The following is a 69,030-nucleotide window of genomic DNA, read 5'->3' as shown; positions in this document are numbered from 1 at the left end:
CAAGTCTATTTACGTGTTACAGTACTATAAGCACAGCACAGTACTTGTATATTGGCTGCAGGCCTGATGAAGCCTATAGTGGCACTATGATTTGTCCAGTTTATTGTTCATAGGTCAACCAATTAGGCAGACCGTGCCCAACCATGGCCAACTTGCATCCCTATTCTACTCGTCGTGATTCTGAAGTCCCTGATGTACTCCTACATGCTTAGGTACGTTGGCAATGATGTCATGTTGAGGAGGTGCTTCATACAAACAAAGATTGGTAACACCATGAAATCCATGATGCCAGTAGATCAAAACTCACTAGCGCCCACGATACCAAATAAAATCACAAGAAGAGTAGGTACTACTGTTACAGACTTACAGTGTAAATCTTTCTTCATGGAGAAAATGCGAAAGGGCGGTTCGTTTTGGGGCTGATGAAAGGGGGCTGTACCTGTAATATCCCCGTCCTGAAACTAATGGGTTGGGCCAGGAAGCCTAGTCAGTCATTCTTCGATTGGGCCATATTGGGGAATATTGGCCAGAATGGGCCGTGAGCCACAGAGCCCAAGTATATCTATTATTTCTTCTTCCATTTCTGTTATGCTGCAACAAAAAAGAAGCTCCGATTGCATCGTTTTGCGATTTTTTTTCTTTTAAACCTTTTAAAACTAAAATTTTAAAAATAATCACTCTCAAACTAGATTTCCAAAAATAGCACTTTTGGTCACGCCAAACGATTTGGCGTGACTCCCTATGCAATCACGCCACGTGTTTAGCGTGACCAAAGTTCCAGGCTAGCTGGCAAGCTCACCTGGCCAAACGCAGTCACGCCAAACGTGCTGACGTGACTGAGCAAGGCCAACCTCACGTGCACCGATCCCTTTTCTCTCTCTTCCTCTTCGTTTTCCTCGTTCCTCGAATCAGATCCAGCTTGAGGGGAGGGCTTAGGGCACCTCTTCGTTTTCCTCGTTCCTCAAATCCAAATCCATTTTGAGGGGAGGACTTAGGACGCCTCAGGTGCACGGGGGGAGAAAAGGGATCGGTGCACGTGAGGTTGGCCTCGCTCGGTCACGCCAGCTCGCTTGGTGCGACTACAGTCACGCCAATACATGTGCGCGTGACTAAGTCCGGCCAGGTCAGCTCGCTGGCAAACGTGGAACTTTGGTCACGCCAAAACATGCGCCGTGCCTGTGTAGGGAATCACGCCAAATTGTTTGGTGTGATCAAAAGGGCTAATTTTTGAAATCTAGTTGGAGAGGGTTTATTTTTAAAATTTTAGTTTTAAAAGGGTTAAAATAAAAAAATCTCGTTTTGCACCAACATTTCATGCCGATGGCAGCCCCCTTTTTTTTTTATCACAGCAGCTGCTGACGGCTGACCTGCAGCTGGACACTCTACTCTTTTTTTTTGTTTAAGCTAAACGGCTACACGATCGAGAAAACATGGCTCACGTATGCAAGTCACTACTGATACGCTTTGTTCGAAGCCTCAGCCCAGCCGCGACTCCCCCGGCGACAGGAACACGAAGACAACGCCGCCCGACCCGGCTGCGCAACGTCCGGCGCCGTAAGCCTGTAGCAACTCCGCCCTACTAGCCGTACTACCCATGTGCGGCGGGTTCGCCCAGGCATAAATCCACCCGTTGGTGTCCCTCCCCATCGGCCATCGCCGACGCCCACGCCCGGCGGACGGGCCAGAGCTAGCTTACCTTGCGTTACCTGCACTGTAGCCAGCCCTGTCCGGCCGCGGCCGTGCGGCTGGTCCTGGCCCGTCAGCATGGCCACGGCACGGCCCGTTGGGCATCGCTGCAGTGCCCAGCAGCCGGCCAGGGCATGTGCAATAAACCCATCCACGCGCTCCCATGCCCCCACCACCACGCACAGCGGCTGCGGCACGGGGGGGGGGGGCGCCGTTAAACTATCGCCGTCTTTTTAGCTGTCCGCGCCGGCTTTTCACCTGCGCGCGTTTGTGCCGCGGGGACACGCCGAACGCTGTCTCGTCAATCGCCACGCCGGGCCTGCTCGACCTGCCGGTACCGGCCGGTCTTTTATGACCGAGAGGGGCCAGGGGCCGAAAGGTGAGAAAGGGTGCGGTCTTTCGTGTACGCCGGCCTGTATTTTTGCCTTTTCATGAATGATTCAATCAATGAACGCCGTGGAATTACGAACGCGGGGGCGTACGGCCAGGATAGTGTCAGCGCCGAGGCACGGTTCCAGCTTCGGTGCTTGAATGCCCATTGATCATGTCCTTCGATTCCCCTCCTTCTGGCGATCGAATGGACGCCGCGTTTACTACGGGGAATAAATGTTGGCGTTCAGGGGGACTCTACTGGTACTCCATGTTACGATCAACGGTGCACGCGGTTGAAAACCAATGGTGATGAGTGAATACGATCTTAGGAGTGCCTGGCTGCGCCTACCCTACCTCCCTCCTCTCCTCCAGTGTGCAATGAGTGGGGCAGTGGGCTGGGCGATCGGCAAATCCAGAGCAAAGGTCCTGATTCCTGAAGCCTCTCGCAGTCTCAAATCGGGCTCGCCCATCACCTCCTAGAAGTAAGCGCGAGGAATAGCTGTCACCTGGCCCTTCCTTTCCATCATTGAGCGTGTGCAAAAGCCGATCCCCGCAGATCTCCACGCACACGCCACCAAAATATTGTACCCGCACAACCCAACCCACACCAGTCTCGGCAGATCCATCAAAAGCTGCGGCCCTACGATCCGACGCGCGAGAGGGCCGGGCCGTGCGTGCAGTCGCGCACCAAGAGAAAAGGCGGCACCGCACGCGGCGGTCCCTCGAGCGCCAGATCGATAATTCCCCGCGCCCCGCGGCGAGTGGCGCGCAGTTTGCCGGCCGCGGGCGCCGCTCGCTCCCCCTCATTCCCTCCGCAGGGGAGAGGGACGGAGGGAGCGGGCGGTGACATCAACTCCGCTGTGCGGCTGTGCCTGCCCGCGCCGCAGTTTTTTGCCGTGCTCGTGCGGACGCGCGCTGCTTCCGAAACCGGACCGGGGGCGCCGCCCGGCTTAATTGAGCGAGCCATCACGCAGGTGGCCGAGGCGACCGCCAAGACACCCTTGCTGCTGTTGAGAATGGCTGCTACTCGCTGTCGCTTGAGAATGCTGCGTGGATCAGTGAGTGGGGTGTGGCGGAGTAGCTAGGAGGAGGCGTGGTAGGTGATGCGTATTGATTGCGGCGAAGATTACTTAATGATGGGAAGACCGCTTGCTGCGGCGGCAGTGCACTCGAGTTCGGTCCCGTGCGCCGCGATCGATGCCTGGAAGTAGTGCCGCTGATACCCTCAAAACAAAGAAATACCACTACTGCGTGCGTGATGCCCTGCGGTTTGTCCTGATTGCGCCCATCACCCTGTGCTTACTGCCGTAATCATCTGCGAGCTCGGGACAGCGAGCTGTCCCGGCTACCTGCGTCCCACTTGCTCGCCCATCATTACTACCACCAGGCGCCACTGATCTGATCCCCCCGCACTACCAGCGGTTTGTTCGCTTGCACAAGGCGCGTAGGAGGATGCATCCACGCTATCATGGTATCAAGGACAAGTGCAGAGGTGTCGCAAGCGACTCCGAGTACAGATCAACAACGACAGCCACACCTCTCCCCCGTCTCGTCTCAGTACAGATTCATTCATTACATAGTTACCTGTACTAGAATTAGGTAAATGTACCAATAAATATTATGGGAATGAACTCATCTATGAATTTCTTTTATTAATTACCTTACCAAATCAGCAATTTTACTGGTGTGATATTGAATTTAATGTTATGAAACTCTCCATCCAAACTAGCTAGAACCCACGAGGGAACGCTCTCATCCCTAGTGTCGTCACGGACACCGGACCACGTCCTGACGACCGCCCACCGAGCAACCCTGTTGTGTCCCCCTCCGGCCTCCCGAAGGCTGAACTCACCACGACCTCGGATCCGGCGGCGGCGACAGTCGCAGCAGCGCGCGTCGGCGTCGGCGTCGGCACAGCCGCAAGCGAACAAAAGCCGTGGATCAGCGCCACCGCGCGCTGGGCGCAAGGGAACAAAAACACGGCACGGAACGCGCGTCCCGCCGCGCGCTACCCGCGCACGAAGAAGCGAACAAGGTGGCTTTCGAACGGCGTCGTCTTGTAGCCTCCGGAAGGACCTCCCCTCCTCCTGTCGCGGATCCGAGTGACCTGGGAAAAGAAAACGACCGCTGAATTGTGTGAGAAGAAAGTCCAGGTGTCTCCATTTTTCTCTACTATTAAGCTTGTGCTCCGTCCTATGTGAACACTGTCCTGACCTGACCATCATGTTTCTTCTCTAAACAAAGGAGGGGGAGATCTAAGCGCAGTACAGAATAATAACACCGTGCCAACACCTCAAATTTTGTCCGATCCCTCCTGTTGTTTTCCTGCCGACTTAGGGCCATGTTTAGTTACTCCCAACTCCCAACTTTGACACTATGCAAAAAGAAGATTCCCCATCACATCAAACTTGCGGTACATGCATAGAGTACTAAATGTAGATGAAATTAAAAACTAATTGCACAGTTTTGTTGTACTTTGCGAGACGAATCTTTTGAGCCTAATTAGTCAATATTTGGACAATAATTCACAAATACAAACGAAACGCTACAGTGTGCTACAGTGCTGTAACAGTAATTTGGCACCTCCCAAATTCCCCAACTAAACAAGGCCTAGGTCTCGTTCTCTCGGAACAGTATGGAATGCGATCTATTTCACATGGATTAATTTAATTTTGTTTAAAATTCGGTCTAACACAAAATAATTGTTCGATTCGGATCGGAATAGAGACAGTCTTGATTCTATTCCAGCTCATTTTGGTTATTCGGATCTCTTACGGTGCGTTTGGTTTAAGGGACGAAGTGGGACGGGACAAGACGATCCCACTTCGTCCCGCGTTTGGTTTGGAGACAGGTGGGACGGGAACATCCCCAGGAGGGAATATACCCTCCAAATGTGGGATGCCTCCATCCCACCAAAACGAGCGGACGGGGGCATCCCACTTCGCCCCCGTTACGCGCTGTTTATTCGCACCGGCGAAGGGTGTCAGGTTGGGCGATGGGCAGCCATCGGCGGAGGGGCTGAGCTTAGGCGGCGGATAGCCGTCGGCGGAAGGGGTGATTTTGGGCGGCGGGGGCGAGCCACCGGCGAGCGCGGGTGAGATCCGCCGCGGCCGGCGCGCGCGAGCTCACCAGGCGAGGCGCGGGGGCTGACCTCCACACGAGGGAGCTCAACCCCGGAGGGGCGGTAGCGACACGCCTACGAGCCATGGCCTCCGCGCCGGTGAGGTCGACCCCGGAGGGGTGGCGCCAGCGAGCCGGCGGGCTGCGCCTATGGCCTCCGCCCGGAGGAGCTCGCGAGGGATGAAAAAAAAGAAAAATATGGAATAGGCAATGACAAGTGGGTCCACTTTTTGATGACATGTAGGGTCCATTTATTATGCCTAACGGTGTTAAAATCGCCATCCATCCCATTCCCTCAATCTCTCGTACAAATAAAAAACTGGGACGAACTCATCCTTCTCAACCAAACATCAAATAGGATCGTCCTGTACAAAAAATGGGGACAGGATCATCCCGTCCTACTTTGTCTTCAAGCCAAACACACGCTTAGCGACCCGAAATCAATCCACATGTCTTGACCTCTGGAACGAAACCTTCCAGAATCGAGTGACATGACCGGATCCACTCATTACCCTCCAGGAACGAATCGATTCCATGATTCATGAACAACAAACGAGACCTTAATTAATCAGCTCACCGGAGTTGGTTGATTTGCTACGGAAGCGACCAAAGCTGGCAAAATCAGCAGTCAGCCACACGGCAGAGGCATGAAGAATCAACAGTGGAGGCTGGAAAAGCACAGGCGATTCGGCGATTACTAGTAGCTGGGGGGTTCATGGCGTCAAGGACAGCGCAGCCGCAGTGCCGCACCATGCTTCGCCTGCGCGCCGGCAGCCGTCGTGGCATCGTCGCCTCGCCTGCCTCCTATCACAGGCCACAGTCCTACACTGCTAGTCTGCTACAGTGCTACTGCCAGCGCATCCACAGCCCAGCTGGCAGCTCATGCTGAGTGGCAGTGTCGCCGTAGCTGACGCCTGGGGCCTGCAACGGGGGAAAGGGGATTAGCACCTGACGCCATTCCCCCTCGCGGTCTCGCCTCTAATCATGGCGGTATGAGTGCTACTCTTCACACGCTCAACAGTTTAGGAATCTCAAATCATAGGACCCGTCACGACAAAAAGTGGCTGGCACTGGGCTACCCCAACAGATCAATCCTGCCAATTACGCAAAAGAGGAGGGGAAGTAGAGTGCTTTTGTTGGAAGATGTTGTTAGCACCAGTGGGTGGCTATACTACTGTTATCTCGGATAAGAGTACGGTCGCTCGTGTACAAAAGGTACCTTTGTGAAGTAAAGCCACGCTGCCTCATTTTTTTTAATTTCGGATTTCTCTGATTTCCGTCCCAAAAGGAATTCGGCAACTTTTTTCCCTGCACGGCCGCGCTTTTCGGTTGACAGTGCCAGTGAAACGCCTCGAATCATGCGTAGTAAAAGGAACGCGGTCACCGGAGTCCCTTTCCAGCTGCTCTCCCTCCTCCACCCCTTCTCGGCTTTTCCCCCCTCTTCCTCCCTCTGCATTCCACCCGGACAGTGCCAGCAGTGTGGTCTCGCACATCGCACTGCTAGTGTACCACTCCCACTACTCCATCCACACTCTTACCCACTCTCTCCACACACGCCATTGCTGCTCCTCCTCGTCGTACCCCCAAATGGAGCGGCAGCAGCCTGCATTCCGCTCTTACCTCCCTGGAGCGCATTCGCTCCAGCATTGATACAGGGGAAGCTCCAGCGGATCGCCGGCCCCTCATTCTCCCTGCCGGATCCTCCACCCACCGGCCGCCGCCGCGACTCTGTCGGCGTAGAGGGGGTGGAGATCCGTCGAGGCCCATCTCTTGTCGTTGGTTAGTAATCCTTTGGATGAAGCAATTAGCACAGTGCCATTTCTTTTCTTGGATGACAAAATTCCAACTTGCTCTGTGCACATTTGCAGCGGTTTCCGTTTCTTGATGCCTCGGTTCCTGACTCCGTTCTTCCTGATTGCTCTCTTGTCGTGCCGGCATCCTTAATCCCTTCTCTCGGTTCCAAGGGGCTTAAACCCTACCCTATCCGCTTCATCTCAAGCTCAGTATTCCAAATTTTTTATCTCATTTGCATGAACATTGCTTCAATTGCCTGGCTGCAAAGATTGCCTGGCTGCAAAGAAGGGTCTTGCAATGCGGCTCATCTTCTTGTGCCTCTCGATTTGGGCCGTGTGTTATGCGGCCTCTTCGGTGGCTGCTTCAGACACGGAGGCACTGCTGGAATTCGGCAGGGGCATCCGGCAAGACCCGTCCCGCCGTGAGGCCACCGCCACCCCCTGGAACCCCACGAGCGCGCTGGACGCTGACGGCTGTCCCGTCGATTGGCACGGCGTGCAGTGCAGCGGCGGCCAGATTCTTTCTATCGCGCTTGACGGCATTGGGCTCGTTGGGAATGCTACCCTGTCGGCGCTTGCGAGGATGCCGATGCTCCGGAACTTGTCCCTGTCAAACAACAAGCTGGAAGGGTTCTTGCCGCGTGAGCTGGGTTCGATGGCGTCGTTGCAGCTGCTGGATCTGTCGAACAACAGGTTCTCAGGTTCAATTCCCCCTGAATTGACTAAGCTGGCTGGTTTGGGGCATCTCAATCTCTCTTCCAACGGTTTTCATGGTGCGTTGCCATTGGGTTTCCGGAACTTGAGGAAATTGAAGTATTTGGACCTTCGTGGCAATGGCTTCACCGGCAGATTGGATGACATATTTGTGCAGCTGCAGAGCCCAGTCCATGTCGATTTGAGCTGCAACCAGTTCTCAGGATCCTTGGCATCGATCTCTGACAACTCATCTATGGCTAGCACGCTTCAGTACTTGAATGTTAGCCATAATGTGCTGTCAGGAGCATTATTTGACAGTGATCCGATGCCTTTGTTAGACAGTCTTGAGGTGTTTGATGCAAGTTTCAATATGCTCAGTGGCAATATTCCGCAGTTTAACTTTGTCATCTCCCTCAAGGCGTTGCGACTGCAGAACAATAATTTTTCAGGCTCCATCCCAGAAGCACTCTTTCGGGAGACCTCTATGGTGCTGACTGAACTGGACCTTAGCTGCAACCAACTTAGAGGTCAGATAATTTTTCTACTCTGAGTCTCATGCTTATATTAAATATTGCATTCATCTCGCTTTTATGCATGCATCTTTCTCCACAACATATTATTACTAATGCTTGAACCAGCATATTATAATGAGATGCATGGAAAAGGTGGGCATTATGAAAACAATGGGTTTACTTTGTTGTGCAATGCGCTGCCATCATCTTGTTTTTTTTCCATAGACAATGTGTGTGGCTTCTTTTGTGAGCTGACAGTGCATACAATTTTAAAGCATACAAATGGTGTGGATCAGCTGAAACACCTAATACGTAGGAAGGGGAAATTGCTCATTTCCTTCTTCCGACTCTACACGGAAGTTGCTAACTACTACTCCCTCCATCCCAAATTATAAGTCATTCCAAGAATCTTGGAGAGTCAAAGTATCTCAAGTTTGACCAAATTTATATGATAATATAATAACATTTATGATGTCAACTAAGTATCATTAGATTCTTCATCAATTATATTTTCATAGTATACCTATTTGATGTCATAAATTTTTATAATTTTCTCTATAATTTTGGTCAAACTTGAGATGCTTTGACCCTCCAAGATTCTTGGAATGACTTATAATTTGGAATGGAGGGAGTACGAGCTACTGTTATATGAATCACCATTATATTCCAAAAATACATCTTTTGTCACTAATTGCTCAATTTTGAGACTGTCAATGTGCACAGCTAAAGCAATGATGTTCTGCTAGTTGTCTCGTATTTTATATTATTCCTCTTTGGATCAACAACAGCAAGCAAAGGGAATAATATTTGCTGATCAAGTTTGGCCGTTTCCATACATGTCATACTAAACCAATAAGGAAAGTGGCAATAGGAAATTTAAGTTCTTAACAATGGTTTATCTGTGGTAGCTTGTTGATTGCAATTTTTTAGAACTATCAATTTGAGGTTTCAAGAAGTGATTCAATGTTTGTAAGATTCATAAACCTTCTCATTTAAAACGAGAATTGAATCAAATCCTAAAACATCTATTGTATATATACTTTGGCACTGGTATGCATGCTATGTCTTGAACCATTCTATTTCTATAAAATGCATAGCATTTTAGCAATCATGGAACTGATTGCCTCTAGTTTCTGTCCCTTTTTTCTCTTACACAGGTCCAATCAGACGTGTAACATCGACGAATTTGAAGTACCTGAACCTGTCATACAATAGTCTTGAGGGAGCTTTACCAATCACATTTGGAAGTTGTTCAATCGTTGATCTGAGTGGAAACATGCTGTCTGGGAACTTATCGGTTGCCCGAACATGGGGAAATTATCTCCAGATGATTGATCTGAGCTCAAATAGATTAATTGGAACTTGGCCAAATGAGACAACCCAGTTTTTGAGGCTGACATCATTGAGGATTTCGAACAACTTGCTAGCAGGAGAACTGCCAATTGTCCTTGGAACCTATCCAGAGTTGATTTCCATTGACCTCAGTCTCAATCAGCTACATGGACCTTTACCTGGAAATCTGTTTACAGCGGTTAAGCTGACCTTTCTAAATCTTTCAGGCAATAGCTTTGAAGGGAATCTACCCCTTTCGAATTCCGATGCCAAGAACTCGACTTCCATAGACCTGTCCATTTTCCCTGTGCGAACTTCAAACCTCTCATTTGTTGATCTTTCAAACAATTCTTTGAATGGCTCACTGCCAACAGGCATTGGTGATTTAAGTGCGTTGACATTGCTGAACCTTCGTCAAAACAACTTTACTGGCCAAATCCCAAGAGCAATCACCAAGCTTAAGAATTTGCTATACATTGACTTATCAAGCAACCATTTCAATGGTAGCATACCTGATGGCCTCCCTGATGAACTTGTTGAGTTTAATGTCTCCTACAATAACCTGTCTGGCTCTGTTCCGAGTAATTTACTTAAATTCCCAGATTCATCCTTCCATCCAGGGAATGAATTACTCATTCTTCCTCGCTCTGAATCACTAAATGGCTCTGACAAATCAGATGAGGGAAGGCACGGCATGAAGCGTGGAATTCTATATGCATTGATTGTATGTGTTGTTGTATTTGTTACCGGGATTATTGTGCTTTTGCTTGTTCATTGGAAGATCAATAGCTGGAAGAGTAGTGAAAAAGGTACTAACCAAGGTAAACAGCCTGTAACTCAAGGTCAGAGTGCTCATAGAAGTGCAGAAACTTCAACAACTGAAATGCATGATGTATCATTAGGATCGTCGCCTACTGCACAGTCTGGAGCTGTTTCATTGCCTGGAAGGGAAAGACATCCTGAATCCCAAGATGTGCCAGTTGATGTTGCTTATTTCAACGAGCCAATTGGTAGTAGCTCAGCCCTTAAAGACAGCGCTACATCATCAATGCCTTCTTTGTCATCATCACCACCTGATGCGTGCACCCAACATCGTCACTCTATCTTTAGAGTGCACTCTCCTGACAAACTGGTTGGGGATTTACATCTCTTTGACAATTCAGTTGTGTTCACAGCAGAGGAGCTCTCTTGCGCCCCTGCTGAGATAATTGGCAGGAGCTGCCATGGGACATCCTACAAGGCTACACTTGACAATGGGTACATGCTGACAGTGAAGTGGCTGAAGGAGGGCTTTGCTAAGAGTAAGAAAGAATTTTCCCGTGAAATAAAAAAGCTTGGTTGTGTTAAACATCCCAATCTTGTTCCACTGCGAGGCTACTACTGGGGCCCTAAAGAGCATGAGAGGATCATCATATCGGATTATGTAGATGCCACATCTCTATCTACCTACTTGTCTGGTAAGATGGTTTCTTCACTTCTTCGCTCATCAAATTCTTCCAGCAGACAATCTGAACATTTTCTGATGAATATTTTGATCCTCTCCAGAATTTGAAGAGCGGAATCTCCCACCTCTGTCAGTAGGCCAGAGGCTGAACATTGCAACCGACATTGCCCACTGTCTAGATTACCTGCACAATGAGCGTGTTATCCCACACGGCAACATTAAGTCATCGAATGTCCTGATTCAGAACTCCACTCCATCTGCCCTGGTAACCGACTACAGCCTTCACAGGCTGATGACTCCGACGGGCATGGCCGAGCAGGTCCTCAACGCTGGTGCCCTAGGATACTCCCCGCCTGAGTTTTCAAGCACCAGCAAGCCATGCCCATCTCTGAAGAGCGATGTATACGCTTTTGGTGTGATTCTGCTCGAGCTGCTGACAGGGAAGATTGCTGGTGAGATCATCTGTGTGAATGACGGCGTGGTTGATCTGACGGACTGGGTGAGGATGCTAGCACTGGAGGAGCGTGTCTCGGAATGCTACGACCGGAACATTGTGGAAGCTGGGAGCTCAGATGGCGCCCCGAAGGCGCTGGATGACATGCTGCGCATCGCGATCCGATGTATCCGGTCTGCGTCGGAGAGGCCGGAGATCCGGACGGTGTTCGAGGACCTCTCGTCCCTGTCGTCGTGACCGGAGTTCTTGGTAGTGTACATCTCGTACTTACATCAGCTTGTGGAAACTCGGAGAGGGTATACTAACAATTGCTAGGATTTTGTGGTGATGTGTGTAGTATCCTTGAGCATTCGTTGTTTGGGTTGCTCTTCCTGGGAATAGTCGATTCGTTATTAGTTAGTCCACAATTTTTAGCAGTAGATGGTTGTGAGAATAAGTTTGTGCATTGAGATTTCAGACATCAGAAAGGAAAAATAAACAATGATGTAGTGATTTGTTGTTCGATTTGCTGCTGCAGCGCTTGTAATTGATCAGGCAGCAACTTTTGTGACAGTAATATAGTTTCTGACAACCATGATGAGTCTTTAGCTGGAGGAACAAGGGCAGATTATCCTGGTGTTGCTTGATGCTTCCATGTATTTGGTTCCTGCAAAGATGCGCGGCAGATTCTTGCTTCACAAATAAACAATGCATTCAAGAGGAAACTTTGGGGCAAGAACATATGCTTTGTCAACTGGGAGAGGGACGTATTTCAATGCGTTGTCAATTCTCTTCTTGTGCTCCCACAATTTCTCTTTTTTCTTTTGTTTCAAAGAGGGCCATAGCAGGTAGTCTGACCATTACTCAATTCGTTTTATCCCTAGAACACGCCATTCTCGCGGCAGAAAAGCCCTCAAAAACCTCTCAAACCCCTCTGCCATCGGCCATCCTTTCCTTTCCTACTCCAATCTCCAATCCCCGCACCCGCCGCTCCCCTCCGCCACCCTCCCCCTCTCCTTCCAGAACCTTCTCGATGCTTCTCTCCCGAAGGTTCTCCTGCGCCCTCGCCCGCGCCCCATCCCTCATCCGGGGCCGGCCCCTCCCGCCGCGCGCCGCCCCGGCCACCCCTCCCGCGTCCCGCCCACCGCCCCGCCGCCTCATGTCCTCCTCCTCCGCTGGGTGGCAGCACGCCTCCCGCCCCCCTCCGCCGCCGCCTCACCCCGGCGCCGAGAAGGTCCTGGATAACACGCTGACGCTGTCCTTTTCTGCTCCTATCTCCATCGCCTAACGCGTCCTGAGGTGTTCGTTTGCTGTGCCACTGCAGGATCAGCTGTTCCGGGGACTGGAGGCGGCGCTGGGCACCACGTTCAGCTCCGAGCCGCTGGCGCCGCCGCCGCAGCCTATGATCCTCGTCATCAGCGGACCTAGCGGTGTCGGCAAGGACGCCGTCATCAAGGTGATACCCTGCAACCGCAGTGTTGATTCATGTCTGGTTTCATCCTTTGGTTTTACAATGCCGGATTGGTTTGCTCTCCAGAGGCTCCAAGAGGAGAGGGAAGGGATGCATTTCGTTGTGACCGCGACAAGCAGGGCGATGCGGCCAGGTGAAGTTGACGGGAAAGACTATTACTTCATCACTAAGGAGGAGTTCCTCACGATGATTGAGAGGGATGAGTTGCTTGAGTACGCTCTTGTTTATGGGGAGTACAAAGGGATCCCCAAGCAACAGGTATGATGTCCTGGTTGTTTGTTTACACCACAATTGTTGGTTTGCTTTCAGAATTTGTGTACATGGCCATGCTAGATAAAAGGTATGACTTCCGAGTTAGGACAAGGAATACCTAATGATTAACGATTGCCATTGTACACTGATAATGGTTTGCTTATGCACTTATGATGTTATGTTTATGCAATATGAGTAACTAGATATTGTATCATTGCTGAAAATCATGTTGTACCTTTAGAACAAGAGGTAAGTGTATCAGTGGTGAAACTAAAGTTTTCATTGAAATCGTTGTAGACTCAAGTGACGAAAATAAACAAACAAACATAGAACCTTGAATTGCATGGTACAAAAGTTCAACATATCCAAATTCAGAAAGACGGCAATTGCCTGTTCGACTTGAGAAACTATCCCATCAGTATTTCCTTTCCCAAAACACATATGCAAAAGAGCAGCACTGTTGACCTAGTACCTAATAGAAATGTAACTCATAGCACACAATAATTTTAGTTACAAATATTTGCAACCTTTAAATTCCAGAATTATAATGAATGTTGTGGCTAATAAAACTTTAACCACCTTTCAACTTGTTAGATTATCTAAGTAATGTCTTACTAGGTTAGTCTGATGGTTTATAACTGTATATGTATACAGAGTTAGTCACAGGACTTGTGTGAGCTGTGTAGGTTCAACTCCTTGTCTTACCCCAGCTCTGTGAAGCAAAGAACAGGGTTCACTCCACTTTATTTGCAAAGCAGCTCAGCTCCTACCATAGCTCACAAGACTGTAATAGTATATGTGTTTGCAACTGATTGTTATCATATTTGCTACACATATCAAGTCAATTTGAGCTATGGGTACAACTATGCTTTGAAATTTGTTGAAAAACATTACCGTACCATGATTTGGGCATGGCACCTTCCTTGTAACCGTCACGGGCTAACGGTTTGTGAATAATGATTGATTTAGTCCAGTGGTAAGTTCTATTCTGCCATTTTTGCCTCTTTTGTGATGCTTGATAGGAGGTTCAAACTCCCATCATCTAAAAGATTATTGCGTTAGTTAATTTCTGCAAATTCTATCTTTCATGTTTTGCTGTCTCTGGTATGCCAACAATCAGTATGTGTTTTCTCCCCTTCATGCCAGCTATGTTTTGATTGAAAGAATTTGTAAGCATTTATTGAACCTAAGGACATCATTTCTGAGCAGAATGGACTGAATGAATGATCTAATCCACATATTCACCTAAGAAATTGTGTCTTGGTGTTTTTGGGTAAAAATACTATACAGGTCTGAAGGAGTGGTCTATCTACACAAACTTGAAACTTCTAATACATATTACTTTTGGCATCCAGATTCGCGACTACATGGCAAAAGGCTGTGACATTGTCTTGAGAGTGGACATTCAAGGAGCAGCAACTTTGAGAGAGATACTCGGTGAATCTGCAGTTTTCATATTTTTAGTTGCAGAGAGTGAAGAGGCACTTGTTAAAAGGCTAATCCACCGTAAAACAGAAACGTCAGATATGCTTCTTGTCAGAATTGCAACAGCCAGGGAGGAGGTGAGACGCATGCAAAATTTTGACTATGTGGTTGTAAATGCTGAAGGGAAGCTTGAGGAGGCTGTTAAACAAGTGGAGTCTATCATTGATGCTGAGAAGGCTAAAATTCACAAGCGGCCTGTCAATATCTAACCTAAAGCTCATGTGACCTATGGCTAATATATTCATCTGTTTGAAGGAAAATTGTCTGTACGACTGAATCTGTCCAAGTTTGCTGAAGTGTGAAGGAAATTCGTTACAACAATTTGACTAAGTTCAGGTTTGAGTAGTCAAAAAGTTCAATGGACTGCAGAGTCATGGGAATATAACATGTTATCTTAAGCAGTCTTCCTTGTGATACTTTACAGGATGTATATTCTATTTACTTTTCATTATTTGTCTCTCTTTTTTTTTTCTTGACGGGAGGAATCTAAAGGTTGTATTCCCTCCATTCCAAATTATAGGTCGTTTTGTTTTTTCTAGATGCATAGATATTATTATGCATCTAGATATAGGATTTATCTAAGTGCATAACAAAGTATATAAATCTAATAAAGTCAAAACGACCTATAATTTGGGTCGGAGGGAGTAGCAAACTTCCTAGTTCTAACGGAAGGGCTGTAACAAACTAGTTCCGGATGAAATCTTAAATGATGTTTTTTCCCTTTCCATACTGATTAGCGTTTTACTGGGCTGCCTGCCTGCCTGGGCATGTACAAGAAATGGGTGCCCTAAATAGCAAAGTTGCCAGTTTGGCTGCAATAAAATTTACTTTGTAATTTCCCATGCTGGAATAGATCTTCGCACAGTGTAATCCTTGAAATCCATAACCCTCAGAGTTTTCTGTGCGCCTGCAAACCATGTCTAAGCAATTTATTTGGTACTCTATCCTTTTTAAGTATATGAATTTTTTAACTACTAGCTTGTACTAAACATTATACATTTTAAAATAGAGGAAATACTACTTAATTGCTCGTGTTATCATGGCCTCTGATTTGCAACATCTTTAGCCTCAAGGTTTATGGCCTTTTGGTTTCCTTTTGCAGTCATTCTTGAGGTCTGATCTTTGCATAGCAGCAATTAGGGGCACCCAAAACCCTAAACCAGCCAAACCAGCCCAAACAGGATGAGGGAAAAATACACCATCCTTGTTCTGCTTCTTCTTTAGTTGAATTCATACTTAGTGTACTTTCCCTCTAGTTTGGACTGGATTGACTGGTTTGGGGTTTTGAACACCCCTAGCAGCAGTAATTGGTTTGACACATGATTTTTGTCGTAAACGTTATTGATTCCATCACAGTATTTACTAGTGAATTCCTGAAAGGGGTTTGGTGGGTAACTGTAAGACTTAATCTGAAAGGGGCATGCATGAGACTGTAAGGTGCTGAAAATCTTACAGTTTGCAACTTTCAGCTGCAAACTTGTGGTTCTGTACTTCTGTTGCAAATTGCAATGCATACGGACCGGGTTATTTGTCCTGGAACTCTAAAAAACAGTTCCTGAAAACCCCAGCTCCTGCCATCCTGCGCCAATTCCCCACAATCAAAGTCATGGATCAATGGATGAAACCTGGAGCGTCAGAGTCATCAAACACAAGCGAGGAAGCCATCGATGAGTACGAGAACTGCATGGCAGGGACGCTTTTACGCTTCACAGCAAATGGATCTCGCAGGTCACCGCAACTGGCGCCGCCGGCGCCTCCATCTCGCCTCCAACCTCCCCACTCGCTTGACCGCGCAAGTTTTCGGATGGATAAGCATGCGAGTTCTCTGAAATCTGGGGCGGATGCAGGGGTGTCTGCAGCTGCCTTGACCATGGGAAGGTCGTGGCGGCGGCGGTGGCGGCCGGCGGGGCTGGAGCTTCGTGGCTCGTCTGACGGCGGCGGGTCGATTGTTTTATAGAAAGGCCCCTTAAATATTAAAAAACGATTTGGATCGCGGTTAATAATTTACATATAAGACCTCAGTTTGAATCGCGAATGGCAATCGCGATCGAAAACACCCTGTAGGAACTTGAATTTCTGTAAGTCTCTCCGTTGCGCGTGCCGTCCTTCCCCTCCGGCAACGGCTACGTTCACCTCGCCGTCGCGACTGGCGAATGGGATTAAGCTCCTCCTCCAGTTATCCGCTTCGCCCTTCCCCTCTACCCCTCTGGATCTCTCCCCTCGCGCTAGCTCCTGCTCCGTCGCTGCGTTCTTGCAACCCCTGTCACACGGCCTCGCCTTCTTGGATTGGGCGGTTGGCCACTTGGCAGGGGGCGCGGGAGATGCGGCGGCGCTTGTTCCGTTACATGGACCATACCTGGTTGACTGTTGAGCACCAAAGTTTGGAAGATTCCTCACTCAGTCTGCTGAAGTTTTGCCCTCCGGTAGGACTTTGAACTGCTGAAACATCGTACTCTCCTGTCGTCAGATCTCAAAACCAAAATCAATAAGGGATTTAGCTCAGGCGTCCGACAGGACCAAAATTTCGGACGGCCTCCTCATCCCACGTGACAGCAGCAGAGCATCACGTTTCCAGCTTCACACGCCACATGAGCTTTATGCTTATCCTTTCGCTCTACGTTTGCCTCGGCTTCCAAGTTCCAACTGCACACATCGTGGCTCTTGGAGAACATTCATCGCGCCGCGCGCCCATCACCGCTGCCGCTAGCAGCTTCTTATCGCTAGATGGCCACATGCTTTGCCCCAAGCTGTCAGGAAGCTCCTGCCCCATCCCCACGCCGTCGCACCTCCTCACTTCCTTAGGCCATGGGGGAGGATCATGTCGACCACCTTGAGGAGCTTATCTCCCTCACCTTCAGCCCTTTTGCCTCCGGTGCGATAGTGTCTACAAGTGCTGCTTGACACCAACCTCCTCTCTCTCCCCGGAAGCGCCTCGACGAGGTCGCGTCGTGCTCAACACCAGGATGCTGCATTGCTGTTCCTCTGCTCCAACAACCTCGCCAACATCCTCTCCCTCAGCGGAAGCGCAGGTGCCGGGGACTCCTCCGGTGGAAGCTGGCCATCAGGAAGCCACATCGGATGAACCCAATCTCTCGGGTGTTCCATGTCCGGGGCCCATGGCCGGCTATCATCGGTGATGTTGCGTTAGCTGAATTCCGATGTTGTCTTTATTGTTTCTTCATGTTGCAATATGAGAATTTTTGGATTTTGCAATTCATGGTTTTGGATGTTGCAGTGGATGATTCTAGTGTTGTACCAACTGATTTTTGATGTTGGAGTTACCTTTTTTTTGGTGTTGCATCATGTGAATTTTGATGCTTTATTATCTTTTTTCTAATGTTTCGTCAAGTGAATATAAATGTTGGGATTACCTTCTTGCAATGTTGCAACAAGTGAGGTTGGATGCTGGCATTAGTTTTTTTTTCGTATTGCAGCAAGTGATTTTGCATGGTGAAATTACTTTATTTTCATGTTACGGCGAGTCAATTTGGATGTTCCAGCGGTAGTTTTTTTTCAATAATAGGTAGAAGTTGACGGGCATATGCTTAATCGAAACTTGATTCTCGGGAGGATATGCGGAATGCGTCAGCCAATTTACTTCTAACCATAACTTGGGAAGGAGGAGTTCGTCAGGGGATGGTTTGCCTCAAGCTTGTTCGTCCAAACATCGACAACGTGAAAAGGAGGCAGAGGAATCGGTCATGTTGCATGCAACATCTGTAAATGTTGCGGTGGGAAATTTCATGTGCTTATACAGCTCCAATCAGACGAATGTTGCAGCGTCCGATGCCAGCACCCGGATCGAACGTCCGGCGCTGGCAAGTGGTTTTGTGCACGTTGTGTCAATAGTGAAAGGACTGTATAGTTTATGTAGTAAGAATTGTGGTACAAGTTTTATTTTGCGGTACTCTGATTCACTCTGAACATTGATAGTCTATGATATGATGGAAGCCTCCTTAAAAAATCCACAATTTGAGAGATACTCTGTTGTTGTAAGTTTTATTTTTGTGTGTGCGAGTTGCTTGTCAAGCTACTGCATGAATATAAAGCTTAGGGCTACAATTTGAAAGTTCCTCTTATCTTGATTCTGATGCATTACCTATTTGTTGTGTCATGTTGATTTAGGCCTTCAGACAAGGGTACCTGAAAAAAAGAAAAAAAATAACATAGACAATTATGGTCCAAAATTGTCTGATGTTCTATGTAAAGGCCACCTTCTTATTACCTAATGATGACTGGTGTCTGATGTTTTATGTAAAGGCCACCTTCTTATTACCTACTGATGACTGGTTCTTTAATACGCCGAGTCTTTAATACGCAGAGATACGAGTTACCGCAACATAAATTCTATGTCACATGCTTCGATGGTGACATGACTTATGGTTTGAAACCGGACATTGAGTCAAGGAAAATATTGCTGAAGCATATAGGGGAAACAGTGTAATATTGTATCAACTTTACTTTGAATTAATGTGGATATCTATTGACTAGACGCATCCTATCTTCTTTGCTTGAATAGGCTGATTTCTGCACAGGTGGTCCGACTAGTCCATGTGTTGGAATTTTTTTTATCGTTCAGACAGTCAAGATGGTATTTGTTCTCCAGTGAACATAAATGATGATAAATTTGTCGAGATATGCCATCTTGTGTTTCTTCAGGTTGGCTTTATATTCTGTCGCTTATGGTTATGATCTTTTGCATACATAAATGAAGCTTCTTATATGTAATAAATTGTTAAAGTTGTATTGGTACACAATGTCTTTGCATCTACTGACTCATGTATTTTTCTTTCTTTAACTTTTAGTTTAATAGGCAAGCAGATGGTGTTTTGGGGCCTTTGCAAGCTAAGCATGTGTTAATACGGATGAATGTCGAATGTTTAGCTACTATACTTTAAGATAAAAAAAGGCCATTATGATTTAGATGTCCTCGGTCACATATTTGGTGCCATCAATTACGTAAGTTTGTCATGTCCATGCTTCGACGTATCTTTTGTTGCTCATGATAACTGATTGTTTTATCCTATTGGTTTCCATGGTCACCAACATCTTATGATTACTTGATATGCGTATTGAATGCAGTGTTTGGATTGTACTTCGGTAAAGTAGGTTCTGCAAATATCGATGGAGTTGATACTGCATATCGTCTCCTTGCTGACCACCTTAGAATGATATTTGCTGCCACTATTTTTCATGCTCAGCTTGGTAAGTGTCTTATGTTTCGATGTTGCCTACACGGTTGTTTAGTCTGTTTTTATGCCTTGTAAATGCTACAGTGGCTAGTCATGTCCGTTTAATCAGCTATTTATTCTATTTAATGACAGTTTAACCTGTTTAAATGTACGTCTAGTCAAATAAATAGCTAAACAATAGGTGACATACTGTTTGGCATTTAGCACTTAGGCTAAAGTGAATGTTAATAACTGCCGCATCAATGTAGCAATTGTATATATCTTTATCATGAACACATGAAAATACAATTATTACATTTTTAAGAAATAATCAGACTATGTACCAACATGATTGAGGAATAACTTGCATCAATACTTGAGATTTTTTTTCTTGCATTGTTCCTACCGCGTTAAAAATGGTATGTGTTTCTTTATGAATACCAGGGGTTGGAAATGAAGGTCGTGAGTATTTCCTAAAGTGTGCGGATACAACACTCACTCTTACATTCTTTATGTGGCTACCCTATTATGACACCACTACACTACATGGTAACCTTGCCATCTCTTCACCTATGGCTCACATGCCACTTTATACCATGGTATAGCTAGGAGAGAGGGGAGCAACTGTGCTCATAATCATTATGGTGTTGCCATGTGGCAACTTCCACACTCTTCCATCTAAAATATCCTAACTCTAGAGCCCTCCTCATCCTTATCTAGTTTCTTATATTTCTACCATACTAAAATATCTAATTCTAAAGTATTCTACACTTCACCATGAAGCATGGCAATTATGGCTCATGCATTCTCTCCAATTTTCTAGAACCTTCTTACCTTGCAATGATCTTATCCTTATACATGGCAAAATTAGTCTCTTGAGATCTCCACAATCTTCTAGAATGTTCCAACTATGTATTGCATATTTCAACAGGTGGGTTGAAGATCCGACTGATCTTGACATTGATGCCTACAAGCGAATCATAACAGCAATCGAAACCAAATGTATGGTGTCCAAGGATGTTATTGGTGAGGCAATCAAAGCCTATACTTACAAGAAACTTCCATCGTTGAGAAAGGTATCAATGATCCATGGTGATGCAAAGGTTCGGGCAATGCTAGTTACCATCACATGCCTGTTGCCATCTGAGAAAGGTTCAGTCTCATGCAGCTTCCTCTTAAAGCTACTGAAGGCAACAAATCTGCTAAAGTTTGGAGAGATGTGCAGGAAAGAGCTTATGAAGCGTATTGCCCAACAACTGGAAGAAGCATCAGTGTCTGATCTTCTGATCCCTACAGTGGACGGTGATACCACTGTTTATGACATTGACCTGATTCTTAGCATTGTTGAGGAATTTGTCAGACAAGATTCTAAGCATGCCCAGAAGCATAATGGTGGGGAAGTGAATGATCATGTTTCAGCTCCTAGTGCATCAATGATTACGGTGGCCAAAATTGTCGATGGATATCTTGCAGAGGTTGCAAAGGACCCAAACATACCTGTTTATAAGTTTTTCAGTCTAGCTGAGACAGTTTCAGGCAATTCAAGGCCAGTTCATGATGGGCTATACCGTGCCATTGATATGTATCTGAAGGTATTGTTACAACTACCAATTCAAATTTTATGACCACTCTGAGAAACTTCATATACATAGTGAGTTGCTTTATTATGCTAATTACTTCAAAATATACTCCTGATGCATATTGGATAGTGCCGGTTTTTGTCATTGTTAAATTTCTTCAGGTGCATGACTATTACTAGTATGTCATGGGGATTAAGATACACATTCTATTTCTCTTGATTCTAGAAAAAATTGTGGAGTTAACATATTTCTCTTAAATTTTGTGCAGGAGCACCCAAGCTTGGGCAAGAGCGATAAGAAGAGGCTCTGCGCCCTCATGGACTGCAAGAAGTTGTCGCCTGATGCATGTGCTCATGCTGTGCAGAACGAGCGCCTACCTCTGATGATTGTGATGCAGGTTCTATACCACGAGCAGACAAGGGCTTCTGCAGCAGCCACCATCCGAGCTGACAGCATCGGCATTGCACTACAACAGGAAGGAGTATTAACGACCTGAAACTAGCAACCACGTACAACATGTGGTTGTCGTGGGGCTGTTCCACCTTCGGCAAAGGGGTACGGACGGTAGGCGACGACGAGTTTAAGTCCCGTCGTTATCCAGCCGCCCCTGTGGTCGCTAACCTGTGTTGCCCAACGACCACATTGCATACCATGGCAAAACAGATGATTAAAATGAGATGGTGGGAAGGAAATCCATCTATTTTACCCACGAAAAGAACCCTCGGCTGGTTGATCCTCCGTTATAGCGGCGGGAGTTCCAAACGGTTGGCGGCAATTGTCAAATTTTGCTACGCAGATTCATCAGGTTCCTTTAAAAATCGGCTCCTGACACCAGTTCCAGCCAATTTCACTTCCGATCAGGTCGCAGAGATAGCGGATCAACTCTTCGAAGGCAGGCGAGGTGGTTCTGATTGATCTGTGTTTTTCAGTACTTATCAAATTGCAAATAGGTTCAGGTTTTAGCAGTTATGAAATTAATTGTTTTGTAGTGAGAAATCAGGGTTGCCGTGGGCAATTCAGTACCTAACCACCGATTGCAACAAATCTATTAGGGCTTAGATGTTAATTCTCTCTCTTGTGCTGTACTGTAGGCCGTATTTCTGTTTTCAATCTGTAAACTGAACTTTGTAATATTGTCTCAACTCAGCTCATAAAACCTATAATTTGCTTCGCACGTTTAGAACTCGATTACCAGTAAGATATGACCTCCCACCCTTAAACATAAACATCGTATGCTTCATTGTAACATCTCTAAAATTCACCAAATTAAATTACTTGCTAAAAATTATTTTCAAAATCTTTTCACCGCTTGACCTCCCAAGTCCTATCTTCCCGGCGATTTCACTATCCCGGCACCAAAGCCCACCACCGTCCATTCTTTTTCTTTTCCTCTCCACGTGACACGCCGCGTGCTGGTCAGAAGACCGCCACGCTCGTGCCCGCAACCACTTCCGCAATCCCCGCCGTCTCCCTCTCTCTCTCTAAATTTTCACACAATTTAATTCTACCTTTTCCTTTGTACTCCATCCACGCTCGTGCCGCAACCACTTCCGCAATCCCCGCCGTCTCCCTCTCTCTCTCTTTAACTTTTCACACAATTTAATTCTACCCTTTTCTTTTTACTCCATCTCCTTTTCTTTTTCTCATTTCCTTTTCCCTTTCCCTTTCTCCCTCCTTTCTTCTTTCTTTCCCTCCCTTCCTTTTTCCTCTCCTCCTTCCTTCCCTGGCCGCGCAAGCCTGCCTCCTGCCCGGCCCTGCGTCGCACCCCTGCACGCCCGCGCCGAGCCCCGCCCCGCCACCATGTGCCAGCGCACCTGTGCGCCGCAGCGCGCCTCGCCACGCGCACACCCGCGCACACCCCCGCCCCGACCCCGCGCACACCCGCGCCCTCCTGCGCCGGGCCCCACCCCTGCGCCATGCTCTCCTCGCGCTCGCCGCACGCGCACGCCACCGTATGCCTGCTAGTGCACCGCTCGCCGCCCTGCACGCCGACGAGCACAGCACCGCCCTTTCTTGCGCGTGCCTTGTCGTGCCGCTCCCGTGCCGGCCCCACGCCTGTGCATCCCGGCGCACAACGCCGCCCTGTGCACCGTCTGCCACCGCCCGTCGCCCCCCTCTCCTTCGGCCTATAAAAGGTCCTCCACTCCATCACCGTGCCCCGGCCATCTCCCCCTGCCTCCCTCTTCCCAGTCCCGCCACCAGACCGCCGCCACCAGGGCACCGCCTCTGCTGTCGCTAGCTCCCTGCCACCGCCCCACCTCCCATCACCGCCACCCAAGGATAGAGGGTAAAACGGGACCCCCCTCACTCTCCTCTCCCTTCCCCGCCACTTGGCTCCGCCGCCGGCCACCACTTCCCCTCCACCCTTCTTCTCTGTTCTGAAGGGGAAGAAAGGGGATTTGGCCCTTTTCAATTTAGCCCCTGCAATTTCCCCCCTTTTACACCAAGACACTCCCCCCCTTCTTTTTCCTTTTCGCCAGGAGCCCGTCCCTCTCCAAAGAGTTCTCGCAAGAAGGTCCCTGGACCCTTTAAACTAGCCCCTAAGCACCTTCTCATCGACATTTTATGCGCCAAATTTCCTCCTATGCACCCCAAATTCGACCACGTCATTCTCAAACATATCCCCACTGAGTCATCTACCAATCCCCTGAAAAGACTCTTCCTTCCTCTATTCTTGGTTCACACTCTCTCTCCGAGCTCAACGGGTAAAACTCTATTTTCTTTTATTTATTGTGTGCTCGCTTGTGTGTATCGTAGATCGCGGAGTGACCGAGGAGGAGGAGCCTGAAGAGGAGCTTGGAGGCTAGTACCACAAGCCGGAGCCCGAGGACCCGTACCGCGAGCAGGAACTCCCGGAAGGTTTGAGGACGGCAAGTCCAATCCCACCCTTTGATGCATATTTATCCCAGTTTTACAGACACAACCTATTAGCCGTTTTTATAAATTGCATATTATTTTACTCCTTAAAGACCCGGTTGGATAGCCACCCCTTGATTGCTATGATTATTCCTTGATGACCTAGAATTATCTCTAAATATGATATGCTCTATTTAGAAGATAATTGCTGCTAGAATGCTTAGGAATTGGTTACTTTCTTTAATATAACTCAATCATGAATACAATATTTTGCCGAAGATAAATGCGTGAGTGTTTTGGAAATAAATAGGGGGTTTGGTGGAAAATAAGGAAAGATGTTTAGATGAGACAGATGGATGTTTCTTGTGTGACATGCTAGGATGGGCTCGTACCTTAGTGGTTGAGCAGGTTGGGTTATCTGGATTAAGGACCAAATTGATGTATCATCTTGCCTAACCCAATTTATCGTGCAACCACTCGACCTTTGTATGCGGCAAAGGCTTGCATAAATCTCACTAGCTAGTCTATTAGCCATCAAGAGAGCTAGTGAGAAACGGGAGACCATGGAGAAGGAGTAAGCACATGTGGCTTAGGTTCCTATTAAGATCTCGTTGGTAGGTCATCGACCCCTTGGTTGCTCCCGTGTTGGCTAGTTAGGTCTTAGCTAAGATGGGTAATGACTTTGATAGGATCCACACTGACACTAAGGTGATCATGCTGCGACGCCCTACTTGTGGGTAAAGTGTACACCTCTGCAGAGTTAAAACCTATTCAAATAACCGTGTCCACGGTATTGGACGAGTTACGACTTGATCACATAAATAGTTTTTGGGAGGTGGATGGTTTTCATGGCGTGTGTTGGATTTTGGAAGTGTCTGGCAGTTGTGCTATGAGTTACCGCGGACGGGGAGTCCGGTAGTATTAAAATTTGGATCCTTTGTGTAGGATCAACCTCACTCAATTATTCGGTTACTAAATAAATACTTTGTGGAAACCCTTCTGAAAGTGAACCCTTGTATATGTTAAAAATCTAGCTTTATTACAAATGAACCTTAGCTTTATCCTTGTTATGACTTGTTTGTACTCACCCTTATTTTGTTGCTTCAGAGGAAGACCTGGACTTCGTTGCTGAGGACATTGAGTAGGTGGTTGCTTCCGCACCTAACGTTGCCTGTGGCGTTGCCCTTTGCAGGATGCTTTCGCTAGCGTGTAGTCTCGAGTGCTATCTAGCGTTCATCTGGGTAGTGGCTTGGGTCGTTACCATTGTTGTTTTACTTACCGTTTTGGCATGGCTTTAGCGCCCGCCCCCTCGGGAGTTGTACGGTTTATGAACCATCTGTTGAATAAATGTGTTATCAGCCTCCTTGGACTGATATTTGTATCACATTTAGTCTTTACTTATGTGGGGATGCTTCATTAATATAAGACATCCATCATAACTTCGACCTACTATGTGCTGTACTAGCTTCATCCATGCCTTCCACCTGGCCAGCGCCAGCTGCCCACTCTGCTAGGCGCACATCAACGACGGCGACGCCTTGCTCAGTTCAAGTACCACTCCAGTGCCCGCATCATATTTGGCGGCCACGGCCTATCCTCCGACCGCTTCGATGTTGACGCCGACGCGAGGAGCGGGCGCGACCTCCTTGACATCTTCGTGGAGCGCGTGCTATCCGCGAGGTTCGCCATGGGAGGCACCAGCCCGAAGTAGTAGGCGGACAAGGAGGCAGCGTCGGCGTCGGCGTAGGTGCCAAGCGACCGTGCCGCTCTGGTGGCCCTTCCCTTGCACCTCTCACCGCTGGCGTCAGTCGTCCCCACCATCCATCACCGTCGCCTCCGGACTTTGCCGCTGCCATCCATCGCCTGTGCCTCCGGCCGCCGCCGCGACGCACTCGTCCTGTCATCCACGCCACGCCATCAGTTCTCCTGCAGGTCCATTACTTCTGATCCCATCTCCCTAATCATGTTGCTCTGTGCATTTCTTTCATAAAAGAATAGGATAATGTGCTGTTTGATCCGATAGGTATCCACCCTCTTTATTAGGATCTGATGCGCAGATGCTTTTAGCAACTCAGCAGCAACCTTTGTTCTCTTTTAATTGGTTTGTCTTCAAATGACGATGCTCGCGACTATAGAGCAGACCCATGCGAAACTTCAAGAGCTATCAATACCAGACGCCCATCAACAACACCAAAGCAGATGCAACAATCTCGACCCATGAAGCTGCTGTCAATACGCAGTGCAACAATCTATTTCCACATTCACGTGAAGCAACACCATCAAGTCATTTCATTCATCATCTATGTGCGCCAAAAAAAAACTTCGGAAGCAAAGAATTCATTCGTGGGCTCAAAGTTATAAGGTCCTTTCTCAACCAAGTCATTTTAAGGGTCACAAAGGTGACAAAACACATGACACAAGTTGCTCCAACATACTTTGCATACTTTGTCTAGAGCCCTAGAGGGGCTACACTTAGAAACTCACTTCTTTTCCTTAGAAATTTTTCTCACTAACTTGCAAGACTTCACCAATGTAAGTATCTCTCTACCAATACAAGTTAACTCTAGTAAGCATGTGATTATTTGCACTACTTATACATGTGGCTATCTAACCTATGCCAACATATCACCAACTAATTTTCAATGCAATGTTTTATCTCACACGAGACTAAGTTCAAATTGACAGTCATAGCAACCAAGAGTTGCGATGTTGACTAGAGCATGATGCTTCAAAAGTAAGTCCACAAAAACTTTGATCATAAGCAAGCTTTCGTCGACTTATCTGTTTATTTTGTTGTTACTATATTACGGTTGGATGAGTGAAAGAGCATCTAGGCCCCTAGTGGGTTTTGATGTATTGAATGAGAACATGATTAAAGGTCTAATGAACTTGTTAAGTTTATGAGCAGGTTATTTATATTGACGAACAATCTTTGTGGAAGGAATTGTATTAAAAGGTTCATACAATGAAAATAACAAAGTGGAAAATTTATGTGAATCCCATGATGGTTATATGAGATAGATGACAAGCAAATTAAAGAAAAGATGGAGGCATAAGGGCATTGACATATTGGTTGGTCTCTAAATAAGATGGGAAGCTTGTTGTAAGTAATTGGGATTTAAAAGTCAAAAGAAGATATGATCTCAAGTAAGTTTCACTCATGATGTCAAAGCATAGCTAGACTCAAATACGACAGCGATTGGATGAAGAAATCAAGCAAGTGATTAGTACCAAGGGACTAGGTAAAATATGGTCAAGTGGTGACTTGAGCCATGAGCTTTGCTAGGGTGAAGGGTCTAGTAATTGGAAGATTTTGAGGTATCAAGTAAAGCTTTGCCGAGTTTAGCAATGGGATGCATCAAACATTTATTGAGTCATATGAAAAAGTGACTTGTGATCTAAAATTGGCTTTTCACTCATATGTGATTGAATATTGATCCAAGTCACTAGCTCAAGGTTGAAGTGCTCAAACAAAAGAGACAAAGGTTGATGCATCTCTCAAGAAGACATGATTATCAAGTATGGCATGGTTAAAGGAAATGAAGCTCAAGAAGATGAACATGGTATATTTATTTTAATCTTGAGTTTAGGTGTGCTGCACTATCGAGAAGGATGCATCACATGATCATTTGATATAGTCTCAGTGCTCAAGTATCCTATGTGAGGAAAGAGTCACAAAGGCCACACGTACACACTAATAGTCATAAAGTTCCGAAAGTTTTCGGAAATATTTTCGAAAAAATCCGGAACTCAACTTGCAACGGCTAGTTGGTTTGAAAACCAGAGGTTCCGGTTTGGGGAAACTGGAAGTTCCGGTTTTGGTCTGACATGTCTAACGGCTTGTTTTTGGGGAGTGGAGTGTTTATACCCCACAACCCCCTCAGTGACCGGTTGTTGTTTTTGCAGTTGTCAGTGTGCTTCTTTCCTGTTCTAACCTGAGCCAAAGCCAAATAGGTCTCCCCAACCGCTCTTTGTGAGGTAGTGTGATCTTTGTTAAGATCTTGTGAGTTGGGTAGTAGAGAGGGGTTATTTGAGAGCATTAGAAGAGCACTCATTTGTTTGAGCACTGATTTACCTTGTCAAGTTACAAGTGAAGCATTTGTTACTCTTGGAGGTGTTTCTCCTAGACGGTTAGGCGTTGTCCAAGAGCTACCAAGGTGTGGTGAGCCACGGGACAATTTGTGCAGGTCAAGCTTTGCCTCCGCAAGGGAAGAAGCTAACTAGCGAAGTGGGGAAAGGGTTGAGTGCAACCTGGCTTCCTTGAAAGCACCCAACGGAGATGTAGGATTCGCTCGGTGGTGAATCTGAACTTCGGTGAAACAAATCATCATGCCTCCTCACTAGTTTGCATACATTTGCCCTGCATTTCTACTTAATTGTTGATCTCCTTACATTGATTGATCTACTCGGGTGTTAGTGTTTGTGAAGTGCAGGAACTTTGTGTTTCTACTAAAGATACATCATTCAGCATACTCTTTGAGACTGGTTTGATCTTTATATCTCTTGCTCAACATAAGGTTTAAGGGGTTGTCACTGCTAGGGATAAAACTGGATGTTCCGGTTTTCAGGCAGTGAGATATTCTTCCGTTGTTTAAGACGTGTGTTTCATATCTTCGAAAATTTCTAGAGAGTTTATCGGAGATTCCGAAAGTTGTTGATTAATTTGTTTTAAGTGGTGACAATTTCAGATTACGCCTATTCACCCCCCTCTAGGTGACATCAAGATCCTTTCAATGAGGCATGTGATCTCCGATCGAGACATCTTTAAAAAATAATGCAAGCTACATCTTAATATTGAAAATTTTCCACTCTAATATGCAGGTTCTCACCATGTAAGTATCTCTCCACCCACTTAAGCTAACCCTTGTATATTAGACCCTCACATTTTTTATTTTTAGGTACATTGGTTTTCAACTCGTAACCAAGTCAAGAATTAGGACATGATATATTGGTTTTAATGGTGCGTTGGTTTTCATCAAGTGATATATCTTACGGACCTTTGGCTCTCATCAACTATTGGAATTATCTTTATTGGCATTCATCAGTCATTGGCCTTCCACTATAATGGTTTTCAAAGTACCAAGCACAACCTTCGGAGGTTGATTAAGGCAATTCAGAGCACTACTTTGTTACGTGCTCAAGTTTCAATCGAAACTACCTTCTCTTGCAGGGTTGATGATATGGCAACTATGAGATATATCTTTGCATATGCAAGCATTTCATTCATATGCATCAAAGCATCCCATTGCATGGACGCACAACTTTCATGCATGAATCAAAAAAGCTCGAGAGGCCTCTATTATTTGATTTCGCAAAAGAGAAGTTGGTTGACAACCCACAAGTTTACCTTTTCTGCGGTTTTACTTTTTGCTCAAACATTCAAAGCCAAAAGCAACAAAAAGTTGCGGCATTGTCTCTACCTTTTAAGCATTTTTATTTATTAAGCCTCAAAAGGCCACTACATTGCGTTTTTGTGCAATCGGGACTTACCTTTCTGTGCAAGCAGAGGTTTGCTTATCCCAACAGTGGATGCAAACACTCGAACCTTGCGTTTTTGCGCAAGTAAAACCTTGCATTTCTGTGCAAGCAGATGTTTGCTTATCCCAACAGTGGATGTGAACAACTCAAACCTTGTGTTTCTACGCAAGTAAAACCTTGCATTTATGTGCAAGCTCTGAGTCAAAGGCAACAACAAGTTGCGGCATCAACTTTACATTTCAATGTATACTTGTTTTCCCTCTAACCTCGCAGGGTTTAAAGTTTCACGATCGAAGCAACCACTAACCTCGCAGGGTTTAAAGTTTCACGGTCGAAGCAACTAAGAGTTGCGATTTCAACCTTATGTACCAAGCCACGGAACCCTCGCAACTGAAGCTACCTTCCTTGACTTTTAAACCTCACAATCTCGTATGTTTGTCTATGCACAATTCAACATGCGCCTGGAACCTCCGTGAACTAAGTTGCGCTTAGCACCCCGCTTGCCCAGCTCCGGTCATACTTAAGCTCGTGCCAGCAATCATTTGGAAGTGAAATACCAAGGCCATGTTTAGTTACTCCCAACTCCCAACTTTGACACTATGCAAAAAGAAGATTCCCCATCACATCAAACTTGCGGTACATGCATGGAGTACTAAATGTAGATGAAATTAAAAACTAATTGCACAGTTTTGTTGTATTTTGCGAGACGAATCTTTTGAGCCTAATTAGTCAATATTTGGACAATAATTCACAAATACAAACGAAACGCTACAGTGTGCTACAGTGCTGTAACAGTAATTTGGCACCTCCCAAATTCCCCAACTAAACAAGGCCCAAGTCAAATACAACCATGTCAACCATCGAGGGTCATGTTCCTTTTCTTTGGACAAGACACTTCAATCATGTCACCCTCGATGATCCCAGTCAAGGTTTTAGGAAACCAGTCACAAGTTCCTAAGCTACCTAGCGAGGCGCAGCACTTGGCACCACTACGTGGGCCGTGTTTAGTTGGGGAATTTGGGAGGTGCCAAATTACTGTTACAGCACTGTAGCACACTGTAGCGTTTCGTTTGTATTTGTGAATTATTGTCCAAATATTGACTAATTAGGCTCAAAAGATTCGTCTCGCAAAGTACAACAAAACTGTGCAATTAGTTTTTAATTTCATCTACATTTAGTATTCCATGCATGTACCGCAAGTTTGATGTGATGGGGAATCTTCTTTTTGCATAGTGTCAAAGTTGGGAGTTGGGAGTAACTAAACATGGCCGTGGTTCCAAAACCTGCCAGCGAAGGGAAAGCCCATCCAATGCCAAGGCACCACGCGAGCATGTAGAAAGAACCCTCAAGACAAGCACAGACCTCCGTGACAAAATCTAAACACCCTCGAGCACTGTACGAAAAAAAAAACCCCTTTAACCTCGCAAGTTTCGAGTCAAGAGACAGAACTTAGCTAACCTCGCACATTCTATCTGAACTCCATGACAAAATCTAAACACCCTCGATCGTCGCACGGAAAAAAAACCCCTTTAACCTTGCAAATTTCGAGTCAGGAGACAGAACTTAGCTAACCTCGCACGTTCCGTAGAACTCCGGCCAGAAGCCAACCCTCGCAGCAAGAGCTGAACCCTCGAGGTTGCTTGAAGCCTAGAACCCTCGCAGCAAGAACGACCTCCACGGCAAGCTCGAACCTTGGCAGCAAGTGCTGAACCCTCGATGCCACCAAGCTGCTTCACAGCAAGCTCCACCCTCGCAGCAAGTTGCTCTACCATTGCGGCAAGCTCCTTTGCAGCAATCTCCACCCTCGCGGCAAGTGCAGACATCCGCGGCAAGCTCGACCCTCGTGGAAACAATTTTCGTGGCAAGCGCCGATCTCTGCACATGCATGCATGGCGATTACACGGGCAATACAACAATCGAGGGTTATGTTCCACCTCTCCGTATAAAATACTTTAATCTTACCACCTTTGATGTTTTTGTTTCTAATCATCTTTTTCTGATTTGCCGCCCTAAGCTGATAGCTGGTCCAAGGCATGAAGCTATGCTTCCATGACTGCCGGACATCAGAAACTACCCTCGGAACCTGCATGTGACAAGCTCGTTTCATCTTTGCGTTGCTTCCGCCGAGCCTAGTGTTATGCCTATCAGAGGTCATCACCTTTGGACAAAAGCCTTTAACCCTACCACCTCCGATGGTTCCATTTAACCTCGTCAGACTACCAAAATAGCAAGTATCCTTTTATAATTATGTTGCCACTAACATGGGCTGAGCCTATCCTGCCTGATCGAAACAAGCGAAGCTGCATGTTATTTTTGTGTCACATGCGCACGGCCGTGCACCTAAAGCTAGCAGATAAACTCTTCCATTTTACTTCACCTCCGCACCCTGCCAAGCATCAAAGAGACAACCACAATCTGGACCATCGCCAAAAAAGGTATTGCAACTAACAAGCGAGGTCACCAAAGTATTTAACACGTGGTACAGATTGTTATACTGAGGTCACCAAAAGGTATTACCTCGGCATAGCATGCGGCATGCTATACTGAGGCGATCGTGTTATCACATCGATGGCTATGATCCTTTTCTAGAGACAATACAATTTCAGCTTACCACCTTCGATGGTTATGATCCTATTCTATGCATGCCAGCAATTGCTAAGCACAGATGGGTCAATCTTTTTCCCTTGATGGAAGGTATCTAGAAATACCGGAATGCAACAAATATGCTAAGATAATTTGCCACCAAGACATGCAAATCTGATCAGCCGCCCCACTGTTAGAGAATGCGTGTGCACTATATTGCTTCACTTCAATCACTGACATTTCTGTTTGCAGGGTGTACTTTGGAGCGCTTATTACTTAACCATATGTGAATTTTGTCATTTCTTTTAGTATTCTTTGCTATGTTGCAACTAAGTTAATTCAATATAGTGAAAATTCGTGTGCTGACTCCTCTATGGAGACCATGTTACCTACAAAATACAGGGTTATGATACTTGATTTTCTGAAAAGGTCAATAATGAAGGTCATGACCTTATTGGTATCCCGTCTATATTAACCTATTTTAAAGATCTGGATTTTTCGAAAGGATCAACGATCAAAGGGCTCAACCTCGGCATCATCCGCTACATCGGCTCGAGGGCCTCCACCTCGGCATCACCCTCGACTTTGCCTTTACTACATCGGCTCGAGGGGCTCATCCTCAGCATTGTCGTCACCTTCAGCATCGCCATCTACCTCACCATCACTACGTTGCCTCGAGGGGCTCGCCATCAACTTCAACATCATCACTGACTACACGTACGATTCGACCTCGGCCACCGCTATTATATCTACTACATCGACTATTTTGACTACTTCCACCACATGCGGAGCTTCTCTCACGAACACCAGCCAAGAGGGGCTGAGGGTGTGCTGGAGGACCAGTCCATCCTAGTTGCCTAGCGCTCATGAGAGAAGGCTTGAAAATGTTGGAGCTACCTTCGGATACAACTACATCAGCTCTTGAAGCAAGTCCTGTTGATCGAACTTAGGAGTGAAGCCATAACCCGAGAGTGTGCGCCGCTGTTGGGATTAGGAATCCCGAACAGGTTATAGAGAGAAGGAGAAAGAAGAGAACAAGCCAATTGAACAAATAAACCAAACGAACAAATGGCCAAAAATCTTTTCCTCCAAGCTCTAGGGTTCTATTTATAGGGAAGAGAGGGTGGCTATTTATATTGATTCCATTGGTGGGGTTGAATAATACAGACAGGCCCTTGAACTTTACAAAGAGATCTCTGAATGTTACAACTGAGTTCCTAGCCCTTACAAATAAGCCCTTAAACCCCATTTCGAATCTCTTTTACACACAAGAAGGTCCCTAGCCTTAGACCTCTTAGGCGCACCCAACAGATAGTCTGAAAACAGTAAATTGTTGCAGGAATCCTGTAACCAGAAATGGCGCTTGGTCATCTGCCAACTTGAAATATCAGCCCGGGGCCCGGGCCACGAATCCGTGCTGGATCATGGCAACGCTAGCAGGCGAATCCACGAACAAAATGGCGCAGGTAAATCTTTTCTACGCATCTGCAATGTCTCAACTCTCTTGAGTAAAGCTTAAAGGCAAATAATCCTGCATGATCTGGTCTCCAACTGGTAAGCACGAATACCAGGGCAATCGCGGATGAAAGAGGCCGGACCGGGGTCCGGGGAAGGGGAAGCCTGAATTATCAAGCCTGAGACAGAGCTGTTTCAGCACCAGTGTTCAGAGACCATCAGCATTCAGCAAGATCTGCCACTCCGAGACGGATCTAGCCTAAGCTACCGCCTACCAGCACTGCGGTTGTGCAGTCACCGTTCGTAGGAAAAAGGCAAAAAGCCATGAAGTTACACGGAACGAAATCCCACCAGGGCTGTGTGCACCAGATCGAGCCCCAAACCTTTTGGCTTTCGCTCGTGCAGGGCAGGTATGCCTGGCTGGACCATCGCGTATTCCCATGGTTCGCCGGTTCAGGGTCAAACACGCAGTGATGCCTGCACCGTTCTCGTCGTCGGTTTCGGCAGCGTCCTCGGTCCAAAAGACAAGGAAAATTCAGCTCAGGCAGTCAGAGGAACGGAGACGGAGACCGGGAGTTCCCGGTGCCTCGGCCCTCGGGTCTCTCTGGCGGGGCCACGCCAAGGTTCGCCCAGGCCCAGCTGGGGGGCAGGCGACCAGCGTTCAGCCTAGCGAGCTACAGATACCCTGACTAGCCACGCGAAGTGGGCGAGGCAGACCCACCGGATTTGTCTTCGGAAGAACGGTGGATCCGGGGACACAGTGGAGGAAAGGTCGTGCCCTTTGTCTCGCCGCTGTCGAGGCAAGGCAGCAGCAAGGGACGACTGGGCGAGGACACCTTGGTCCTTGGGGGTCTTTCTGGCCTGTCGAGTCAACACGACGTGTCTCCGCGTCGCGTACAAATTGCCTGCCTGGGCGGCCAGGGGATCCCCGATCCGGAGATCTCGTTTCAACTTTCAAAAGACGCCGTTAGTCGGGGTGTTCGGAGGCGCTAAACTTTATCAGTGTCACATCGGATATTCAGATACTAATTAGAAGAACTAAATATAAACTAATTATAAAACTAAATGCAAAATACCTATGCTAATTTGCGAGATGAATCAATTAAGTCTAATTAATCCATCATTAGCAAATGGTTATTGTAGCACCATATTGTCAAATCATGGACTAATTAGGTTTAATAAATTCATCTCGCGAATTAGACTCCATATGTGCAATTAATTTTATAATTAGCCTATATTTAATACTCATAATTAGCATCAAACATCTAATGTGACAAATGCTAAACTTTGACCGTGGCATCCAGATGGGGCCGTAGTTGGAGTGAGGCACGCTGAGGTGCCACGACGAGGGCCTGCTTTGGCGCGTGCTGAACTGCTGATCCACGTCCAAGCCAATTACAAACGTGTCGAATTACGACATGACTCGAGGAGCAGCGATGAGTGGCGGAGCAGCGGAGCAATTGCAAAGATACGAAAGTCAGCCAGTCACCGTACTCCCTACGTAAAAAATTTCTCAAGCCTGTCGACGAAAGTAGTACATGACCATTTTGAGATCACATTGATCACGAATAATCTAAAATATTTGCAATCCCAAAATAATATTGTACTCTACTAGTCTTGAACCATAATTCAGCTTATATAATTAAGAGGGAATAAACAGGCTCTAAATTCCTCTGGTCTAACTTTAAGAATAATATATTTGACCAAAAGCAGCATGTATAATTTGATTCTTGCTTTCATGTTTGTCTGTCTTTTTTTTTTGTTGTGCTAGCCAGGGGCGGATCCAGAACGGGGCTGCGCCCCGGGCTAAGCTGTTGAATCACACCTAAAATAGTCTAATTTTGTCTCATAAGCCTTATTTTGTTAGGCTAAATAAAGGGACTTCATGGTCTCGCCCCGGGCTGCAGCCCGGGCAGCCCGGGCCCTGGATCCGCCCCTGGTGCTAGCTACTGACAATGATGAGACTCGTTCTTGTTGGATAACTGTTCAAAACGTGAGCTATTCTCTTTGATGCGGACACAAGCGTAGCACTGAAACAAACTGAAAAAGAAGAGGGCAAACCATCTGAGGTGCATGTGAAGAACTGGCTAGGATAAAAGAAACGTGTGTGGTGGCGTCAACCTGTGTTGATGAGACACTGCAAACATTGGCAATTGAGCTTATTGAGTTGATTTATAAAAGTTATGTGTAAAACATCTATCTGGATTGTGTTGCTTGCAGTATGCAGACACAGGTATTATGTAGCAGTGAACTTTTGTGCCGATAGCTCAGCTCGCTAGTGTTTGTGCCATATGGAAGTGTGTTACGAGACACAATCACACAAGGGGAGTTTTGCGGCCTTTTCCCGATACAACAGGCCCAGCAAACTTGTGAAGCGGAATTAGCAAGCGACCGCAGAGATGTAGCGGCGAAAGAGGCCCGACTTCCCCCGAGGTCGCGAAAACTGCGACGGCGGGCCAACCTGACCCGACCAACATTTGCTGCCCAGGCCCGGCGGTGCCGGTTGCGGCTGCCTTACGCGCAGCGTGCGCCACTTTTTCGCCGTCTGCCGCGTGCCGGGGCTCGGCTTTTGCGCTGTCGCTGGCTCCGCTTGGCCGCGCCCGGCTGCCGTCCCAGACCAACGCAACGCAACCAAACCTTCCTTTCCATTCCAAGTTCCATCCCCCCCGCGAGCGAAGTCTCCGAGTCAACAACAACATCCGGCACCGGCAGCACCGCAGCACCTACCCCAGCCAGGATCGCTCGCGGCCGCGGCGAACCCTAATGGTGGCGATGGGGTTCGCGGAGGCCCTGCAGGCCTACACGGGCCTCACACCTGGGGCCGCCGCCACCATCCTCGCCCTCATGCTCGCGACCTACCTCCTCGTCTCCTCCCTCTTCGTCGCCCCCGCCGCTCCCTCCCCCGCGGCGCCTCCCAAGCAGCGGGAGGAGAAGGAGCAGGAGGGGGAGAAGGATCCGATGCCGTTCGTGTATCCCGACCCCGTCGAGGTCGGCGAGGTCACGCTCGAGCAGCTCAGGGCGTACGACGGCAAGGACCCCGCCAAGCAGATCCTCATCGCCATCCGGGGCCAGGTCTACGACGTCTCGCGCGGGAGGTGAGGATTGCGCTCGATTCTGCTTTCCGTTCCGGACTGATGTTGCTGCCCATTGAACTGATCTTGCTACCGTAAAACGCATCTAGCTGAAACCGTTGAGAGGAAACAATCTACGTTGGAGTGGTGATAACCGATCTTTAGCTATTGCGTGCAGTAAGTAGGTTTAAATTTGCCAAGCTGATGGTGTGGGTAGTTCATTTCATTCAGAAAACTGTTGGGGCACTATGATAGAGATCATAGGCATTACCCTTATTAATGTGAGGGGGAGTGTTGTAATTTGATAATTATGGAGTCTGGACACTACTTAGACCTGGGAGTTTTGGTCGAAAGTAGATCATGTGTCTGGGCACACGTTCAAATGGTTTGGCAGCCAGCAGATGTGGCACAGATACTATAGTCAATGACCAGTATTGCTGGTCATTTTTGTTTATGGAATGACATGTCGAGAACTCGAGATGCAGTATTTTAGATGTTTCATGTTTTGTTGTGGAATAGCCTATAACGTATGCGCATGCATTCATCTCTTGGAAATTTTCAGTTTATAATGTTACTAGCTATATGTTTTTTTTTTCAGGAAAAAAAAGAAAATATTTCTAGCTATACAATGAGAGTTCTGACAGATCCTTGTTTGACTTCATGTAGAGAAACCAAAATTGTCAAAATGAAACTTAGGTGTTATGCTTACTTTATCTACTCGAACTACTTTTTAGAGCTCTGAAGTTAAACTCCTTATTTATTTAAAGGCTATCAATTTTTTGTAACTTGTAACTATTTGTTGAAGTTTTCATCTGGACCCAAGACTGATACGTCCAACTGCCATATTTAGTAGTAGTATGTGTTGTATGCCCCAACGCTCTATCAACTACTATGGACCTAGTTTTGTACCTAGTTAAGCTGTTTCCTTTTTTTCGTTATATTCTGATTTCAGTGCCAATATTTTCTTTCTGTTTGCTTTATGCTGATTCTTCAGCTAGTCATTTATTTGATAAGTGATCATAATATATCATGTGCCATCTCTCCTTGGTTAGTAATATAAAGTTCAAGTTGAAACATTGCCATATTTGATATGTACTGTACTTTCTGGCTCTGTATCCATGTCTACGATCTTTTGCTTCACCTGATTAGCTTTCCGGTTTCTTTTTTCCTTTATCTTCTCCAGTATTTATGTTTCTGATTGCTTTCTGCACCTTGTTTCCTTAGCTAGACATTTGGATGTTGTATAAGTGATCATAGTTTATCTACCATGTCTCCATCCCTCCTTTGTTAGCTCCACATTTGTCTAGGAAGTAGTATATAGTTTGTGAAATCATGTACTACTGTAGTTTAGTCAGTATTGTTTATCCTGCGGTCTGCAATCAGTGGTGTCTATAGCTACTGTGGGCTACTCTTAATCCCTTGCTTTGTTTAACTATTGTTCATCTTCCTAGCCTGCTGTTTCAACAGGCAACAAGCATATTCTTCTTTGTTGAGACTGTCTAGATTCTAGAACTCATGCTATAGTTTTCTATTTGGATGTTCCTTTGCTCCATATACTGCCAAAGAATTAGGTATATAGGTCCGAGTCCTTCAAATAATCTTCGACAAAATGTGGCTGTTTGGATTCTGATTCTTAGATGTAACTTGGTACCCGTGCAATGTATTTGTATGTCTGTGACTAGTTGCTGAATACCGTGGATGCTTGTATCGAATGTTGCTATACAGAACATGTGCATCCTACTTCCACATGACATTTGAAATATGATATGTTTGTCTACCACTTTATGCATAAACATAACGTTTTCCATGGCATCAGATTATGCTATGCTGGTATGCCTTTGAGCAGTAGGCTTCTGTTGCAATAAGGTGCTGCCTGTGTTATTATGGGTGTATAATTTGGTTTATTGCCCTCTCATGATTGTGTTCCCTGATATTTTCCCCTCAGGCTCTTTTATGGCCCTCAGGGACCATACTCCTTGTTTGCCGGGAGGGATGCAACCCGGGCCCTGGCATTGATGTCATTTGACCCTAATGACCTCACTGGGGATTTGGACGGCCTAAGCCCCGATGAGCTGGAGGTGTTGCAAGATTGGGAGGAAAAATTCAAGGAGAGGTACCCGAGGGTGGGTCACCTTGCCGGTCAAGACGCAGCCGGCAGTGACCGCATCGCCGCCCAGCCTGACCATGGGGAAGAGGACGCCTAACTCCATCGCCGGTTTGTCTCGTCCTCTGTTTTCTTCTTACTGGATCCCAGGCGGTAGATCTGATGCGCTCACTAGTCACTAGTAGGTGACGTTGCTCTCGTCATCGCGTTCTGTATGTATGTGTGACTAATGTACCTGCCCTGCCCGCTTTATTTTTTGGTGCCTAATGGATTAGGGGAAAGTTTTGAGTGGCAAAAATAACTCGAGGCTTGAGGAAAGGAAACAGCCCATGTTCAGCTCATGTGTATATCAGTGCGTGATTTGTGTCATTATTTGAGGCTTTTGGTGTTCATGTAACAAACAACGATCCTGCTGTCAAGCTAAAGCACCATGATTTGCCAACCCACACATAGCCTGATTACTTTTTCCGCCTTGTCGGGAGAACAGCATCTGCATCAAGTCCGTTCTTTTTTTCAGATTCTTCGCTTTCCACACATGATGCGCCTGCGGTTGATTGTTTGAGCTGGCTCCTTTTTCGGCCTCCAGCTCGCTGCGGCATTGTCTGGCTCTTTTATTGTGTGTCAGCAGCGAGTTTGTTCGTTTATTTTGATCGGCTTGATCCCTGCAACTGCAAACGCAGCGGGATGACCATGGAGCATTGACCGACCCGATGAAGGGTCGGGGCCGGACGTGTCTCAGCCGGCTCCCGGGCCGCCGTGTCTAATAATTGTCTCCTCGCCTCGGCTCATCGTGGCGGAGGCGGAGCAGAGGCAAAGCCCCGGGGCAGGGAGCGCACGTCTGCTCACATGGCGTGTCCCGGGGAGCAGAGAGCACGGCTCCCCCTCGCTCCCTTCCCTTGGCCACGTACGCGCCACAGTCCTTGGGGAGGACTGGTGGAGGCACCACGCACACGCAGCAGCCGCTATCCGTCTATCCGTGGCCGAGTCGCGTCATGTGGCGGCAGGCTCGGTCCGATCTGGAGGGCCACCCCCTCGCCATGATCCACGCTGCGCTGCCGATGGCGTGGGCGCCACCACCGGCTCTCGCTCAACCACCCGTCGTCCACTCGTCCTCTGCTCTCCCCTGTTCCTGCCCCGCGGCGAAACAGAGGCCTGAACTGGAGGCGGAGCCGCGGAGGGGAGGACCGGCCGTCCAGCCTTGCCGGGCCGACCCGGAAATTTACGCCGATCTGCGGGCTTTCCTTGGTGGCCTCTGGCCTGGCCGCCGACCTATACCAGCCGTGATCTCTTCCGGTGAATTATCTTATCTCGAAGAGCTTCCTACTCCGAGCTCCGGCTTGGTGGGATCTCATCCGGGTAGATGGATCGGGAGAGTGTGTTGAATTAGGAGGGCGGGCCACCAGGGTCCCAGGGCAGGGTTCTCACTGTTGCTGCAAAATATCGTGGCAGGCGCCGGATGGTTCGCATCAATGCCTCCTGCCCTACGCCGCGCGTCCCGTCCGGGGTTATCAGCATCGGGCGGCATGGTTCTGACACCGACGTCGTAGATGAATACCCGTAGATGTTCATCGAAAACGGACGCTGCATTTTCCATTTTCCTCCATATTTCTGCTAGAAAAATCATGTGTCGTTTTAACACGAGGCTCCGGTCCATGCCTTCCTGTTGATGCCGCGGTGTACCGTACCACGGTTCACGGGGAGAGGAGGAAGAGCTTTCGTCTGTTGGATTGGGCTCCCTATCCTATCGACTTTCTCCCTCCGTCATTGCTATTGAATGATATCGTTTTCTGCTTGAGGTTTCTTCAATACTTTTAAAGAAATGGCTGTCGATTGTTAAAGAAAAAACAAGTAAGAGCATACTAGTTTATATATGGTACTACAGTATTTTTATAGCTCATGATTTAGGCGAGATCCGCATTGTCATTTCTCATCAATATTAGATTCAATTCAATGCTCGCTTGGCCATCTTGCACGGACGGACGGGCTGATTGCATGAGTGGTGGTTTCCGACATAATGCATCAAAGTGCACTCTGGAGAGCCCTCGAAACGCCATCCCCATACCCCGAATCTCCACCAGGGCTGCCAGCGGCGGACGAAAGCAACGCCCGCCGTCTCCCAAGCCCCGATTGGAAAACGCATCCCACGTTCTCGAGAAATCGGAAAGCAAATTCATACACAAGAACAGGGCTCCATCCTCAGCTCAGCCCCAGGCTCCATCAATGAGTGATCTTTATATTGTGAGCACGCTACAGAGGAGACGGCCTGCTGATTGGCTTGGATTCCCGTCCGTCCATGATGGAGTCGACAGGCCCTTTCTCGCTCCCTTCCTTCCTTGCCGCTGGCTTTGTGAGAACCTGCAGACACACATCATTTGCGCGATCGAGTCGAGCGAGCCTCGTTGGCAACATGGCATGCATCAGATCCATGCATGCAAATCTGTTTTAAATTTGCTATAGAAAAGCCAGGCACTGTTCGATCGGCTGGTGTTAGCACGAGTACGGACAGTTCATGGCTAATCATGGAGTACTATACACACCATCACACATACAGTACACAGCAAGTAGAGTGTTGTATAATGTATGCATGATGGATGGTTCAGTTCTCCCAATCATATGATGAGAGTCAGTAGCGGACGACCGTGCATATGGTGTACAACTCACCCCCGAGCTACCGCATTATTTGGCGGTTGGAGTTGTTCGTTCTCGCTCGGGCTCAGGCCTTGCGTGCAGAGCTGGCTGGCCACGGGAGAGCAGAGAGAGCACGGGCACGGCCTGCCCCGTGCGCAGTTGCACGCACAACTCGATGCCCAGATATTTTATTATGCGTGCTTGGAAGCTTAGCGTGGATGGGCCTAGAAATCTTCAGGTAATCTGAGCCCCGTTTTGCATTCGCAATTGGCCTCCCTAACAAGAATGTACTTCTTCTGTTAGTTACACAGATCGAATTGAAATTGAAACGCGAGGGACACGAAAGGACCATGGCACCGCAAAGCGAATGTCCTCGCGACCTCGATCTCCTTTTGGCCTCCCCGTCTGGTAGGTTTGGTTGGTTTCTACCGGTGCCGAGGTGCGGTGCAGGGAAAAAGCAGAGCGATCCCTCGCGCCTGTACGTGCGGCGTGGCACTCGTCCCTCCGGTGAGGGAGCCGAACCACCAGGATCCAGGAAAAATGGCTGACAAGGCAGTTGCACAGTTTCCGTATGTACACTACTGCGTAACGAACCTTGTTTTTTTTTTTCCTCTGCAATAAAACCTGAGTAACGACGCTGGTAGCTTTTGAGAGGCAATTATATAGCGGCGCGCGAAAAGGGCTTGTAGCTGCTGTTCTTAGGACGCTTTAATTTGCTGGGGGGAAGAAATTAAAAGGCCTTTCCCGTCCTGGAAAAGGAATACAGTATGGGTGGACCTGTAGACGCCCATCATCCTGTTCAGTGCAGCACGAACAAACAACTTTTTTTTTTGAAAAGATGAACAAACAACTCGATGAGGGGTTTTGGTTAAGGGATATGATTGAATGATTAGTGGTAGCGGCACTTTATCCCGGGAAAAGGCTGTACATTCGATCTCATAGATCTTGCTGTCGACCTCCCTCCCTCCCTCTCCTTTTGCAACTAAAAGGTAGAGTCTCGGTTTGTTCTGGAATTAGAAACACGTAGATATGATTGTTCAATTTTCATTCAAAATATGCAAATTGTTCAAAATCTGCAAATTGACACATGCAAGAAGTACTTGAGGGCTAAGTGGAGGAAGCAAATTTTGTTGAAAATTACTGGACCAATTTGTCAGTGACACAAACGATTACTGGACACATGCAAGGAAGCAAAATGCAATCGTTTGTTGAAGACGCAATGACAAGGTACTAATTACTGGTCACTGACAACCGAGAGTGCCGTTGCCCAGATTCTGCAGCAGCAGGAATAGGATCGAGTGAGACGAGGAGGAGGATTAAACTAATCTCCTAGGACCAGGAGAGCCGGAGAGGGGGAGGAACGGTAGAAAAGAAAAGGAATTAATTCATCGCCTCTCTCCTCTCTAACGGTATGATTAGGGGAGGGGCATCCCCGACAGCGAGCCATGGATGGACTTAACAAACGGTCGCTCTCCTCCCCCGCCTTTATAAGCGCCTCTGCCGCGCCTTCACTCGCCACCACCATCCCCTTCCTACCTCACCTACTCCTCCTCATCCTACTGCCCCGCGCGCCATCTCCTCCGCTCCACCCGCCGCAAGAATCCAATATCCAAGGCAGGAAGGATGCAGTCCAAGCACCGGATCTTCGCGGAGGACCTGCTCCTCGCGGCGGAGGGGGAGGACCACTTCGACCGTGTCCCGGACTCGCTGGTGCTCATCATCTTCAACAAGCTGGCCGACGCGCGCTCGCTGGGCCGCTGCTCCGCGGTGTCGCGCCGCTTCAACGCGCTCGTCCCGCTCGTCGACGACGCCTGCCTCCGCATCGACCGCGTCATCCCCGCCGACGGCGGCGACGGCGCCGACGCGCTGGGGCTTGCGGGGGCGCCGCGTCCGCGCGCCGTGCTCTCGCACCTCCTCAAGGCCATGCTGAACGCCGTGCTCAAGCCCTTTGCGCACTGCGACGCCAAGTCCGGCGCGCACGGCGGCAAGCACTCGCAGCAGCAGCAGCACCACTCGCCGGCGCAGGTGCTCAAGAACTTCAGCAGCATCCGGAACCTCCGCATGGAGCTCCCCGTCTCCGATGTCGGCACCGACGACGGCGTCATCCTCAAGTGGAAGGCCGTGTTCGGCAGCACGCTCCAGAGCTGCGTCATCCTCGGCGGCACCAAGGTGGAACGCGCTGCCGCCGGCACCCACGCCCCTATGGCCGCCGCCGCCGCCGCCACCGATTCCGATGGCGCTGGCGACGAAAGCGGCAGCATCCCGGAGTCCTTCTACACCAACGGCGGCCTCAAGCTGCGCGTGGTCTGGACCATCAGCTCCCTCATCGCCGCGGCCACCAGGCACTACCTCCTCCGCGAGATCGTCAAGGAGCACCCCACCCTGGAGCAGGTCGCACTCACGGACGCGCACGGCCAGGGCACCCTCAGCATGGGGCGCGACCAGCTCAAGGAGTTCAGGGACAAGCCGCTCGCCGCGGCCGCCGCCGCCAACCGCACGCAGGTGCCCGCCTGCAACATGAAGCTCCGCTACGCGCCGCTGCTGGAGCTCTCTGACGGCACGAGGATCCACGGAGCCACGCTCGTGGTCATCAAGCCCGTCGGCGAGTCCGGCGGCATCGGCGGCGGCAGGAAGGAGCTCGACGACTTCGTCGCCGACACCTTCAACGGGCCCTTCAGGGAGGCCGTCGGCGTCCTCAGCAAGCGCCGCACCTACCTGCTCGAGATGAACGGCTTCTAGTCTAAGCTAGGCTCCACCTCTGGATCTCCTTCCTCCTCCTGTGCGCGCGCGCCTGCAACGGCCAGAGCAACACCTCCATGGCAATGGGCAATGGCAACTAGGTTGCTCTGCTCGCCTCAGCTCGGCCTAGCTCAGAGATCGGTGGCATACCGAGGTGTTCCTCCTTGTAACAATCAACGCTGATGCCTCCTCGATCTCTCGTTACTGCCTTGGTATCCTTGTCACACAATAATCGAATGGAGCCCGGCAGCACCAGCAGCCAGCTTCACTACATTTTGGTGCTATGATGAATGGATGAATCAATGGATGGATCATGGAATGAAGCAATCACATTTCCAATCAAGTGTTGTCCAAAGTGTACTGTAAAAGTTCTGAGATGAAATCATGATTTCAATCAATGAATTGGATGGAGCAATCCCATTTTCAATCAAGTGCTGTCGAGAGTACTCTGAAATTCTTGAATTGAACTGCAGTTTATGGTGAATGGAATTGTTTATATGCTTTGGGGTGAAAGAAAAACGAGTTTAATAAGGAATTGAGGGATTAGCCAATGAACCATCTGTGCCCTAGGATATGCATCACTTTTCTGTATGTCCTGTGCTCTAAATTCCGAAAATTCCTAAAGCAAACACCCTCATCCAAATGCTGGATAAACTGACAGGTCCATTCTTGGTCCTGGATGCCTTTTGTGGCTTGTTTCTTGCTTCACCTATGTACGGTGTGAACAAGCACGGAGTAACCATGAAGTTTTGCGCCCTTTGCTACAATTTGGGGACTATGAACTGGCCATTTTTGCTCCCTTTGCCACATTCGCATTGCTGGATGGATTGAGTTTATCTGAATGAAATTCACTAACTTTGAACAATGTGAGCTGTTGTTCCTATCCAACTGCCTAGAATGGTAGCCACATGGTTGATGTTCATCACCAGGTGCACTCTTTGTGGAATGCTTCTTCCTTGCACCCTCCTCCTGGGAACATTACTGGGTATAACACCAACTTGCAATTTACTTAGTATTAGGAATTAAGATAAGCTTTCTTAATCCATACTTCAATACAGTATGCGCAATTAGGACATCATTTCGGATCGGCTTTCTTAATCTATACAGCACATTCTGTGCTGCATCTACACGGCAGGCTAAGTTTATTCCGGACCGCATACTGTACAATCCACTCCGCTCCATTATTGATCCTCTCAAGAAGATGAAGGCGATGTCAAAATGCTGGGGGAGAAGGCAGTTGAGATGCCCTTATCTGGACTGTCTCCCTAAGGCTGGAAACATGTGAAATTCTCGCCCCAATTCCTGTCAATTCGTTGCCCTACCAACGGCTATCAGCAGCGGTGTCATTGACTTCGCAATCGTTTAGCATACCGGAACCGGATAAAGAAACATGCCCTGGCCCTGCTGAGTTTGCATGGATCATTCCTGAGGTAGATGGCATGTGTGCGGCAATTAGAGAGGGGATTAGCCACGCAAACACATGCCTCCAGCTATTTGATTCCGTAGGTTATCAGGTTGTGTGCTCCTCGCTCGCTCGTCCACGGTCGCCAACTACTGCAGGTGATCGATTGGGTGCAGAAGACTCCGCCCGATTTCGCGTTAGGTGAAGGATGAACTGTTCTCGTTGCTGAAATTGCTTCTCCGGTCACCATTTCGGTTTCTTGGTGCAATGCAATGCAATGGGAGCAGCTACGACGATCCTGGTCTTGAATATTCCAGTGTGTTCAGTAGGAGGAGCTGGTAGACGACTGCGACAAGAGAGAGTACACTAATTTTCATTTCGGTTTGATAAAAAAAAATCCATGCTGCAATTGATTAGTGCACTAATGGCTGTGCTGTTCCTTGGCTGGTAGGGAGGATTAGTGTTGCTCGAGTGCGGGGCAGACGAAAAGGAGATGGCCCTTGGACGGTGGTTGGGTTAACGGCCACAGTCCCTTTGCTGATGTCCGCGCCCTTTTGATTGCGATCGCTGATGGCGTCCGTTTCATGGGTAGTGACAAGACTGCCGCTTCGAATCGGCTCGGAGATCAGGAATCGGGATCAGACGGCGCCACCACCACAAATGGGCAAAAGTGTTGGAGCCAATCGAGATTGATTTGGGAGACGAGCACTAGCAGATCAGGTTGGTTCAGAAGGTACAAGGCCTCTTAAAATATTTGACGTATTTTGTTCAGAACAAAATATGCTCGAGAGAATGCAAATGCCTGTTTGGGATGCGGTAATTCGGTGGAAAATGTCGAGCTCTTGCAAGAATTGGCCACGTTTTGACGGAGCTTATTCCCTTGCTCTTTTTTTTTTAACTTGTTCAGGCACGAAGCACCAGGAATGTAGAGATTTACCATCTCAACGGCAACGAAAAGGAATCTCTGGTTGACGAAGAATGAACATATATCTATTCGATTAACTAGGTGTTGCAGCTGAATCTCCTCTGGCATTCTGGATCCGAGGCAACGAAGCACTCAACGGTCGTGTCTCGTCTTGGGACGTTCATGTGGCGACGATCCGAGCGTTATCCGGACATGTTCATCAGGGCCTCATCACCTCAAGTGTCAACGCCTATTTTTTTTTATGAAAAAGAAACGGTACGCCTGCTTGCATTGGTAGGCAGGACGAGGGAATATTAGTCCATATGGCTATTAAACTAGCCATTATATTATTAGGCCGTCATATGGCTGTAAAGTACTGTGCTTACTCCCTAATCAATGCACTAAACAAATGCAAACCGTATCTTGACAGTGCAAAAATACAGCGTGCACGGCGTCTCTGCTGGTGATGATGCGTTGTCAATGCTCTCCTCTTTACCGTTGGCGCCACGCACGGCCGTGTCTTCTTACCGTTGCGCACTTGTGCTGTCCACCGATCAGGGGGTTGCTTCGCTTGCTTGGGTTGAATTTGGAGGTCTGTTGCTTCGTTGAAACGTCCGGCTGAGCATACCTTGGGGATGAATCAAGAGGTTTGGGTCTTGTTTTCTTTCGTTGCAAGAGTCGTTCTACGTGCCTTTTTTGAGAGCGGAAAAAAGTTTCGCTGAAGAGTGAAGGCATGAGCAATGCAGGGCAGAAAAAGGAGGCAGATGGGTCAACAGGAAGAACACAAGATACTACTACTCGGCAGTGCAATGACATGGGGCTGCAGGCGGATTGCTTGTGATCACAAGAAGTGCGTGGCTGCTGAAAAGTTTAGAGGATGCAGGGGGAAACGTTAAGTGATTTCGTCTCCGTTTCCCAATGTTCTGTTGGGATTCTTTTCCTTTCGTCAGATTTTGATTCCATTCTGAAAGTTCCACCACCAAGAAAAAAGTGAGGTCTTGGTCTCGGAGAGAAGAAACAAATGTCTATAAAATACGCTTGATTCAAACGCATTTCTGGTCCACGAACATTATTCTCTAGAAATGATATCTGGTGATCTATCAAGTCCAAATTATAGTTTCCCTAGTCTAAGATTAGTAGTTCCTACTTCCTAGTCTAAGAGGAATGGATAAACCCTACTACATATTTGTCAGTTAACCTGTCCTGGTTGATATCAACTTGTCCTCTATCTACACTATTAAAGGAGGAACATTAGCAAGGAAAGAGAATATCGAATGAACCATCTTGTCCACTAACGGGGACAAGATCATGGCCCACAGCATCAATTCACGGGCCTTGTTGCCCTTCTTTAATTTCCATTCAAGCTTTCACAAAGGGACATTGCCCATTTCTAATGTCTCTCTCGCACAACCATAGATGTTATTTAAACACCAGATGTTGCTGTCAAGGGAAAAGGCTCCTCTTCTTCAGAATGGCTTTAGTCTGTGTGGGGCAAAGGAACCAATTTGTAGAGGGGGATTCTCTAATGGAGGCATTCAACACACATCACCCATCACCCCATCTTAAGACCATACGAAATGGTCTTATAAGATGATCAAGGAGTCATGGACTGAGCTGTAGTCAATTCACGAAATATCTGCTAACTTCACAAGAATATTAGTGGTATTAGGTGTTGGGTTGCACGCATCCGTCAACTCGTCTAAAGCTTGAGGCGAGCACTCCCTTCCCCTCGCATCAAAGGTTCCACTACTAGCTACACTTGTGACGTGCACTATAAACGGTTGATATCACATGACAACGAGTTGCATGTACCAACTAATGCTTTATCTAAACGCTTAAATTAACTAGGAAGATGAACAAGACATCTAAATTTCACATACTTCGTCTCTATTCAGCCACGTACCCGGAACCCAAAAGCGAAGAACACATCGACCGTGAGAAACCGTCAATGGCACTGGACCATACACGACCCTATCACTAGAACGACTCGATCTCATTTACATCCAAGTCATCGAATACGGCTGCAAAGGAAAGTGTACTAACATGGCACTCTTAATGCCATCTACGACTTGCATTACGAAGCAACAATGTCAGTGTCAGCCAAGGAGAAAGGAATAAACCTAGCCCTGTTCTCCGCACAACGGACGTAGCGGCATCCATGCCACAAGCGCCCGTGCTCTCGTATCTGCAGAGCTTATCGTCCCCATCGCTGAATCCATCGTTTGCAAGGGTGAAGCGGCCGACACGTCCCTTCCCTTAGAAACATTGTCGCGGCCGGACATCCTTGCCCGTCGAGCAATCAATGCCTTCTGCCGCTGAACTGAACGTTCAAAGGCCAATCGGCACAAGCATACACTGAACTGAGCAGTCGACGATGTCCGGAAACATCCCTTTGCACTGCACCTCTAGTGGCCGTGACAGGGACAGTTCACCGACGCCGAGGAGCCTCGCCGGAGCAGAGCCCGTCCGTTGTGCTCCGCCCCGACAGATCACCTCGACTGGCATCATTGATGGGCAGACCGGCCTACGGCGATATATTCCTCCTGTCCGGGCATTCCTCGGCCGGGCACATCATCACATCCAGTCTTCCATTCCATTACGGCCGACGGAGGACGGGCATCATCGCGAGCGGACCCTCCCCTGCCTGCTTGTCTGGCCACGGCATCTCTCCTCTATTGGGGTTGGGCGATCGCCCATCTCCCTCCCCCACGGGCCACGGCCGCGTTTGATTGATGGAGGAAAGGCCGTCGACGACGACGCTGCCCGGCTGCCCGGTAACGTTGCCATCGGGCGCCCACGTGAAAAGGGCCGCCGCATGACACCTCCTTTTCGGCGCGGCGTGCGGGGAGGCGGCCACCCTGGGCGTATGGTGACGGCCGGGTGCCGCGCGCCCGCCCAGGCCGCGCGCTTGCCGCTTGCTTGGTTACCCTACCATTAGCAAGCGGCAGGCGCGGCGGCTGGGACGGCAACGTGGGCAGCCGCGCGGCCGCTGGCCGGCACGCCGCCGCTGCGTGTACTTGCGTGCCGGGGGGGATAGTTTCGGCGTCATCCAAATCCAGGGAGTAAATGCCGGAGACTGACCAGCGAAAGGATACACGGCTGGGAGCAGGATCACAAATTTTAACAGCGCTATGAGCATGTTGCTGTGGGATTGACATGTAGTATGACATAAACATTGGTTCGCACTTGGCAGTGATGCAGCTGCTTACACATCTTTAGATCAAGAATGGGGGTAAACTGCCGACCTCTCTGCGCCAACAAAGGAAATGGCTTAAACGTGAAGCTCTAGGTCTGAAGAAGTTAGCAAGTCTTAAGTGATTACAGATGTATTACAGCTGAACAAAATTCCTCCATAATTATCATCGCCAAACAACTTTTTGAGGCATGAGTTAACTCGTTTTTACTATGGTCCTAGAGACTCCGCTATAAATCGGAATTATCCAAGCTTTCCGAGCTCCATCTTCTTCTTGATGGCGTGATGACCATGGTAGACGAAAGAATCGATGATGCCAGCAACCGTGAAAATACCTGCATCCACAAAGTGTAGATGAACAATAGGTTTAACAGTTTGTAAGTTCTGCTTATCATATGATTATGCATACTGGAAAGCACAAAAATAGCTGCAAGTTATTATGGCAAACCTCCAACAATAGCACATATGTTCGTCAGGAAGTGAAGAAGCGATGTATTTTCTTCAGTAAAATCAACCTGTCAAGCAAAAGTCAGACAAACTAGTGAATTTAACATCGAGGGCGACCGATACCTGTACAGATGGTGATCTTCGCATGTTATCTAAAAGAGACCAACAACATAAGAAAACTGGAGCGTCAATTCTAAGAAATAAATGCAGTGCAAGCTTTTTGCTTTTTGAGCAAAAGGATGATTGAATGCCAAAAGTTGCAGGCTATCATGGATGAACCACTCTGAACAAAAAAAGAAATGCTAGTGTGACTAAATCAAATAACAGGAATATCATTCATCACCTTAATTGGTGAAAATTCGTAGAAGAAATATACACCAGGTGGAGGCCTAGGATAGCCAATTGCCTCTCTGAAGTGCTCCGTCACAGAAAACTGCAAAAGAAAACAAAGAATCAATCACGAAATTAGGCTTCAGAAGTAGAACTAGGCATGGAGATCATGCTATTTACCTGATTTGAGTAAATCTTCCGCCCCCTAATATCTGTGTAGATTGTAGGAACAACCTGTACAAAAGAGATGGTTAGAACATTGAAGCAGGCAGGGTCAATAAAGGAATCGTATTAAAGAATATCACCATTAGTTACCAAAACTTTACCTTCACAAAATACTGGTACATCCCTGTCAACCCATTGGAGTTATCTTGTGACCACTCAACTCTGGAATACTCAGGAAAATCAGACCATAGAAAAAGAGTAGTAGAGCAAAGTGAAATACAACTTAAGATCTGAAGTGTAGTCCAAGTTCCAAAGCATACCCATCAAGAGGATTGATGACACCTGGGAACTCTTCCCCAAAGGACAGCTTATTTATCTTGTGACTGATCTGGTATCAGGAAAGTGAGCAATGGACAATTATCAGTTTACGGTTATGAACAACATTATAAGTGCTTCGATAAGGATAAAGATAATTTAATTCTACTTGCATTGTAAGTTTCTGGTTGGAGGTTCAACAGATCTTGCAGGAAGTTGAATGACTGGTCCAAGCTTTTCCCAGGGGCAAAGTGAAAGTTGCCAGCTACTTTATTCACATTTACAAATCCATGGATGTTACAACCTTCCCCTTGTTCATCTTTTAACCTTTGTACAAAGCCCTCTCTCTTGCACTGGAATGTGAGGAAACTAACTGGTTACGAAAACCACACCAACAAAGTAAAACCAAAAAAATTCTATGTGAATCAGTTGCATGCAGCAAAAAAATCATAGCCAAGTAAAAGAATGCAGTATTGCAGTATGCACAAACAAAATAAGGTGGCACAAACATTTTTGTAGCTTTAAAGTTTAATGAAAGGAACATCAAGTACACATTCTTTTAAAAAAAATACGGTTACCAATAGTACACTCTAAAGAAATGAATACATGCGTGAGTAGGCTCACAATAATTTCTTAAATGATAAAGAAACACAGCCTACATACCATAAAATCAGATACACCGTAAACATAAGTCAGCTCAAGCTCTAAAACAAGCCCTATCAAATATTTCTAATCATTGTAGAAACTATTGACTCAATAAACACAAGGGCTCCCCATGTACCAGATAACCCGACTAAGGACTCAGGACTAATCATGCATCACAATAGAGTCCTACATATGGGTTTTGTTAAGACACATTTGAATCATGATTATGCTATTTTCATAAGACTGGCCAAAATTAATAGACCACACAGTACCTGATCAATTGATTCTACGTTGGTGAGAGCCCACCCTTTCTTCCGATAGGCATCACGGACTTCTTCACAGGAGTTGCAACACTGATCATCTGACTGGTGAAGTTGCAAATGCAAATATTAGTGCTTCTTCTTAGAGAATGGCAGCATTCAATAAAATTCTAAAGAAGAAATCTGGTGGTGTTTATTGACTGTTGAAGTGACAGAAAGACCATGGACAAATAAGATCAATGTGAAAACATTGCATATATAAACATAAGTAGTATTAATGTAACAATGTCAGAGATGTATACCTCCTCAGAACCATAACAAGATCCACAGTAAACCTCATTGTGGTCAAGCCTACCACCATGCTTCTGCAATGGTCTTTCAATCTATAGAAGAAAGAAACCAGGATGGGGGGAAGGAGTTAGTTCAAGGAAGAATATCATCCTGATATACAAATCTGTTGTTATTCCACATTTGACAATTAAAAAAGGAAGATGACAGCCTCTTCATGCCACCACCAAGCTTGAATCACTGTTATACAATTGGACCCTACCCTTTTACAGTGGTCTCCAACATGTAATACAAGTTATGAATGCAGTATAATCAGATCGGTCCACCAGTCAGACCAACAGTTCTTCACAAAATATTAATAGTTTTTCTCAAACACAATCATTAATAGTTCGTATTACATTATTGTTATCTCTATTTAAAATGAGTTTTTTTTACAGCCCTTGGGAGGTACCAAAATTTTATGAGGTAATAAAAAATAACAATGACTAACATGATATCTCCCAGCACCTCTCCAAGATCATAGAAAAACTCACTGGACAAACATATTAAATATTTGGACATTGCTAACTTAATGATAAACAAAACAAGGATTGGCTAATGCTGCTATAAATAAAACCAGCATTATAAAAATGTAATGGTAAAAAAGAACAAATACTGCACAATTTGGTACTAGAAACCATGGTACTTGCTAAAAGCATGTCCAATTTGGTAAACAAATATGGTAAAATCAGAACAACTTCACTCATATACTAGTTCATGTTAGAAGTACAATGATATACCTTAGGGGCACCAACTCCATCTTTTCTTGATTCAATTACATTACCAAGATGATCAATTCTTTTCTTTATTATGTCGTGTTTCTGCAAATTCGATGTTTAGCTCATCAGGAAACAGGTTATGCAGTAAAGCTCAGGAAACAACTTAGAAAGATGTAAAACAAAGAACGAAAGAGGAAACTGGCGAAAATCAGTGCACATACTATATCATAATGTTGCTCTCCACTGACATCCATTGTATCAACAGCAACTAGAGAACAAGGAAGGGCCGGGAATGTAATATCGAACTGCAAAAGTGATCATGTACATTAATAATACAAAAGAAAAGCAGCATCTTCATATACAGCAAAAAATGACATATATATTCTGGGCTGGGCCTCCCCAAATTAGTAATTTGTAAATATTCTCAACTAGCTGCCTACCAATTGTTATTCCACATTTGAGCTCTATAAACTCTACAAATATTTTGTTCACTAGATACCATGTTCTAATGTGCCAATAACTAACATGATGACAATCTGGAGTCTAAACCTAAAGCAAATAATTCCAAATTTTACACAGCTAATAGTTCATAGACTAATTGAAGTTGATGAAAGATGGCACGGAACGTTAAACTTTAGCATAACTAAATTTTGATAGCTTGGTTTCTAAGGCCTGGTTTGGTTCACTGACTTATTTTTAAGCACCCGTCACATCGAATGTTTAGATACTAATTCGGAGTATTAAACGTAGACTATTTACAAAACCGATTACATAAGTGGAGGCTAAATGGCGACGAATCTATTAAGCCTAATTAGTCCATGATTTGACAATGTGTTGCTACAGTAAACAATTGCTAATGATGGATTAATTAGGCTTAATAGATTCGTCTCGCCGTTTAGCCTCCACTTATGTAATGAATTTTGTAAATAGTCTACGTTTAATACCCCTAATTAGTATCTAAACATTCGATGTGACACGTGCTAAAAATAAGCAAAGGGAACCAAACGCCACCTAAATATGGTTACTGCTGCTAGAAAGTACAAGAAAGTTGGAAGGTTTGCGAGGGGAAACAGCATTCACACTAACATTGATATGAAGTCTTTCCCCTCTTGAGGTATCAACAGTGAGCTTACTCTCTGTAGCAGAATATAGATAGAGCCCTACAGGAAAGTTATCATATCAGTAAGTTAAAATACAGTGCATGAACTATTATCAAGATAAATAGGCCAAGGAACAAGACCCTTTGCGAGAGAAGGTACTTGCAGCATCTAACAAGTTAAAATGTCTCTTGATTTAGCATGAAAAAGTAGTACGTGCCAGTTATAACACATAGGTATGGGTAAAGGTGATCACGCATAGCACCATATAGCAATGGCATGCCTATAGTAATCATGCTAACAAAAACAAAGGCAATAGAAACTTAGCATTAAGCACAAACACCAAAATGATGTAACATGCCCAAAATGTTATGAAACTTAGGGAGTGATTGGTTTGTTGCATGGGACTAGCCTGGCTCGTACCTTGGAACCAGGCTCCCGCTGGACAGGCTGAGCGCATGCAACACTGCAATGTTTGGTTGCTTGGATGTACCGCGTGGCTGAGATGAGATGGTGTTTGGTTGGTTGCATGGGAACATGTTGCGTAAGATAAAAAATATAGATAAACAAACATCACTATGATATTTAATATGCGTAACTATTCTTTTATAATATGTTAATATTATTCATCTTATTACTCCTTAATATTATTTAAAATATGTTAATATTATTAGATATACACTAATTATGCACTAATAAAGTCATTAACTGATAAATTGCCCGAATCCAGCGACCCTGGCCCGGGGGAAACGGCCACCATCCTCGTTTCCCAGGAGCCTGGCTGAGCGATGGCATTTTGCATCCAGAGAGGCAGGCCTGAGCAACGGTGCAGGCAACCAATCAAAAAGATTCTGCATCCGGGGAGCCTGGCCCAAGTAAAAGCAGGCAACCAATCGCACCCTTAGTGTGGAAACTCCACAATTCTATGGATGAAGAAATAACTTCACAGTACTAAATGCACAGAAAATCTAACTCGCCAAGAGTGTTAAATTCACACTAGCTAAAAAAACTAAATTGCCGCAAAAGGTAAAAAAAAACCATTGCATATTCAGTCCTCTGTTGACAACTTGGATAAAGCATCAAAACTGAAACAAAACCACTATGACGCTGCTGCCAAATCAATACATTTAACACCATCCCCTATTATACCAAATGCCTTCGATTAAATCTCTGTAACCGAATCTCAATACATGTTAATGGGGCCGCCAATTTTAACCAACTACTGCTTCGAATTCATGCCAATGGTATGAAAAGGCGAACAATTCAATCCACCACAAACTACCCTTGTCCCACATCCGAACGCATTCACTTCGCTAAATCACCGAGATGGTACGGCGAGATCAAGCTGCGCCGCAGCTAGAGCGAAATTAAAAGGGATCTGAGGCGAAGACGTCGAAGGGGAGAGAAACGAGGGGGTGATGATACGTACGGATCTCGGAGAAGAGGAGGAGGAGGATGGCGAGGGAGGAGAGGATGGTGATGAGGCCGCCGGAGAGGGTGCGGCTGTAGAAGTCCTCGTTCACCTTCGGGTAGGCGTCCAGGTTCCGCAGCTTACTCCAGAGCTCCATCGCTTGAGCTCACGCCGCCGGCGAGACCGCCGGAAACCTGGGACGAGGTAGAGATCTACGTCGTCGGAGTCGGCGTGGCCGCCGCGAGAAATGAGGAGGGTATATCTGGAATTTGTCGGACCGAGGAAGGGGGAGCTATTTTGTTTGGATTCGTGTTGGCCTGTTGGGCCCGTTGGAAAGTGTAACGAGACAGGAGAGGAAGAATTACTCGCATTTTTATTTATTTTCTCCTAAACCTATGGCTACATGATTGGCCACTAATCCTCCACCCGCAACATATCAAAATTCATAACCAAAAGTTGTGAAAATAAAGTAGAATGAATGTAGTGGATTCTGATATTATATTTTGATTCTGCCAAAATAAGTTTATTATATACACCCTTCGTGCACAAAGATAAGTTGTTACGAGAAATAAATAAACTTATAATTCCTATCATTTACGTTTTATGGTAAGACGAATTGAACCCGTTCTAAGTTAGTATTACAATCGTACATTTCATTCCAGCAAATTCATACGATCAGATCAACTATAGTGATTCCAACAATTTTTATTATAAATATTTATTTGTTTGTATTCAATCAATTGGAATTTGTTGGCTTTTATCTACATTCATTGTAAAGATATGAAGAATGCCATTTCAGCTCTCACCCTCCAGATTTCAGCAAACCAAAACAGTCCCTGCCTCCCTGGTGTATCAGTCTCCTTATTGCAGTTCTGGTGCTCATGCTGCTTTTTACGTGGCCTACTATCTATTATCATGATACATCACCTGTTCATTTATGTAGTTACAGCAAATCCAGAAACAAGCATTAACATCGATAACAGGTAATGAAAAATTTTCTAAAAAGAAAATGAGTAATGATTGATCGACATTGCGCCCTTTAGCACGTTCATGGCACAAAACCATAGCTCGAACTACATATCATTACAAGCATAGCATTCATTGTATAAAGATATGAAGAATGCCATTGCATGTATAACCTCGTTGAATGTAAATTCTGCAGAGATGAAAACAATGAAGGATACCTCATATGTTGATATAACCCTAGGATGAATGTACAATCTTTATATTCCCGACTTTAATTACCACCATCTCACATTTACAACCGCAGACTTAAGGCAGACTTAAGGCGGCACAGCACTAGCCAGTAATCTACAATTTTTTCCTAGGCTTATCTTGCAACTTAAAAAAATGGTAAAAGTAATTTATGCCTATTATTTAAACAAACATGTACACCCGGACGATTTAATCATCCATCTCTAAATGACTAGTTATGTTCTGTTCCAGAAATTAGAGCCACTGTTCTGACTGCATCGAATCTACTTCCACTTCTCATAATTCGTCTTTGCCTCATCAATTTCCTCTTTCAGATCCTTATACTTCTGCAACGAAACCTCTGAAAAGTTTTCAAGCTTCCCTAGGAACATCTCCAAACTTGATTGTAAATCCATAGGGGGGTCACTCCTGTGGATGTCCCCCAACTCGCCATTTAACCTTCCACTATGTGATAATGAGAAGGTCAGCTTCGAGCTACCACGCCGTTTCTCTTGGTGTGGCATAGAACGGTTTATATCTGTGGCAAGACCTTTAATAGCATCCTCCAAGTCCTTGGTTGGTAAGTCATCCAGTAAGTTTATCCAGCTCTCGCAGGTTTTAAATATGGGTGCAACAGCATACTTTGTTATTGGATCAGCTTCAACTTTTTTCTTCCTGGAACTCTTCCTCCTCCGCTGCAGTGACTTCACGCACTTGAGCAGCCATGAATTTAGGCTATTCAAATATGCTCTGTGGGATGATATCCATTTTTGGAAGTTCGAACATAATGTGCTTAGCTCAACCTGGAGAAGTAGAGTGGCTTGTAACTGTGATTCTGACCGAATTGAGATCTTCATACTGCCACTGTTGCATACTAGCTTAATAATCTCATGCTGATTCCAGTGACACTCAAGCATTGTTTTCCACATGCGAGTTAAGCTGCAAATGAGACAAATAGTGTATTCATTCAATACAGATACCATAAAAAGACTATGAAAAGTGCATTACGTAAATGCTAAACCCGAGTTACGTTACATCCTACAGCAGAGTTGCAGGCATCATTACATGATTTTGCTTTTGGTATTGCTGCAATACAAACAGTAAGTAATTACCCACCATGTAAGCATAACAAGTAATTTACCATCTATCAATGTAGACCTGAATAACCAGGACCAGGACTAAGCCCCAGTTTCATTCAGGCCAATATTACTTTTTTAGCAGGATCAGGCCATAATTACTTATCATTTATTAAATTAGACCTGAACAACACCAGGACCAGGCCAGTTTCATTCGTGCCACATAGTGAGACTTATCTATTTGTTGGGTTCAGACCATGGCCTAAGTGCCTGAATCAGTTTTTCAAAAAAGGTCACAATTATAAGGGGGGCAAAAAGATGATCAGGTCTATATTAAGGTGCCTATTGAATTGTAGTTCAATCCAAACTGAAGGGATAAATATACCTTCCAATCAATTCTTCTAGCTGTGGCTGAAGCTCTTTGTCCCTTAGATCCTCGATGTTCTTCGAAATCATGTCTATTCTCTGAATGGCCACTAAAATTCTGGAGTGCAAATCCTTCACAACAGCACGGGTTTTGTCAATACTCATTTGGCTTTCTCCTCTTGATTCCTGGTGTCTAAGTTGCCTACATTTCTCATCATATTGCCTGCAAATTGCACTGCTTGCCTGAAAGAATGGGTAAAAAAACTGTGAAATCAACATATTTTGGCTATGTAATGCAAAAGACAGATGCTTCTAGAATGTACAACGGTTATCTTATTGTAACTAGATCAAAATTAAGTTGAAAATTTGATTATACGTTTCACTATACGAGGTATGGGGTAATGTACACTACGTTACGTAGCTGTATCACTCTGTAAAGTGTACAGTGGCAGGCTTCCAGGGCAGTCGCAGGCTCGCAGCCCTGTATTGCCACCATATAATAGTGTGGCACCGCTTCAGTAATCAGTACAAATACATGATAGGCATTAGTATGATCTATTTGTTCCATCTTCTAGTCATCCTAAACTAGGAATCTTAAGTCACTGAACAAATAGTTCAAAAGAGGCCTTTTACCTTGACTTCGTCGTAAAGCTTTCTCTCCCATGCATACAACCTGTCCAGTGTGGACGCATGACTGCCAGCATTCATGTATACGCCACTAAAGATATTTCCAGTGAGACCATCAGTGTCATCTTTTGTTGTTGTCCCAAGAGGATTTCTAGATGAAGAAGAAAGTGAAGACATTGATCTATGCCAGGTAAGGTACTTCACTTCAGCCTGAGGAGGAGCTGCATTACAACATGAGGCATTTCTATGTCATGGTGGACAAGAATACATATGCTCTGCTGCTCATTACACAAGGTATAAGTTAACAAACTCCCTCAAAACTTGAATTAGTTGATTTAACTTCAACCATACCATACTTTAGAACAAAAAGTGACTACATGACAATGAGATTGATATGTTCCCAAAACTACCTCAAACATATTGGTGCAATTAATGACCAAAGCTATATGCCAGGGTGACAAAAAGATTGCATAGGGTCAAAATAACACTTCTTTGTACTACCATTATTTACAAGTACTTGTGTTGTACTAAGGAAAAAGGGAAGGGACTGTAGTAATTACTAGTTAAGAGTAAAATAACTTACGTTGAGGAACAGGGACTTCCTCCCTGCAACACGCAAATAACTTTGCAAAAAAACCTGATGCTGTTGATCCAGGTGCTGCATCAAAATATCAAGATAAAGCCAATAGTAAGTAAACTAGAACAGATGGCATGACAAAAAACAATGGCAACGAGCTCGAGTTTTAGCTATGGTAACAAATAAAAAGGGAAATTTCATATCACTATGTGCATGCATCCCAACACATTTCTAGTTTCCATCTCCATTTGAAGCAAAACTTAGATGCATGTGTTACAGAATAGTAGTGTGAATCTACTAAGAGAGAAACCTTTTTCTTCTGGTAGTAAAGGGCGGAAATTGACTTTATCTGCTTCAAGCATCCTCGGAACTTCTTTTCCAGAATCAGATGCCTTGATAAATAAGATCTCAATCTCCTTCATGCATGAGTTTAAATCCCTCACCACATTCCTTACATCACGAAAAGGTTCCTTTGATTTCCCATTCATAGGAAGAGAAGCAGTCGAAGTTGAAATTTCTTTCACAGGGCTCGCCACAGGAGTCCCGTCACTTTCATACATGCTAATGTCCAGTGCCCTCTTGTCATCTTTTGGTCTTACAGTCTGAGAATCAACTCCTGCGTCATCTATTGGTTTTTCAGCCTGAGAATCAACTCTTGTGCCATCTTTGGATCTTTCAGGCTGAGAATCAAGTCTCATGTTATCTTTTGGTCTTTCAGCCTGAGAATCAACTCTTGTGCCATCTTTGGATCTTTCAGCTTGAGAATCAACTATCATGCCATCTTTTGGTCTTTCAGACTGAGAATTAACTCCCATGCCATCTTTTGGTCTTGCGGTCTGAGAATCAATCGTTTCCGAAGTTAACTCATCCGTTGGATGCTGTACAGGTGACTGAGCTGTTGCAGTGTATCCAACAGGCATGTCATTGCGATTCTTGAACATACGTACTAAAGATTCAGACGTTGGATTGTCAAAATCATCTTCTGACAATGCAAGATCATCCTCTCCACCATTCATAGGAGATTTATCAACATCTTTGAGATCTGGAGCTTCCTCCTCTCCCAGGCGCCGCATAAAATCAGAATGAGCAGGAGACTTCTCCAATTCCTCTTCAAGCTCTGGGATTCCCTCCTTCTCACGAAGACGCCTGATATCATCAGCATTCTCAAAGTCATGAGCAAGTTCCTTCTCATCATGAAATGAGATCTGGTTCTCAACAGGTTGAAAAAGGCCAAAGTAGTCCCAAGGTGGTGTCCCGGGAGGAGCTTCAAATGTGGAACTGTCATCCAGATCATGGATAGCTTGTCTACGCACAGGGGATGATGTTTGCAGAGTGGCTCTTACAGGTTCAAGCAACTTCTCCTTAACAGTTGTCACTGAGCTCCCTCCAGCTTTCATATGGTTGACATGGAAACGTCCTGAAGACAAAGGTGATGGAACTGGGGAGAAAGAGTCACTAGCATGATGTGAAAGGGATGGGGAAAGGTTCATCGATTTCTGCCTGATGGTGGGAATCTCCGGAGTGGCAGATGTTGATGTGAACAGGGATGAATCTGTTGGCACTTCAGGCTCTATGAATTTTCTCAGAGCAAATCCTGTGTGCCTAAGTGACTGAATATAAGCGAAATGAGCAGCTGCAAAAGCACATCTTCCATCAAGAGCTTCTCTGACAAACCGTTTTCTTTCCTGGCACAAGACAAGAGCCTTGTCATCATCGCTCTTTGATCGTGAAGCCATTGTCAAATGCACCACCCTCAGTGACTAACAAAAATTACAGGTGTATGCAAAGCCACGGCAATGCACAGTAGATCTATGCTAGTACTGAGGGAAGCTGTTCCACAGGGGAGATCACCAAGGCAGTATAATTTTGTTCCTGCACTAAAGTATTAAAGAATTTGGCTATTAGATTGTATCCTAGAAATGAGTAAAGGTAAAGCTGGCGTGAAAGGAAATTAAGGCCCCCTTTGGCACGGCTCATCCCAAAACGGCTTCACCGGTGAAGCCAAAGCCGGTGAGCCAAAAAAACTGGCTTCACCCGGCTTCTAGTTCATTTTAGTCCCGGCTTACAAAACGGCTTCACGCTACAGTGTCTCGATTTGCGTGAAATAGATGAAGCCAAAGCCGAAATAAGCCGTGCCAAAGAGGGCCTAAGCTGATGTTTCCCCAGAAATTCTGTATACCCATTAAAGTCCATTATAAGGAAAATGGAAATTGCGCATGCTGAGTGTTGTAAAGTTAAACTTTGATGTACAATGCAAAAACCGGTCACGTCAAAATTTAAAAACACAATAATCTGCAGTTCTATATCATAAACAAGTGCAATGGCAAACATTGACAAGTCATCCCATATCAAAAGTGGCCTGCATGGCTCAGACCATAATTATACATTTTCTTAATGCCCGCTGCCTTATAATTCACCCATGGTTGGAGAGAAATTTGGAAGGTGAAACTCACATAACGGAAAACGGCTTCCTAGACCATACAGATATGTAACGGAAAACTGCTTCCTAGACCATACTAATATGTAACAGAAAACTGGCTAAATAGGCACATACTAAAAACAAAACAAACAACCAGGTGTTCCATTTTTGGAAATTCCTCCAGTCATCTCAAACTTAAAACGTAATCCACGGAGAAATCCATGCGCTATAATGGACAATCCCATACACCGCACAGATCAATGGTACGCCAAGTGTACCCGCTCCAACCTTGGCACGCCACTAACGGCAAACACGTTTGGCCGTATTCAGAAACCTTAAATTCCTCATACGAATCCTTCAGCGGCAACGGCCTAATCTCAACTGAGATAATTCCAAGCACACTCAATTCTCCGACAAGCGTTGCAGAAACCAACCCTCAAGAGATTGGGACTATGCAAGCTCAGATTGGACCAAGGGCTCCGGTTACGAAGTACCGGCCTAGGACCACATCCACAAGTGCTGGAGCTTCAGCTTCACCAGCGATCCAGAGGGTGAGTAAAACTGATTCAGATACTGCAGTGCCCACTGCACAATTACGCGAATTTCTCGCGCGGGAACCAAAAATCCACCCCCATTCTCCAACGATACCCTAATATAGCATCGACGGATACCCTAACTGGCTGGACACATCAGTATTACCCAGTAAATCAGCAAACGAAGAACCCGAGTCTTCAACGCGTACTACCATCCCAAACGAAGAACCCACCATCCGAAAGCAGAAAGATCCGATTTTCCTCTCACAACAACCACAACGAACTCGACTCCTTGACCCCCAAACTGCCCACCACAGCAGAGCGCGCAGCCGCGCACCGCAATTCGCCTAGAAACGCCGAGCGACCGCCCGACGAAGGCCAAGCCTGGGAGAGTCCGAGAGAGAGTAATCACCTCGCTGGGCCCGCGTAGGGCTTGACGCGGGTGGGGGGCCGCCTCGGCGGCTGGACGCGGGGGAAGAAGAAGAAGAAGAAGAAGATCGCCGCTGGCCTGGCCGTCTCTCGTCGGGGCGGAGTGGGGTGGCGAGGACGGGACGGGACGGGGAGAGGGGAGTCAGTAGATAGAGAGGAGAAGCTTCGAAGACGGTGGGCAGGGTGCGCGGTGCCGACTGCCTGCGAACACTAGCGCAAGGGGCGGATGGATGGAGCGGATGCGTGTGCGCGTGTGGGCTTGGGGATTCGTGTCCCGGCTGCGGACTTGCGGAGGGTGGGGTTGGGGGCTCGGGGGCGGCCAGGTTCAGGTTACCGACGCGCGGGGCCCTCCCCGCCACAGGGGTCGGGGCCTCGCGGGTTGGCTGGGGAGCGGCGGTGTGCGTCAGCGCGAGGTGGCTAGCCGCCCGCGTGGCCGGCCGGTGGGGCGAGCCGAAAGGCGGAGCGCGGCTGGCGTTTTGTTGGCTTCTTCCCCGTTTTGCCTCTTCCCCGTTCTTTTCGCGTGTTTTCTTCCGGCGGCAGGGTGGGCTGCCATTTGCGCCCCACTAGTGGGGGGTGCGTGCGCTCGCGATCTCTCCAGCCAGTCTCGTTTCAGATTTGTTTGGGTCAGCTGCGCCAGCCTCGGCAGCGGCGGTGGGTTCGTGGTCCGCAGGAGAAGTTTGCGTTTGGCTTTGGAGATTGCGGGTGACGATGCACGTACACGTCTCAGTCGTCTCACCGTTGGCGGCTACTGGTTGGGGGGTAACCGGGTTCGTGTAACTCGGTAGAAAAAAAAAAATACACTCGGTCGCAATCTCCACAGGCTTTGGATGGATCTCCGGGGTCAGCAACTGCAGGCGCACTAACTCACATGGGGATGGGGCGTGTCACGTGTGCACAGTGCTCATGGCGACACTGCAGCGTTTTGTTGCATTCCCGTACGGATTCTGAATTTTGTAGCGGGGCTAGTCCACTGGTCCGGTAAATGAAATCTCGAGGCTTGGCAATTCACCAATTCTACGCGTTTGATATTCTGATTTCTGAAGGCATGTAATTTTCAAAAAAAAGTATTCTAAAGGCATGAGCGCCGTCCGGATAGCGAGAGTTGTTTACATCAGCTTAATGGCTAAGCCATGATTATCGGTTCGCAGCACACTCCAGTCATTATCTATCGGTAGACCGAACGTGACAATTGGGTTGATTTTCACATTTCTGACACGGCACGATGACCGTGACCCTCGTAGGTTGCAGAACTGCTGGTCAACGCGGCAGGTTCGACTTTTCTTCTCCTCGAAACGAAGGGCAGCTTCGACTTTTGCCGCCTAGTATTTCCATTTCAGCTGTTGTTCTAGACCAACGTGGGCAGCACGGCACTCGTCTTGTCCCTCGACCGCTCATTTTTCGATGATGATTTCCCATGGCCTCCGATCGATTGGCTGCAACCAAATCAAAACAAGTTCGATTCACCCCCTTAACCTCCAAGTCGTGCGAGACGTGACATCCAAACGATCTTACCATACATCATGGTACTCATCAGGAGTCAGGACGGAATAGGTTCGTCCGAGCAACAACCAAACAATTGTCTAGCTACGCAAGGCACCAAACAACCAATGGCCCTAGGGGGCGGGCCTCTACCTAGACAACCATGAGCCATGGTTACCCAATACTAACACAGCTAGCATGCGATTCGTCGGCTCGTCGCGTGGCCCGTGGCCGCGGCCGCGGCCGCCGATCGTACCACCGATGGCGACGCCGCACCAACAGCTACTCTCACGGTAGCCGAGCCTGGGAGTGGCTACAGGAAGGATATCCGCGGCATTGTTGCTTATCGATCGATTGGTGCGCGACCCGATCGATCGAGATGGCTCCACCGATCGACCTGTATCCCAGAGCAAAAAGCGTGATAGCTAGCTACGCGAGATTCCCTCAGGGTGTGGATGCGGACAGCGCCTGGTATTACTTGTCACCCGAGCCGCTTTCCGCCCCACGAAAGCTACTTTCTTCGGGAGCGTACGGGTCGGTGCCAATGTGTTGGCGGCGCCACAGCTGATCGATGCTTTTCTCCCCGTGCGCGCTCGTGGCTAGGGCGCTAGGCCATGGGTGATGGACGGGTGGCGTCCGGTGCACGCAGAGGGCAGAGCTTTGTTTGCTTAATGGCGTCGGCGTGCATGTGGTGTGGGACAGTGGGAGAGAACCGGGGAAGAAGATCTTTGCACTGGCAGCGGCAACGTTGCATAGCTTTTGAGAGCGAAACCATTAACCATAGGCGGTGCGAAGCAAAGGTCTGCCCTGGTGGTTTCGGATTACAATGCTAGGCGGTGCGAAGCAAGGTCTCGAGCCACACATGATGTGAAGACTGAAGACCGACGAACCGAGCAAAAAAAGAGCTTAAGCTTGTATACTGTCATCCATGTGTTACGGTAACCATTGGCGTTCCCTCTCGATCTGATCGCACAGATGCAGGTTGGCAAATTAATATTTTCGAGACTGATCTCGGTTGTAGTTATTTCACCCAGAATCAGCACCGCGATCTGACAATCCGCTATGCATTCCTCCCCCCACGTCAGGTTCTGACGAACATCCACTGTGTTTGTTTCTCCTCTACACGAATCCAAGATCGATGTGCCAGCCAGAACCAGAAGCAGTCTCGTTGCTTCTACCAACACTGATGACTCGGTGCAGGGGCGGAATCAGGATAAACATCTGGGGGAGGGCTAAATAATAGAGATTAAGGGCTAGAGCTAGAGATTAACGGTGATTTGAGACTTTGTCTACAGTATTTTACATGTAAAATCAGGCTCTCGGGGGGCCTGCAGCCCCCCTAGCCCTCCCTGGATCCGTCCCTGACTCGGCGTAACGTAACCACGTGGATCGGATGTCCCCCGGGCCGGGCACCGATCGGAAAAAGCCTCGCGTACTTTTCAGATGCGACGAACGCCACGCACCCGTTGGAGAAATGCAAAGCCGCGTCGTCCATGGCCTCTATCTGGGGATTGTTGTGCATCCTCCTCTCCTCTGCTCAAGAACCTACTCGTACCACGCATGCACATGAACGATTTGCTGCTATAGGTTCTGTTGGATTTAGTGACCGGTAGTTCACCAGGGGTTACTCAGCCCCCGAGCGATGTGGGGTCGAACAGAAACCTGACGAATGCGCAACGAAGCTTGTAATGTACTCGGCTAAAGTTGCAGTGTCGTCATAGTGATGGACAGGCTGCACAATGCTTAAAAAAAGAAGGAAAATTGAAACTTCTACAAGCATATGAACATGGCTATGCGACTGCCGAGCTCCGGGATGTTTGACATCCTGTAAATCGAAGGGAAGCACATGAAGGGCGTTGCAAGACACACTCCACATGGAGTAGCCCCCGAGTATTGAAGCGATTAAAGTAGTCAGTCTAATGGTCAATAATATAATGTATTGTTACTGTCGTAAAAGGGATCCAAACATAACGCCCCGAGCACGAAGACTGAGGGAGCCCAAGAGGCACGCTAACCTGAAGTAGGTGACCAGCCCTCGAGCGCGAGGATTGACAGAGCTACGGAGGCACGCCAACTTGAATTAGACGTCCAACCCCCGAGCGAGAGGATTGGCGGAGCCAAGGAGGCACGCCAACATGGAATGGGCGCCTAGCCCCCGAGCTAGGGAGCTGACTGAGTCACGGAAGTACTCCAAGTCACCTCCCGCACCCAACCCCTGAGCTTGGGAGCCGGCCAAGCCATGGAAGCACGCCGAGTCGCCTACCGCCCTGAGCCAAAGAGGTCGATCGGGCAACGGGAGGCACGCTGAATCGTCTATAGCACCTAGCCCTCGAGCCTGGGAGCCAGTCGAGCTACGGAAGCACTCTAAGTCACCTCCCGCACCCAGCTCCCGAGCCTGGGAGGTCGGTCGGGTGGCAGGAAGCACGCCGAGTCATTTCTAAGCTGTAAAAGTAGAATGCAAACATTATGTAGCATACTGTAAAATATTTAATAATTGAATAACTCGGAGTTTTATTCGGCATATAAATAAATCTTTGCGTGTCCTGCTCTTGTGGGCCATGTAATTTCCTCGGGTAGTTAGCCTGTTACGTTTAAACATCTAGCCTTGCTTAGCCAGCAGTCTGCTGAGAGCAGATCTCGACCTTGTAGATGGGGCATCACAAGATGAGTCGAGGTTTCATAGACTAAAGCGTGCGCTACCCAAGTACTTTAGCAACTGTTAAGAGAGACGGACAAGCCGCAAAGCAGTCGGAACTGTGTGGAAAAATAAAGAGCGTGCGATGGGCACTCATAGGGCGCAACCCCTGACTGCCCGTGTAGTGGACGGACCAAGTTGTATAAGAAGTCAAAGGTACGACCAGGATGGTCAGTGAAAGTCATGGAGATATAGGACAATTGAGACGTGTGGAGATATACGGAAGCCGTAAAATATTTAATTGAATATATGACTTAGCTTGGTTCGTGGCCGAGTCGAAGAATGCGCCAAGTCGGCTGAAGGCCTTGGTGAAGGAGACCGCCGTGGAGTGTGCCAAGAATATCATGATGATTCTGAGGATGCAATTCTCCCGGCTGGCCGTGGAACGCGTCAGAACGGGCATTGCCGAGGACTTTGATGCTGATAACTTCAAGCAAAATGAACAAGCCGCGGATGACGTAGTTAAGGAACTGGACCTGTAATAGAAAAACTGTAAAATATATCAATCTGTACCATGGGAAAAGAAAACTTGTTGATTAACTTATGTAAAGTCAAAACTTCTTCCCTCCCTTGGTATGTTTGACAGGACAACGTGTGGCCTAGGTCTGTAGCCGCTAAGCTCCTAGCCTTGCCTGACCAGCACTCTGCTGAGAGCGGATCTCGAGTTTGTAGAGGGGGCGAATGCAAGGTTGTCTAGGTTTCGCATACTAGGACGCCATCTACACAAGTTAGTCGCACAACCTTGAGAGGGGTAGGAGAAAAGTTGGGACCAGGAGGTTGGCACATAGCGGGGAAGCCCCCGAGCGTAAAGGTGAGGGTGTAGTCTGTCAAACAGGTCGGACAGTCCTGGAGCGTGATTAAGAGCTCGGCTAAGAAATGAGAAGGTAATAGATACGCAAAGAACATCTGAGGTTTTATTTATTCAATGTAAAATGTAAAGAGAATACGTAGCTTTTAGGTCATAAGGGTAGAAGCGCCGCAAGTGTTGGATGTTCGCCACAGTCCGAAAACTGGGTGGGTTTAGGTGGGTCTTCAGATTGGATTTGAAATGACTGCGCGAGTTTTTCAAAAAGCACGACAACCGAGTTCTTGAGGCCAAAAGGGGCGTGGGGAAGGCCCAGCACAAACCTTCTCGCGCGTAGTACCGCCTCTGAGAGATTGATGCACTCAGCAATTGTGTTGATGATGCGGTCCAACCCCGTGATTAGATTAGAGGGCGTTGATGGGCAGGCTGCCACGAGGATGTGTCGGACCCTCTGAGAGAGAGATTGCTGACCTGTTGGTCAAGCGGCGTGATAATTCTCGGGTGGAGACCTTGCTCCATTGATGCGGATCCGACGGATGCCGAGTTGGCAACCGAGGCGGTGGAGTTGGAGTCTACCGGCATGCTCCCAAAGCGAAACTGGATCGGATTGGCAAGGAAGTCCTTCATGCTCTCGAGGAAGATGACGTCGGGACGGGATGCCATCGAGCTCGCTGGAGAGGATCTCACGATCATCCCTACTTGGCGCCAACTGTTGGATTTATTGACCGGCAGTCCACCAGGGGTTAGCCAGGTGGTAGATTTGTAGGTGGGGGAGATCATAAGACCAATAAATCGCATGGTAATATAGGGGTGCAAAGTTTATACAGGTTCAGACCTTCGACGAGTAATACCCTACGTCCTGTATTCTTGTGGATTGTATTGCTGGTACGTAATCCAAAGGGTTGATGTCTGTTACCCTCGGGGGGCGCCTCTGACCGCCTTATATAAGCTGACGACCTAGTGTTACAATTGGATAGGATCTAATCCTAGTCGATTGTTACGTGGAAAGCAATCTGAGTAGGTTTACAACAAGTATTATGTGATATCCGAGCAGAATCCGTTCGCCTGGCCTTCAGACTTGTGATCCACGTATCTTCATGCCTTGGCCCGCACGGCGTGGTCAGACAGGCCCACCTGTCAGGGTTGACTAGTATCCTGGTCGGTAGGGATTTGTGGGTACCCGGCCTCCGAACTTGTGATCTACGTATCTTCATACCTTAGCCCGCACGGCGTGGTCGGACAGGCCCACCTGTCAGTGTCGACTGGTATCCTGGTCGGTGGGGATCCGTGCATACCCATATCCCTTCCAAAATGGGGCACCCCTTCCAAAACGGGGCACGGGTTCATGTGGTCT

The 69,030-nt window shown here is 47.0% G+C and overlaps 7 protein-coding genes across 9 annotated transcripts; 5 read left to right on the top strand and 2 right to left on the bottom strand.

Annotated features, from left to right (window-relative positions):
• Positions 1-6,597: 6,597 nt before the first annotated feature.
• On the top strand, positions 6,598-11,983 carry LOC101760403 (probable inactive receptor kinase At5g10020). Its single transcript, XM_004984501.4, has 4 exons — positions 6,598-6,957; positions 7,047-8,194; positions 9,337-10,968; positions 11,057-11,983. Exons 2-4 carry the CDS (start codon positions 7,270-7,272, stop codon positions 11,644-11,646), a joined length of 3,147 nt encoding a protein of 1,048 aa, XP_004984558.1. The 5' UTR covers positions 6,598-6,957; positions 7,047-7,269; the 3' UTR covers positions 11,647-11,983.
• A 241-nt stretch (positions 11,984-12,224) lies between these two features.
• On the top strand, positions 12,225-15,321 carry LOC101760001 (guanylate kinase 2, chloroplastic/mitochondrial). Its single transcript, XM_004984499.3, has 4 exons — positions 12,225-12,622; positions 12,713-12,844; positions 12,926-13,117; positions 14,467-15,321. The coding sequence occupies exons 1-4, from the start codon at positions 12,422-12,424 to the stop codon at positions 14,803-14,805; spliced, it is 864 nt and encodes a 287-aa protein (XP_004984556.1). The 5' UTR covers positions 12,225-12,421; the 3' UTR covers positions 14,806-15,321.
• A 5,435-nt stretch (positions 15,322-20,756) lies between these two features.
• LOC101759599 (BTB/POZ domain-containing protein NPY2-like) lies at positions 20,757-21,858 on the top strand. The gene is made up of 2 exons (XM_004984498.4): positions 20,757-21,359; positions 21,616-21,858. Exons 1-2 carry the CDS (start codon positions 20,772-20,774, stop codon positions 21,841-21,843), a joined length of 816 nt encoding a protein of 271 aa, XP_004984555.2. The 5' UTR covers positions 20,757-20,771; the 3' UTR covers positions 21,844-21,858.
• Positions 21,859-36,311: 14,453 nt separating this feature from the next.
• LOC101759189 (membrane steroid-binding protein 1) lies at positions 36,312-39,342 on the top strand. The gene is made up of 2 exons (XM_004984497.4): positions 36,312-36,814; positions 38,736-39,342. Exons 1-2 carry the CDS (start codon positions 36,483-36,485, stop codon positions 38,992-38,994), a joined length of 591 nt encoding a protein of 196 aa, XP_004984554.1. The 5' UTR covers positions 36,312-36,482; the 3' UTR covers positions 38,995-39,342.
• A 3,684-nt stretch (positions 39,343-43,026) lies between these two features.
• On the top strand, positions 43,027-44,692 carry LOC101758783 (F-box protein At5g46170). The gene has a single exon (XM_004984496.3). It carries the CDS (start codon positions 43,146-43,148, stop codon positions 44,259-44,261), a length of 1,116 nt encoding a protein of 371 aa, XP_004984553.1. The 5' UTR covers positions 43,027-43,145; the 3' UTR covers positions 44,262-44,692.
• A 4,991-nt stretch (positions 44,693-49,683) lies between these two features.
• LOC101758104 (endoplasmic reticulum-Golgi intermediate compartment protein 3) lies at positions 49,684-55,762 on the bottom strand. Of its 2 annotated transcripts, none has more exons than XM_004984495.3 (13): positions 55,495-55,762; positions 54,055-54,128; positions 53,190-53,273; positions 52,990-53,070; positions 52,225-52,305; positions 51,935-52,027; positions 51,191-51,370; positions 51,023-51,090; positions 50,864-50,924; positions 50,718-50,771; positions 50,551-50,640; positions 50,209-50,275; positions 49,684-50,095 (listed from the first exon to the last, which is right to left on the bottom strand). In XM_004984495.3, the coding sequence occupies exons 1-13, from the start codon at positions 55,631-55,633 to the stop codon at positions 50,004-50,006; spliced, it is 1,164 nt and encodes a 387-aa protein (XP_004984552.1). In that variant the 5' UTR covers positions 55,634-55,762; the 3' UTR covers positions 49,684-50,003. The 2 variants fall into 2 exon arrangements, with proteins under 2 accessions (XP_004984552.1, XP_004984551.1); XM_004984494.3 differs by lacking the exon at positions 55,495-55,762 and adding an exon at positions 54,489-55,457.
• An 879-nt stretch (positions 55,763-56,641) lies between these two features.
• LOC101757432 (nitrate regulatory gene2 protein) lies at positions 56,642-62,964 on the bottom strand. Of its 2 annotated transcripts, none has more exons than XM_004984492.3 (6): positions 62,681-62,964; positions 59,627-61,193; positions 59,323-59,397; positions 58,746-58,960; positions 58,132-58,355; positions 56,642-57,609 (listed from the first exon to the last, which is right to left on the bottom strand). In XM_004984492.3, exons 2-6 carry the CDS (start codon positions 61,050-61,052, stop codon positions 56,955-56,957), a joined length of 2,595 nt encoding a protein of 864 aa, XP_004984549.1. In that variant the 5' UTR covers positions 61,053-61,193; positions 62,681-62,964; the 3' UTR covers positions 56,642-56,954. The 2 variants fall into 2 exon arrangements, with proteins under 2 accessions (XP_004984549.1, XP_004984550.1); XM_004984493.3 differs by having other exon boundaries at positions 59,627-61,188.
• Positions 62,965-69,030: the final 6,066 nt, after the last annotated feature.

The sequence above is a fragment of the Setaria italica genome, chromosome IX (assembly GCF_000263155.2).
Source record: "Setaria italica strain Yugu1 chromosome IX, Setaria_italica_v2.0, whole genome shotgun sequence".
Taxonomy (NCBI): domain Eukaryota; kingdom Viridiplantae; phylum Streptophyta; class Magnoliopsida; order Poales; family Poaceae; genus Setaria; species Setaria italica.
This window is presented reverse-complemented; position numbering and strand designations above follow the sequence as displayed.

Excerpts from the sequence above, each read along its gene's own strand:
- LOC101760403 (XM_004984501.4), top strand. The coding sequence starts at position 7,270 with ATGCGGCTCATCTTCTTGTGCCTCTCGATTTGGGCCGTGTGTTATGCG. Across the intron at positions 8,195-9,336 it reads TAGCTGCAACCAACTTAGAG|GTCCAATCAGACGTGTAACA; the intron begins GTCAGATAATTT and ends TCTCTTACACAG. Across the intron at positions 10,969-11,056 it reads TCTATCTACCTACTTGTCTG|AATTTGAAGAGCGGAATCTC; the intron begins GTAAGATGGTTT and ends GATCCTCTCCAG.
- LOC101760001 (XM_004984499.3), top strand. The coding sequence starts at position 12,422 with ATGCTTCTCTCCCGAAGGTTCTCCTGCGCCCTCGCCCGCGCCCCATCC. Across the intron at positions 12,845-12,925 it reads GCAAGGACGCCGTCATCAAG|AGGCTCCAAGAGGAGAGGGA; the intron begins GTGATACCCTGC and ends TTTGCTCTCCAG. Across the intron at positions 13,118-14,466 it reads AAGGGATCCCCAAGCAACAG|ATTCGCGACTACATGGCAAA; the intron begins GTATGATGTCCT and ends TTTGGCATCCAG.
- LOC101759599 (XM_004984498.4), top strand. The coding sequence starts at position 20,772 with ATGGTGTCCAAGGATGTTATTGGTGAGGCAATCAAAGCCTATACTTAC. Across the intron at positions 21,360-21,615 it reads CCATTGATATGTATCTGAAG|GAGCACCCAAGCTTGGGCAA; the intron begins GTATTGTTACAA and ends AATTTTGTGCAG.
- LOC101759189 (XM_004984497.4), top strand. The coding sequence starts at position 36,483 with ATGGTGGCGATGGGGTTCGCGGAGGCCCTGCAGGCCTACACGGGCCTC. Across the intron at positions 36,815-38,735 it reads TACGACGTCTCGCGCGGGAG|GCTCTTTTATGGCCCTCAGG; the intron begins GTGAGGATTGCG and ends TTTTCCCCTCAG.
- LOC101758783 (XM_004984496.3), top strand. The coding sequence starts at position 43,146 with ATGCAGTCCAAGCACCGGATCTTCGCGGAGGACCTGCTCCTCGCGGCG.
- LOC101758104 (XM_004984494.3), bottom strand. The coding sequence starts at position 54,639 with ATGTTTGTTTATCTATATTTTTTATCTTACGCAACATGTTCCCATGCA. Across the intron at positions 52,028-52,224 it reads CTTGTTATGGTTCTGAGGAG|TCAGATGATCAGTGTTGCAA; the intron begins GTATACATCTCT and ends CAACTTCACCAG. Across the intron at positions 50,276-50,550 it reads ACGAATTTTCACCAATTAAG|GTTGATTTTACTGAAGAAAA; the intron begins GTGATGAATGAT and ends TTTGCTTGACAG.
- LOC101757432 (XM_004984492.3), bottom strand. The coding sequence starts at position 61,052 with ATGGCTTCACGATCAAAGAGCGATGATGACAAGGCTCTTGTCTTGTGC. Across the intron at positions 59,398-59,626 it reads TTTACTACCAGAAGAAAAAG|CACCTGGATCAACAGCATCA; the intron begins GTTTCTCTCTTA and ends ATTTTGATGCAG. Across the intron at positions 58,961-59,322 it reads GGAAGTCCCTGTTCCTCAAC|CTCCTCCTCAGGCTGAAGTG; the intron begins GTAAGTTATTTT and ends GTTGTAATGCAG.